Source organism: Oryza sativa, chromosome 4 (genome assembly GCF_034140825.1).
Source record: "Oryza sativa Japonica Group chromosome 4, ASM3414082v1".
NCBI classification, from domain to species: Eukaryota; Viridiplantae; Streptophyta; class Magnoliopsida; order Poales; family Poaceae; genus Oryza; species Oryza sativa.
In genome coordinates this window covers 7,787,616-7,859,704 of record NC_089038.1, presented here as the reverse complement: position 1 = coordinate 7,859,704, position 72,089 = coordinate 7,787,616, and the positions used below count along the sequence as shown (strand labels likewise).

The following is a 72,089-nucleotide window of genomic DNA, read 5'->3' as shown; positions in this document are numbered from 1 at the left end:
AATAATAGCAAGGCTGAGTACAACCACCGTACTCAACAAGCCACACCAACGATGCAGACGTGCAAGGGGAACACAAGGACGGTTTGTGGCTATTTGCATAAAGGCGGTTGTAAAATATTTTATTGAGCAAAACAGTACAATAGTTGAGTAATTAAAGTAACTTTAAATCTCCACTGATCAACGCTACACCACATTGAACAGGCCCAACCAACCCACCTGAACTACAGTGTATTGGGTCGATTTATTAAGATGGGACTAATCACGGTGAATCTGGTCGACCGCCCATAACCGCGGGCACGGCTATTCGAATAGTTTTACTCTGATCAGAGGTGTACAACTGTACCCACAAGACACAGCCCCACGACACGTTTCCGTGCGCCGACATGCCACCACGACATACCGGAAAGAGGCCGTGACAGGACCCTTCGCATAACCCCCTCTAACCAAGCACACCACACCTCAGGTTTCACCCCCACTCCTCGCAAGGCAGCGGGCAGTCCCCTCTCGTGCCTAGGTGAATCCGGAAGCCGCATAGGCCGTCGCAGGGCCCATCCAAACTCCATCACGCCCACCCTTGCCTGGATGTGTCGTCTAGAGGAAAGCTACACTACAAGCCCAGCCGTTGCCCACGCTGGCTTGTGGTAAGTACGATAAGTTCTTCCAGGGCATCCCGCGAACCGGTCCTTAATTGCCATGGGTGCGACTAGCAAAACCATGCACCCACAGCCCACCATTCAGTCGCATTTTAGTTGGATAATTATGACCATGAAGCATGGCCAGATGTCTTGAGCACACAGCTCATTCTGATACTAAAAAGGTCTAATACTGTAATTATCCCATCAACTGAGCTAGTGGTAATTAAGCATGGCTAAGCATATAGTTCTAGCTAGGTCACATAAGTAACATGAGCTAGTCGATTCATTACCCAAAGTTGACAAAGAACAGATATCAAGTAAACATGGCACAAGCGAGCAGATAGGTAATACCCTGACCCCATGTAATTAGCAAAATATGCATATTTATTTGCAAACAGTAAAACATTTGTAAATTGGGATCAACATGCTCAAGGGGAATGTGTGACTTGCCTTGCTTCTTCAAACAATCTTCCGAACTCTTTTCCTCGCGACCGCGGACTTCCGAAACGACGGATTCTACACGCTGGCACGCAAAACGAGGAAAAACTCTAATAAAAACCAAGGAAACAGTACATAAAAAGTAAACAAACATGTTGAGCTCAATTTTAGATGAATTTTGCAAGTTGAATGGCTCAATTCGGAGTTCGAATGAATTAGATATGAATTTTAGAGGTTTTGAGCCATTAAGAGAATTTCTAGAGTTATTAACGAATTTATTGCGTATTAAATGATTAATTTCTCAAAGGAAAAGGCATTTGCTGACGTCAGCAAGGGGAACCAGCGCCGACAGGCGGGCCCCGCACGTCAGCGGCACAAAGGGGCGGCGCACGGTGGACCAAGTCCACACGTGGCCTCGGGTGCGCGTCCACCAGGTGGACGGCCCAGATCGGCCAAGGCCGATCGGACGGCTGGGGACAGCCGGGCGGCGCGGCTGGGGCAAGGCACGGCACAAAGCCGGCCTAGCCAAACGACGGCGCGAGGCGGCGCGGCAAGGGGGAGGCGGCAACCGTCTGCCCGGCACCACCGGCAACGGCGCGGGCACGGAGCGCGGAGCGCGGCGGCAGCGACCCGGTCGGACGACCACCGGCGGCGGCAGCACGTCGCGAGGACACCCGGGAGGCGGCCGACGAAGGGGAGGAAAAGGGAGAGGAAGGGGAGTGCTCACCGAGATGCACGACGGCGAAGGGGCGGCCGACGGCAAGGAACGGTGGCGGCGGGGCTCCTCAGGAAGACGTCGCGACGGAGCTCTGGCGACGGGCGTCGCTCGGGATGGGGCGGACGGGCTCGGCCTCGATCGGCGACCGAGGAAGGAGGAGCTCCGGCGGATTTCCGGCGAAGAGGGGCGGCGGCCGAGGTCCTCCTCGTCCTAGCGGAGCTGAGGGAGGCAACGGCGCGGGTCGGCGTCGACCGAAGCGGCGGCGCGACGCGGCTGGAGTCGGCGGCAAGCGGCGGAGAGAGGTTACACGGTGGGGAGGTATTTCGGTGGTGGTTTGGGGGAAAAGGAGTGGAGGCCGGGGCGCGGCACGGCGAGGCGAAGCCGACGGCACACACGGCGCGGCGCGGTGGTGGCTGGGGCGGCGGGAAAAGGCGGCCGGTGAACTCCGGCGAGCGGCGGCTGCTCGGCTTGGCGAGGGGAGAGCGGGCGAGGGCGCCGGGAGCTCGGGAAAGTTGGGGAAATGGGAGAGGAGACCACGGGGATCGTTTTTATTGGCTCGGGGCGGTGGGATCATGGCCGCGGAGGGCGGAATCGACCGGCAACGGTCTTCGGAGTGGGCTCCGGCGACGTGGGCGAAGTGGGGTGGTTCGGCGCCGGTTTTGGAGGGGGAAAGTGGGGGAGGAGAGTGGAGGAGGTGGGGCGACGCGGTCCCGCGGTCAGGGCGAGCGCGCGGGTGGAGGAGGAGGCGGAATCGGCGGCGACGTGGGGAGGCCGTGGCGGCGGTTTCGGCTGAGGGAGCCGGAGGTTAGGGATGGCCCCGACAGGTGGGGCCCACCTGGCGGTGGCTCGGGGGGAAGGAGAGAGGAGGAGACGGTTGGGGGAGAAGATGACAGGTGGGGCCTCGGGTCCCACCTGTCGGAGAGAGAGGGAGGGAGAGGCCGGCTGGGGAGGCAAAGCAGACTTGAGGGAGAGAGAGAGCCGAGCGGGCCGAGGGAGAAGGCCGGCCCGAGAGGGAGAGAGGGGGGGGGAAATTGGGCCGAAAGGGGCCCAAAGAGAGGAGGGAGGATTTTATTTGTTTTCTTTTTATTTTAATTGGTTAAATGATCTTCGTGACTTTAAAACTATTTCTCGAGCTCCGAAAATTCACGGAAAATTCCGGAGAGTACATTAGGGCACAAAGAATATTACAAAATATTCCCGGCCAAAGATTTTTAAGGGAAAATTTTAATTCTCCCATTATTTTACTTGATTAAATTGCTTTAACTTTTATTTAATTTCCAGAAAATGCATTATTAAATGATTTTTAATCCCGAACGAAAATCGGGGCGTTACAAATCTACCCCCCTTACAGGAATCTCGTCCCGAGATTCTGGGATGGCTAGAAAGAGGGCTGGCACTGGCGGTCTGTCTTATCTGCTGACACATGCTGTCTCTTTGTCACGACCGGAAATAACCCAACGGGCATTCCTTACGTGCGTGCATTAATCCTTGTCCCAGGAGGCAAGGTACACCAAAAGTTGATACAAATCAGAGTTTAACAAGCGGAAGCGTAAATAGTTAACTTAATACATGGGCAGCGAAGGCCCAGCACACACAGAGACAAACGAGAAACAGCGGAAGACTAAGGCGACGACCACAGGCGCTTGACGGCAGGCACGAGCTAGACACCAAAGCCTTCATCTTCAAGGAGCTCCTCTTCTGGGCTTGGGAAAAATTGAGCAAGACTGAGTACAACCACCGTACTCAACAAGACACACCCACAAATGCAGAATAAATGCAAGGGAGTACGAGGGAATTATACCATAGAGGGGTTAGGGTTGCAGTAAACAGCATTTAAAGACATTTAGTTGCTCAAAGCTATTTTGTAAACCCGATCCTAGAACTATACAATGTTATTAATCAAGGCCGTGAACCCACACGAACCTGCCTTAACCCAAGGCCTACGATGATTCAGACCGAACCGGCAACCCGACCCTGGGTCCCAGCTCGTCCTAAGCCAACCCAGGCCAACCATTCCACATTTTAGTTGTTAAGCAGGTTTTAAGAATTAAAACACTAACTTGGGTACATTGCTCGGCTTGCCCATAACCGAGGGCTCGGCTATTCGAATAGATTATACTCTGATCAGAGGTGTACATCTTTACCCACAAGACACATCTTCCTCACGTGTAACCACGTGCCACATACCACCACGGTATACAGACGAAAGACGTGACATAGTTTCCAACCCATCCTAGCCATAGACAAGAGTACCGACCCAATCCCGCCTACGGCCGGAACCCCCGGGACAGGCAGGCAGGACTGAGCCCCTAGCAGCAGGACACCGGCCCTGTGCCATGACATCTCGACTACCGAACCGCAGCCCGTGTAGCCTTCATTTGCCCTGGAGAATGTCCATCGACCCCCGACTTCATCCATCTCCAATCCGTGTACTTTTATTTATGACTAGCCTGAGCCACAAACTAAGCCTTACCCACTAGACATGTGGAAGTACGGTAGTGCTTTGCAACAGAGGCCCGAAGACCGGTCCTTATATGGCCGAGGTGCTACTATCAAAACCATGCACCCCGAGCCCAGCCTAAAACCATTTTTGGGGATTTTGAATAGAGGGGGCGGGGTGAATCCAATTCCACAATACTCCAACAATTTCACAGTGTCCAGGTGATATGAGAATTTCCCAAGTCTAAAGTTATAAAACCACCTAATGTTACCTAATTAAATTGCGAAGCATCTACCTAAATTTAAACTAGGGATACCACGAGTAGAGTGTCCACTAGTTGAGGTTTTGTTTAAGCTAGGGTGAACAAGGTAATAATAATAACAATAACAATAATAATATGGTCATAACAAAGGTAAATAGGCATGGCTAAATAAAACAGTGATAACGCGGGAATTTAAATAAAGCGATAATGCAATAATTTAAATCAACATAATTTTATAAACTGGGATTCAATATGCTCAAAGATGATGTGACTTGCCTTGCTCGCTTTCCCAACCGACGGCTTCGACTTCCACGAAGAGCGGATCTTCCGAAGCTGCAGCGTCTACACGACCAACGGAAAAGAAAAAGGCTTTTACTCTAATAAACTCCACATAACAGCAGAAACAAAGCACAAAAATGGGTTCTTGACTTCTTAAGGAAAAATTAGAGACTTGAACGGTCCAATTCCGAGTTCAAATGGCCAAGATATGGCCATTTGAAGTTTATATGCTCTTTAAATAGATATTTGCGAATTTCTTCATTTAAATTTTAATTAAAAATCGAATTATTGCGTCAGCCGAGGGAGAGGGCGCGCGGACCGGGTCCACGGGAGTGGGGCCCACGCGTCAGCCTCTCGGTCCACGGTGGACCGGGAGCACGCGGCTGGCGGCGGCCGGCGCCGTGGGTCCCACGCGTCAGCCGCACCCGCGGGCGCGGGCGGCTGACGGCCGGGCCCCACCTGGCAGCCGCGGGGCGCGCCCGAAGGCGGCCTCGCCGGCACGGCCGACGGGAGGCGGCACGCCCGCGCCCCGATGGTCACCGCCGGCGACCACCGGCGCGGCGGAGCGGCACCCGAGAGAGAGGAGGGAAGGGGGAAGCGAACGGAGCGGTCCACGGCTCACCCCGGTCGACGGCGACGACGGGAACGGCGGCCGAAACGGAGGAAGGCGGCGGCGCGGTTCGGGACGACGAGGACGACGGTGCTCCGGCGGTCGACGGGCGAAACGGAGGCGCGGACGAGGTCGACGGGGACGCGGCGAAGCCGATGGAGGTGACGCCGAGACGGGAGGAAGTCCGGAGCGACGGCGGCGGCGAACCGGAGCTCGTCGGCGACGGCGGAGAGAGAGGAAGACGGCGCGAGCACGATTCCGACGGGGAGAGCGAGCGGCGAGCGGCGGAAACGGATGAGGAGAGCACGGGGGACGTTTAAATAGCGTCGGGAGAGAGGGAAAGCGGCCGGAGGAGATGGAAACCGGCGCGGAGATCTCGGCCGCCATTGATTGCGCCGGCGAACTTTGCGGGCATAAAATCGGACGAATCCGAGGGAGAGAGAGAGGGGAAAGAGGGGGAAACGGGAGAGGGAATCGCGGGGAATAATTCCCCCCTCATTATGGCGCGCGGGGACGGCGGGATGCGGCGGATTCGGCGGCGGCGCTAGGGCACGGCGAGCGGCGGGAGCGGCGGGAGGAAGGCGATGACAGGTGGGCCCCACCCGTCAGCGAGGGTGGCGGGCGGGCCCGCCTGTCAGCGGCGCGCGCGCGGGGGAGGCCGATGGGCCGCGGGGGAGAGGAGAAAGAGAGGGAGGGAGAGAACTGGGCCGAGCCGGCCCAAGAAAGGAAGGGGGGAAAGAAGACTTCTTTTAGGGTTTTTCTTTTTATAAACCTTTTTAACTTTGTTTATTTCTTCTCAATTATTATTTGTGCTCTGAAAATTCCACTAAAATTTATTTACGCATTTTAGGCTTTTAGGAAATATACAAAAATCCTCCAAGCCTTATTTGACTTTTTAATTTGCACATTTTAATTGTTGGAGGCTTTCACATGAATTTTAATTATTCTTTGCACAATTTTCGAGGATGAATTTTAGGGTCGTTTTGGGACGTGACACTCTTTCTGATTCAACTATCTGATTGCTTGATGGACCAAACCTGCATAACTGAACAGGTTAGATTTGACCTTTCTGTTACTTTGATCCAAACGACTGAACTGACTGGTATCATCGGATTAGATCCCTGGAGTTCTGGTACCCAACACGACCGATTAGCTGATCAAACCTATACGAGCGATCTGGCTGGATTCAACACTGTTGTCCCGTTGCTTCCCAAACCTGAATTGATTGGTTCTGCTTGAACTGACGCAGACTAGGACTGCAGATACTCATAAAACTTACTTATCCTGGGCTGAACTGTCAATACTAGCAATTTAATAACCTGACAATTCACCAAGCTGGTAGAAGAGGGTGAAACTTGCATCGACCATTTGTAACTCATTGATCCTACGTCCGCTTGAACGGGTCCTGACTCGAATGACACGTAATTCCAGGAAACCTGCTTGAACTGTCTTTCGTCTGAACTGCAACCGTCCCTGATGCTGCTTCTCAAAGCTGAGCTGTTGACCAGGCCTCACCAGTGTACCTCAGAATTCAATCAGATAACTTGTAATCGATGTAACTCTGCTGACACTTTGCAACTGACTTCTTCAAGTACTACCCGGATTGTTGCAGTGGGTTGAACCTTCAACTGAAACAGCGATGAGGTGAGCCAAAACTCATCTCCGAGACCTACCCCCCTTACAGGGAGTAGTCTTACTTTCGCCTGACTGGAAACAACTGGACTATTGTCCTTGGAAAATAACCAACACTTCTCGGACTTACAAAGACCCTCACTTTGAAAACTGAAACTTCACCGATTCATCAAAATAGAGCAATGACGACGCACTATCATCCCAACAAGATTTGGAACTTAACCCTCAGTTGCTGATAGGAAATTCCACATACATAAATTCTCATTTAGCTCCTGATCATACTAACTCTTGACTACTTCCCCAACCAGTTCTAACTGCTGGTACAACTGTCTTGGTTCTGACTTGATTTTTGTTGTCATATACCTAAACAGATTGCATAGTTGACCTTCCTTGAAACAAGCACTGATCACTTAACAGATCGAACTCAAGAGGTCCTTCCCATGGCATGACATTTCACTTCTTCGACCATCCTTTGCTGACTCTTCCTGGGTTGACGGACCATAGATCCTGCAACAGTTTTCCGGAAAATATTGCAATCTGAACAACTATCGGAAACTGGCTTTGATGCTGCCAAGAGTTTCTGCTCTTTGATCATAACAACTTCGCTTTCATATTTTTGGTGAAGATGATCCGTTAAAAGGGGATACTCTGCCATATACCCTACTTGACTACACATTTCTGGACTTGACTCTATATACTTCTGACCCATGTATGGAACAATTTCTTTTTTTTTTTTTCAACTTCTGAGAAACCTTGAAATGATTCCTGGAACTTATACTGGTTGCCTTGAACTAAGGAAACACATACTGAATTCATGCTCGCACCACTAGGGTGTAACTGTCGATTACAACCCCCTAACAGCTTCCAAGGTTAGAAAGTTCTCAAGATTCTTTATATGATGTCGTTTTTCAAATATTCCATTACTCTTTTCATTTGAGTACCACTGACACTGCCTTTAGAGAGATCTCATCATGTCGAGTGTTGAGGGTCTAATCATTTTCACTCCGTTGGTAAACCATTCCTCTATTGGCTCGCAAATCGGTTTTGGGAGCTCAACAAAATTGCGATGAGTCAGAAGAGAAACTCTTGGTTTCTTGTAGCACTGACAGATACACAGGTTAACTTGCTTTGGCATGCTCAAAATGGACCATATAAGTGGAGAGCAAAACTAATTGACTCATACTTTATTCAATATTCCCTTTTCATTAGATAACTGCCATAAACTTCTATGTACAAGATGAAATGCGACAAAGATAAACACTTGAAGGCTACTGCTGGGATGGAAAAGTAAAGGGCTTGACTAGAGCTGCAATTGCTTCCATTGTTCGAACCTGACTGACTCGTTCTTTAACTCCTACTAGCTGAAGCTTCACCGGGAACGTTGCCCTGCTTGCTAATCTTTGATGGTGGAGTGGCAACTGTCTTGACAGCTGTAACAGGTAGGATCTTCTTGCCCGTGGGGTTACCAAGCGGTGATTTGCCGATGGACCTCCGAATTGGAGCAATACGAGGTGCATTGCTAGAACTGACAATAGTCGAGCGACCTGGTGCTGGCGACACTTGCTGCGGGTGCTGACGAAGGAGCGTACCTCCCCTTTGTAACTGTAGCGAGCTGTTGTTCTCCTGGCATTGCTTACCCTGCTGGCGCTGGTGCTGTAGGCTTGAAACGATGGCCGGTGGAACAATGCGGCCTCTGACGGTGCCCTTGACGATAATCCGTTGAGGCGGAGGTTGCACATTCAGGTGTCGATTGGTGTCGTGGGCAGTGCTGGTAACTTGTGAATCACGATGAACTGCCTTTGCTGCTCTTGGAAGAGGACAATCACTGAAACAATGTCCTGGCTTACGACAATTGAGACAAAACCGACTTGCTTGGTCCTGAGGTGCAAGCTTCTGGTTATGCACATTGACAGCTGAAACTGGAACAAGTAGTGATTTATGAACATCCCTAGCGACGTTGCTTCTTCCATGGTTGGCTTCCACTCGGGCTGGAATTGGAGGAAGAGCAGAAGGATTGTGACTGATGTCGTCGACTGCCATTGGTTGACGAATGGGTTGCACGGTTGTCCCTTGTTCTTTCTTGGTCAAAGCTAGGACCGAGTTCCGCTGACAATCCTTAGGCACATGATCTGTTCCCTCACACAGGAAACATGTGACCTTCCTCAAAGGGCATTCATCTGAGTAATGGGTGTATTCACCACAGCGGCATGTGGGGAGGCATAAACTAGCAGTGTGTCCGACTATCCCACATCTAGTACATGCTTTGAACTCCAATCCTCTTTCCATGAAACTGTTAAGGGTCGCCTCATCCTCATCATCATCATCATCATCATCATCATCGTCGTCATCAGTAGAGAACCGTTCTCCTGATATATCATCTTCGGGTCTGGGCGGACCGTACTTTATGAGATGTCGGGTTAGCTGGCGTGCTCCACGGAAGGTATTTCTTCCTTTCTGACGCTTGGGTATCCTTGCTGCGTCTTCAGGAGTAAATTCTGAACTGGTGATGATCATGGTCCTACCATTATCCATCTTCCATTTTACTGTCCTGTTCGCTCCAGAGTTGGGCTGCAAAGTACCATCCTTCTGGTCGGTAGACTGACTTGGAGCTTGGTTACTTTCTGGGCACTGCTTCTTGTATTTTTCAGGTGACCTGGCGAACATCTTCCATGGACCGTTCCTTACATAATGACCTTGCTCACCACAGTCATAACAGGTAGCACTTATTTTCCTTTGGTCCGACGGTGAGTTGGCTGAAGTTATCTTCGGGGATCTGGACAGCACTTTGACAGGGGTCTTAGGTGCCGATATTGGGAACTCCTGACTCTGACTCTGATTCAGGTTCCGGGCTGGCACCTGGACTTGCATTTGTGGCTGGTGGACTTGACGCGGCTCCTGACATTGCCGTTGCATCTGCTGCATCAGATAGATCTGGTACCGATGTCGCATCTGCTGTAACAACTCTTCCACTGTCTGAGTCTGATTAGCCATGACTTGGGGTTGTGGCTGATCTTTGAGAGGTTGACGTGGGAAGCTTATAGAATTGAGCTGAGTTGATCCATGAAACTGACGGGATCCTGATCCGTTGAAATTGCCCCTCACACTGACCATCTGCTGCAGGCACGAGAGAGAGGGGGAGGGAATGAGAGGGATTACTAGAGATGAGGTACTAAACCACTTGCCTACTGATCTGTTGTGAGTAGACTTTTATTGTTCAAGTTGCTTAAGCAAACAACCTAGTATGGTCGCATCCCCACCAATGATGCAAACCATACCCCTACACACAAGCAAACAACACACGCCCTAGCAGCTAACGAAACTACTCTTCCAGGAAGGATTGGGTTTAGGTAAACTCCAGGAAAACTCTCCTTGACCTTCGCGGGATGACGACTCTGGGCGGACCTTCCCGCTCTTTGCTGCATGAAGCTTGATGCTTGACTTGACTTCCGAACAGACACAAAGCTGACGGTTTATCCTCCACGGTTTAACAACTATAAGAATTGGAGGGACAGGGAGGAGAATTTTGAAAAACTGTTTCGCAAAGAAAAGCCGAAGGGCGAGGGGAGACATTTTTCAAATAGGGTTTTCAGAAAGCTTGTCCTTAGGGTTTGACCGTTTGGCTCAACCTATAGTCGAGTTGGCTCTGATACCACTTTGTCACGTCCAGAAATTTAACCCAAATTTCCAGACTATTTTGCGTATTAAATCCCTGTCCAGGACCAGCCAGGGTACACAAAACGACAAGTAATATACAGTTCCCAACGTAAATAAAACGTAAATACTTACAGAAGAGGCACTTAGTCCTCACACCGAAAGAGAACGGCAGCAGCGGAAAAAGGCGATCCTAGCGGGGCTTTAGCTCCACTCCACAGGCAAAACTCAACTGGGGTCTGAGCCTTGGTCTTCTAACTTCGTCTTCAGCTCAGAAGCACTACACTTCTGAAAAGGGGGAATAATAGCAAGGCTGAGTACAACCACCGTACTCAACAAGCCACACCAACGATGCAGACGTGCAAGGGGAACACAAGGACGGTTTGTGGCTATTTGCATAAAGGCGGTTGTAAAACATTTTATTGAGCAAAACAGTAAAACAGTTGAGTAATTAAAGTAACTTTAAATCTCCACTGATCAACGCTACACCACATTGAACAGGCCCAACCAACCCACCTGAACTACAGTGTATTGGGTCGATTTATTAAGATGGGACTAATCACGGTGAATCTGGTCGACCGCCCATAACCGCGGGCACGGCTATTCGAATAGTTTTACTCTGATCAGAGGTGTACAACTGTACCCACAAGACACAGCCCCACGACACGTTTCCGTGCGCCGACATGCCACCACGACATACCGGAAAGAGGCCGTGACAGGACCCTTCGCATAACCCCCTCTAACCAAGCACACCACACCTCAGGTTTCACCCCCACTCCTCGCAAGGCAGCGGGCAGTCCCCTCTCGTGCCTAGGTGAATCCGGAAGCCGCATAGGCCGTCGCAGGGCCCATCCAAACTCCATCACGCCCACCCTTGCCTGGATGCGTCGGCTAGAGGAAAGCTATACTACAAACCCAGCCGTTGCCCACGCTGGCTTGTGGTAAGTACGATAAGTTCTTCCAGGGCATCCCGCGAACCGGTCCTTAATTGCCATGGGTGCGACTAGCAAAACCATGCACCCACAGCCCACCATTCAGTCGCATTTTAGTTGGATAATTATGACCATGAAGCATGGCCAGATGTCTTGAGCACACAGTTCATTCTGATACTAAAAAGGTCTAATACTGTAATTATCCCATCAACTGAGCTAGTGGTAATTAAGCATGGCTAAGCATATAGTTCTAGCTAGGTCACATAAGTAACATGAGCTAGTCGATTCATTACCCAAAGTTGACAAAGAACAGATATCAAGTAAACATGGCACAAGCGAGCAGATAGGTAATACCCTGACCCCATGTAATTAGCAAAATATGCATATTTATTTGCAAACAGTAAAACATTTGTAAATTGGGATCAACATGCTCAAGGGGAATGTGTGACTTGCCTTGCTTCTTCAAACAATCTTCCGAACTCTTTTCCTCGCGACCGCGGACTTCCGAAACGACGGATTCTACACGCTGGCACGCAAAACGAGGAAAAACTCTAATAAAAACCAAGGAAATAGTACATAAAAAGTAAACAAACATGTAGAGCTCAATTTTAGATGAATTTTGCAAGTTGAATGGCTCAATTCGGAGTTCGAATGAATTAGATATGAATTTTAGAGGTTTTGAGCCATTAAGAGAATTTCTAGAGTTATTAACGAATTTATTGCGTATTAAATGATTAATTTCTCAAAGGAAAAGGCATTTGCTGACGTCAGCAAGGGGAACCAGCGCCGACAGGCGGGCCCCGCACGTTAGCGGCACAAAGGGGCGGCGCACGGTGGACCAAGTCCACACGTGGCCTCGGGTGCGCGTCCACCACGTGGACGGCCCAGATCGGCCAAGGCCGATCGGACGGCTGGGGACAGCCGGGCGGCGCGGCTGGGGCAAGGCACGGCACAAAGCCGGCCTAGCCAAACGACGGCGCGCGGCGGCGCGGCAAGGGGTAGGCGGCAACCGTCTGCCCGGCACCACCAGCAACGGCGCGGGCACGGAGCGCGGAGCGCGGCGGCAGCGACCCGGTCGGACGACCACCGGCGGCGGCAGCACGTCGTGAGGACACCCGGGAGGCGGCCGACGAAGGGGAGGAAAAGGGAGAGGAAGTGGAGTGCTCACCGAGATGCACGACGGCGAAGGGGCGGCCGACGGCAAGGAACGGTGGCGGCGGGGCTCCTCAGGAAGACGTCGCGACGGAGCTCTGGCGACGGGCGTCGCTCGGGATGGGGCGGACGGGCTCGGCCTCGATCGGCGACCGAGGAAGGAGGAGCTCCGGCGGATTTCCGGCGAAGAGGGGCGGCGGCCGAGGTCCTCCTCGTCCTAGCGGAGCTGAGGGAGGCAACGGCGCGGGTCGGCGTCGACCGAAGCGGCGGCGCGACGCGGCTGGAGTCAGCGGCAAGCGGCGGAGAGAGGTTACACGGTGGGGAGGTATTTCGGTGGTGGTTTGGGGGAAAAGGAGTGGAGGCCGGGGCGCGGCACGGCGAGGCGAAGCCGACGGCACACACGGCGCGGCGCGGTGGTGGCTGGGGCGGCGGGAAAAGGCGGCCGGTGAACTCCGGCGAGCGGCGGCTGCTCGGCTTGGCGAGGGGAGAGCGGGCGAGGGCGCCGGGAGCTCGGGAAAGTTGGGGAAATGGGAGAGGAGACCACGGGGATCATTTTTATTGGCTCGGGGCGGTGGGATCATGGCCGCGGAGGGCGGAATCGACCGGCAACGGTCTTCGGAGTGGGCTCCGGCGACGTGGGCGAAGTGGGGTGGTTCGGCGCCGGTTTTGGAGGGGGAAAGTGGGGGAGGAGAGTGGAGGAGGTGGGGCGACGCGGTCCCGCGGTCAGGGCGAGCGCGCGGGTGGAGGAGGAGGCGGAATCGGCGGCGACGTGGGGAGGCCGTGGCGGCGGTTTCGGCTGAGGGAGCCGGAGGTTAGGGATGGCCCCGACAGGTGGGGCCCACCTGGCGGCGGCTCGGGGGGAAGGAGAGAGGAGGAGACGGTTGGGGGAGAAGATGACAGGTGGGGCCTCGGGTCCCACCTGTCGGAGAGAGAGGGAGGGAGAGGCCGGCTGGGGAAGCAAAGCAGACTTGAGGGAGAGAGAGAGCCGAGCGGGCCGAGGGAGAAGGCCGGCCCGAGAGGGAGAGAGGGGGGGGGGAAATTGGGCCGAAAGGGGCCCAAAGAGAGGAGGGAGGATTTTATTTGTTTTCTTTTTATTTTAATTGGTTAAATGATCTTCGTGACTTTAAAACTATTTCTCGAGCTCCGAAAATTCACGGAAAATTCCGGAGAGTACATTAGGGCACAAAGAATATTACAAAATATTCCCGGCCAAAGATTTTTAAGGGAAAATTTTAATTCTCCCATTATTTCACTTGATTAAATTGCTTTAACTTTTATTTAATTTCCAGAAAATGCATTATTAAATGATTTTTAATCCCGAACGAAAATCGGGGCGTTACAACGGGCGACGGCATTCCGGCGAAACAGAGGAGCAGCTGGAGGAGAGGACAACGCTGCGACGTCGATCGGCGTACCGGCGACGTACAGGAGCCGGCCGGAGGCGGGGAGGTACTGGACGCCGACGAGGAGGCCACTCCGGCGAGCTTCGGGCGAGGAGGAGGTGATGCCGGGGATGAGGGCAGCGTCACGGAGCCGAGAGAGGTGGTGGCGACGTCGGCCGGCGCATGGGAAACGCGACAATGGCGGCCGGAGGCGGAACAGTGGCGGCAACGCCACAGTTGCCGGCGGGGGCGCACCTCCAAGGGTCTCCGTGCAAAACGGAGGGCAGGCCGGGGGAGAGGAGGCTGCTGCGACGCCGGGGAAGGCGGCGGCACGGCCGGACGGCGCGTGGGTGAGGCGGTAGGGGCGGCTGGAGGGTGGCCGGCACCGAGGAAAGAGAAGGAGGAGGCGGGGAGAGGTGGTGTGGTCGCGGGGGAGCTCGGGAAGGGGCTAAAACGATAGAATGCAAAGAGGGGGTTCCATTTTATAGCGGAAGGGAATGAGCCGGCCACGGGAGGAGCGGGGAACGGCGGCAGAAAAGGCGCCCGGCGGCCATGGAAGGCAGCCATGAATGGCGCAGCCGTTCCGGTCAAAATAGTGCACGATTAAAGGGGAGATTAGGGGGAAAAGGGAGAGGAAGGAAAGGGGATTAATTCCCCCCAATTAATTTTGGAATCCAACGCTTGAATCGCGCGGATTCGAGAGAGCAAGAAACTAGGGTTCACGGGAGAGAGAGAAGAGCTGTGCGGGAGGAGGAAGAAGCGCCTGGCAGGCGGGTCCCACGCGGGGCGCGCGGTCAGTGCACGTGCGGCGCTCGTGCGCACGCGGCTACGACAGGAGGGCGCTGCGACTCGGGCAAGGGCGCGGCTTGGGCCGGGCGGCTGGGCCGAGGCAGGCCAGGAGGAAGGAGGAGGAGGGAGTGGGCTGCCCGGGAGGAAAGAGAGAAAAACAAAGGGAGGGGAGAGGGACTTGGACTGCGGGCCGAGGGGGAGAGAGGGAGACTTTGGGCCAGACTTGGCCCAAAGGAAAAGGAGGATTATTTTTAGGTTTTCTTTTTAATAAACTTTGATTATTGTTTTTGTTGCTTAATAATTATTTCCGGTGCTCTGAAAATTCAAGCAAAATTTGAGGGCTCCTTTTAGACCAAAGAGAATTTAACAAAAATTCTCCGGGCCACATTCGAATTTTTCTTGTACGTATTTTAGTGTTTGCCAATTTCTTTTCGAATTTTAATTAATTCTATTATTCCTTTTAGAGAATGATTTTTATTTTTGGGATGAATTTATCAGGACGTGACAAATCCACCCCCCTTACAGGAATCTCGTCCCCGAGATTCGAGGAGGCTAGCATGAAGATAGGTTGGGTGGTCTTCTCTTCTTGTCTGACTTCTTCCGCTCCATCTTCTATAACAAACTTGCCTAACAAAACTTCTCCACTCTGGACTGCTTGGCTCGATCTCCTGTTGCAAATGGAATCTTCTCTTCACCTGACTTTTCCCTGGTTGCACCTCTAGCTGACTTCGACTGGGATGTGGCACTTGAAGATGGGACTTCAGTTCCAGAACTTCGCATAGTTCATATCTTTGGCGTCAACCTCATACAAGTTACCCACTTCACGTTATGCGTCGAGATCAGCTCGTCATTACTAGGATACCATGCTTGTCATCATGAGAATACCATGCTTGTCATTTACTTCTAACTTGCCACCAACTGCCTCATATTAGCTTTCCTGCTCTCCGGGTGCTAGCTACTTCTGCTATTCGATGCGAGTGTCGATAACTTTGCCTTTGAATTATGTTTCTCAACCGAACCAACTTTTCCCACTTGACATGCTTTGACGTCTTCCCAAATGGCTTTACTGCTGTACTTCTTATTGTCTGATCGTTATCCTGCCAAATCTGAAGCTTCGTTGTTAGATGTGATTTTAATCTGACCTCTGTAGACTATCTTCGAACATATCACTTGGTTCTTTACATTCAGTTTACTTCCCACTATTATCTTCAGGTTGTCATTATTTAGCATTCACCGTATTCCTTTACACCTTTGACCTTGATGAGTTCCTTCCCATTGGATCATCTCCCAAGACATGGCATTGCCTGGTAACCGGTGCTTGCAGTTTTCACTCCGTGTAGCATCTGATACTGAGTTGAAGATTTCACTCCTTGCCTTCATAGAAACACTTTTACCTAGGTCATCTTGCTTACTCACGATTTTTTTTCTACCTCAATAACAAGGTGTCTGTTGCAGGGCGATTACTATCAGGGGTCTCCTTTGAGTGATGCAGAGCATGTTTCTGATTATCCTTTATCAATCACCTTTCGGCCTACATCTAACAGGTGGTACTCTTTAATGAGGTCCTTTGGTCTGCTGCCTTTCAATGAAACTTTGAAGTGTTTCGCCAAAAGCTGTACTGACTGTCTTTGCCTTTGATCCGAAAAAGACACATCTGAAACTCTTAGTCCAAACAAATGTCTCTTTGGTTAATCACTTGATTTTCTTTTCCATCCTCAGGTTGGTTATTAACTCGAGGTTAGAACATAGTTCCTCTGAAATGAGACCCTAGGTCTCCTTTGACAGTAAACAATTATACACATAATCCCATATCAGCATCTTCCAAAAGAGTCCTCATAGAACTTGTTTTTATTACACATGTCTCCCTTATTACACGAATACAAGGCCCTGCCTTAAACAAAAAGGGAAGGTGCTTAACATCGGTACATTGCATCCTCAACATGAATCTTCCATAAACATAACAAGCTCATTATTTATAATCATGAATATATTTATTTATTACATGATTGCTGCAAACTCCCGATTACAGTGATAAGTAGCGAACTGAAAATCACAAACATGGCTACTCATTCTGATTCTGGAGAGATATAGCTGGCATTGTTCTAGTGACTACATCATCCTTGATTGGTTCTGTGATGATGTGATAGGACTGCATATTGCTATCATTCATAGGAGAAGCTTCCTTCTGATTGCTGGTTGAAGCGGATAACGGTCTTCTGCTTGGTATCGCCCTCCTGAGGTTGATTGCCCTTCCCTCGGCCTGGAGTAGGTCGGGGAGAGACACAACTTCTTCCATCGATGACAACTCTTTGCTGAGGCTGTCGGTGCAGAGAATGGTTGGTGCTGAAGGTATTATTGCTATGATTTATTGCAGAGTCAGGTGCAGCAGGAGGAGCATCGGTGCTGTGGAGGATATCGTCGATGTTGTGGTTGGAGCTGACTAGCTGATGAGACAATCGTAGGGTTGTTCGTTGGATTTCTGTGGTCTTGGTCAACAACACAATGAGTTGGCAATCCTTGGGCACATGGTTTGTACCTTCGCATAGAAAACATGTGACCTTACGAGTGGAACACTCCCCTGGTGGATGGTCCTCTTCACAATGAGGGCAGAGTGTGAGACACATGCTAGCAACGTGTCCAATTTCTCCACAACGGGTGCATGCTTTTGATTCCATCTCTTCCTCGCCGAGATGTCAGGGAGACTCATCTTCATCATCCGAGGAGACTTGATCTGACCCTTCACTATCAGATACTCTGCCACCATGGCTTAGGAGGTGCTGGGTCAACTGTCGTGCACCTCGGAAGGTATTTCCTCTTTGACGTCTAGGAATAGTTATCCCTGCCGGAGGCCATTCGGTGCTGGTAATAGTCATCTTACATACTTCTTCTTCAGTTCGCATCGGTGCTTTTCTCTTCTGATTCTTACTCTTCTTGCCTTTGGCTTGCTTAGTACGTGACCCCACATGGTACGAAAGGCTAGGAGGAAAGCATTTCCCGGGATTCAATGGATTCTCTCCATTGGGCTCTCTACTTTGCACACTAGGCTGCAAGCTTGACTTGGTGCGAGGAGGCTGGTTTAGCGATGTCTGCCCTGCTAAACCAAAGGAAGGGGCTTCTTTGGCATATACCCATGGACAATTCAGGGCATAGTGTCCTTGTTCTCTACAATCGTGACAAAAGGGGACATCCTCTTCTGGCATTGGAAGCTCATTGACCTGGGTGGCAAATGCTCGATCAAACACATACTGATTTTGGTCTTGACTTCCAACCAATGGTAGCTGTGAACTAAGCAGCATGCTTGGAATGGACCAAGGGTGTGCCCTTGTTAACTCTCTTGAGGCCAATGGTGGATTGAGTTGAAAACTTGAGTTACTGGAGGCATACCCGCTGACATTCTTTCCTTTTTCTCTGTTAAACATCTGTGACAGGGATTGAGGTGAGAGAGGAAAACAAGCCAGGAAAGAATAGACCAGCACTAGAGACAGGACCTTAAAGGAACTAACTCTTCTTGTTGATGTGTTGTCTGTTTCACTTATTCTGCAAGTTGATTAAGCAAACAACCTAACATGGTTACATCACACCCCACTGATGCAAACCACGCGCTACACACACAAGCAAGGAAACACACGACTAACGACTCTACCCTAGAGGGTGGCTTGGGTTCTGCGACGGGTTCTCTAAGATCTTCACTGCTTCTTCACAGCTAGCTTCACTGCTTCCTCCACTTCGCTAGCGGATCCTGCAGTCTTCCGGAGCTTCGGCAGACAATTGACGACATCTTCTTCTCCGCAAAGCTGACCATCTAGTACTAGTTGAAATTTGAAGAAGGAAGAAAGAGTAAACATTTTGCAAATAGCACAGGGGAAAGGAGGAAAAAGGAACTTTCGCAAATAGTTTCATTTATAAAATATGTCCTTAGGTTTTATCCACTTGGCTTATCCTACAGTCGAGATGGCTCTGATACCAGCTTGTCGCGACCGAGAAAATTGCCTTTTCCCGAACGCTAGTGTATTAATCCCCGTCCCAGGAAAAGCCGGGGTACACCAAACAAACATGATACAAAAGGCACATCTTTATTATATCGATAATATTTACATTATTACAAAGGCACTTCAGGCCTGACAAACAAAAATAAACAGCAGCGGACTAGCGGGCCTACGGCTCCATCTTCACAGGCGCTCAACTGGGGTATAAGCCAGGACTCCACCTAAGACTTCTTCTCCAAAGCTTCTCTTACTGAAGGGGGGAAAGATTGAGCAAAAATGAGTACAACCACAGTACTCAGCAAGCCACACCGGAGATGCATAATTAATGCAAGGGAGTGCAAGGGGATAATAATATAGGGGTTAAGTTTTACAGTAAACAGCATTTAAAAGTCACTTAGTTGCCCAAAGCCATTTTATAAAGACGATCCTATTGCTACATAGTATTATTAATCAGGGCCGTGAACCCACACGAACCTGCCTTAACCCAAGGCCTACGATGATTCAGACCGAACTGGCAACCCGACCCTGGGTCCCAGCTCGTCCCAAGCCAACCCAGGCCAACCATTCCACATTTTAGTTATTAAGTAGGTTTTAAGAATTTAAAACACAAACTTGGGTACATTGCTAGGCTTGCCCATAACCGAGGGCGCGGCTATTCGAATAGGTTTTACTCTGATCAGAGGTGTACATCTTTACCCACAAGACACGTCTTCCTCACGTGCAACCACGTGCCACATACCACCACGGCATATGGACGGAAGACATGACATAGTTTCCAACCCATCCTAGCCATAGACAAGAGTACCGACCCAACCCACCTACGGCCGGAACCCCCGGACAGGCAGGCAGAATTGAGCCCCTAGCAGGAGGACACCAGCCCTGTGCCATGACATCTCGACTACCGGGCAGCAGCTCGTGTAGCCTTCATTTGTCCTAGAGATGTCCATCGACCCCCGACTTCGTCCATCTCCATCCGTGTACTTTTGTTTATAACCAGACTGAGCCACAAACTAAGCCTTACCCACTAGACATGTGGAAGTACGGTAGTGCTTTGCAACAGAGGCCCGAAGACCGGTCCTTATGTGGCCGAGGTGCTACTATCAAAACCATGCACCCCGAGCCCAGCCTAAAACCATTTTGAGGGTTTTGAATAGAGGGGGAGGTGTGCATCCAATTCCACAGTAATCCAACCATTCCATAGTGTTCAAGTGATATGAATATTCCCAAAGTCTAGAGTTATAAAACCACCTAATGTTGCCTAATTAATCAGCGAAGCATCTACCTAAATTCATACTAGTGGAACCATGAATAGAGTACCCACTAGTTGGGGTTTTGTTTGCCTAGGGTAAGCAAGGTGATAATAACAATTGCAATAATAAGGCTATAACAAGGATTAATAGGTAATGCTAAATAAAACAATGGTAACGCGGGAATTTAAATAAAGCAATAATGCATTAATTTAAATCAAAATAATTTTATAAACTGGGATTCAATATGCTCAAGGATGATGTGACTTGCCTTGCTCAGAGAGAACGGCCTTCCGAACCTTCGGCGTCGACCGCAAACCACGCTTCGGGAACCTCCGGAACGACAGAAGCTACGCGAAGCACACAAGCAAAGCTTCAAGCCTATAAAGAAGCAATAACAATACATAAAAAGGAAGCACACGGTTCTTTAGGTTATAACCAACATTAGGAGACTTGAACGGGTCGATTCAGAGTTCGTATGACCAAGATATGATCATCCGAAGTTTAATGCTGTTATATGGAGATTTGCGGATTATTATAATTAGGCTTTGCAACTATAAAACATGTGTAAGCGCTAGCCTGGAAAAGACAGGAAGGCTGCACTGTTGACATGCGGACCCCACATGTCAACCTAAGGGACCACGGTAGACCGAGTACACAGAGACGGTCCACGGGTCGACGGAAGCGGACCCCGTGTGTCAACCGAGGCGAGTGGCCGACAAACGGACTCCACTAGACACCACGCGGGCTGCACACGTGGAAACCACGCGGCTACCGAGCGGGCACACAAACACGGTCACCACACGCACCCACGAACGATTACCGACACCGGTACACGGGCACCGGGGTCGACAACCGCACAACGGGCACGGGCGACACCGAAAGGACGAGGACGGGGCAGCGAAAGGAGAGAGATCCTTACCACCACGCGACGAGGCGTGGGAACGACCACGACGAACGGGCGCGGCGGAGACGGACGGGCACAACGGAGACGAACGGCGAGGGGATGGCTTCGGTGGCGATCCTTGGACGAAGGCGAGACACGGCCGACACGAGACTTGACGACGCGGAGCCGAGGACGTAGACGATGACGGGGCTGCTGCACACTTGACGAAACGCGGGCGGCGAACGCGAACGGCTTGACGGAGGGACGAACGCCACGACGACCGGGAACGATGAGAGGACGACGACAACGATGACCGGGGCCGGCGAGGAGGCGACGAGGGACAGCCAGCAGCAGCTGCACGGAGACGAGGACGGCGCGGAACACGCCGCTGTGATGCCGACGACGGAGGTGGCGCCGCGAGACGACGAGCCGGCGAGGATGAACGGGCGGCCGAAGGGACATCAGCGACAATGAGGATGGAGAGGCCAGCACGGGCGACGGCGTTCCGGCGAAACAGAGGAGCAGCTGGAGGAGAGGACAACGCTGCAACGTCGATCGGCGTACCGGCGACGTACAGGAGCCGGCCGGAGGCGGGGAGGTACTGGATGCCGACGAGAAGGCCACTCCGGCGAGCTTCGGGCGGGGAGGAGGTGATGCCGGGGATGAGGGCAGCGTCGCGGAGACGAGGGAGGTGATGGCGACGTCGGCCGGCGCACGGGAAACGCGACAGTGGCGGCCGGAGGCGGAACAGTGGTGGCAACGCCACAGTTGCCGGCGGGGGCGCACCTCAAGGGGTCTCCGCGCGAAACGGAGGGCAGGCCGGGGGAGAGGAGGCTGCTGCGACGCCGGGGAAGGCGGCGGCACGGCCGGACGGCGCGTGGGTGAGGCGGTAGGGGCGGCTGGAGGGTGGCCGGCACCGAGGAAAGAGAAGGAGGAGGCGGGGAGAGGTGGTGTGGTCGCGGGGGAGCTCGGGAAGGGGCTAAAACGATAGAACGCAAAGAAGGGGTTCCATTTATAGCGGAAGGGAACGAGCCGGCGACGGGAGGAGCGGGGAATGGCGGCGGAAAAGGCGCCCGACGGCCATGGAAGGCAGCCATGAATGGCGCAGCCGCTCCGGTCAAAATAGTGCACGATTAAAGGGGAGATTAGGGGGAAAAGGGAGAGGAAGGAAAGGGGATTAATTCCCCCCAATTAATTTTGGAATCCAACGCTTGAATCGCGCGGATTCGAGAGAGCAAGAAACTAGGGTTCACGGGAGAGAGAGAGGAGCTGTGCGGGAGGAGGAAGAAGCGCCTGGCAGGCGGGTCCCACGCGGGGCGCGCGGTCAGCGCACGTGCGGCGCGTGTGCGCACGCGGCTAGGGCAGGAGGGCGCTGCGGCTCGGGCAAGGGCGTGGCTTGGGCCGGGCAGCTGGGCCGAGGCAGGCCGGGAGGAAGGAGGAGGAGGGAGTGGGCTGCCCGGGAGGAAAGAGAGAAAAACAAAGGGAGGGGAGAGGGACTTGGACTGCGGGCCGAGGGGGAGAGAGGGAGACTTTGGGCCAGACTTGGCCCAACGGAAAAGGAGGATTATTTTTAGGTTTTCTTTTTAATAAACTTTGATAATTGTTTTTGTTGCTTAATAATTATTTCCGGTGCTCTGAAAATTCAAGCAAAATTTGAGGGCTCCTTTTAGACCAAGGAGAATTTAACAAAAATTCTCTGGGCCACATTCGAATTTTTCTTGTACGTATTTTAGTGTTTGCCAATTTCTTTTCAAATTTTAATTAATTCTATTATTCCTTTTTAGAGAACGATTTTTATTTTTGGGATGAATTTATCAGGACGTGACACTAGGGCTCTACCGGTGACGAGAGACAAAAGCGAGGGTGGTGGCGGGTAGAGGAGACACCGGGGGTCCTTTTATAGAGGCTAGGGGGCGGCGGCGAAGGCCCACGGCGACCGGCGGCGGCGATGGAAAGGTTAGGGTTCGGAGAGAGAGACGAATCTGATTCGAGATCGAATCCACGGATTTCCAAACGATTTTAGCCGACGATTCCAAAAGAGAAAAGTTTGAGTGGATCTCGGGGATCATTTCCCCTCTATCAATTTGACCGGATCGGGAAAGGGATGAATGAATTTGGAAGGAGACGGCAGCGCGGCTCAGTTAGGGTTCGGGCGCGGCGGCGGCTGGAGGTAGACGAAGACTGACAAGTGGGCCCCACCTGTCAGTGAGCGGGACGCGCGCGCGGGCGGCGCTCGACTGCGGGCTGACCTGGGCCGGGGAGGAGAGAGAGAGAGAGGTTTGGGCCGACTTTCGGCCCAAAGCCAAAAGAAGACTTTTTAAAACTTTTCCAATTTAAATTATTCATGAAATGCAATTCCATTTATTAAAAATACTTCCTTGGCTCAAATAAATCCCAGAAAAATCTAGGAACTATAGAATCAAGCAAAGTATTTAATAAAATTTTATCTGGCCCAATTTTATATTGGAATTTATTATTTAAAATTAGATCTTCTCTTCTAGGCTTTTAAAATCAATTCTAATAATTCTAATTAAACAACAATTTATATATTTGGGATTTTTAGGGTGTGACAAACCTACCCCCCTTAAATAGAATCTCGTCCTCGAGATTCGGAAGAACTGGCGAACAGATGCGGATGAGCTGACTTTAATTCATCTTCTCGTTCCCAAGTAGATTCTTCTTCCGAGTGATTACTCCATTGAACCTTACAGAAACGGATAACTCAATTCCTGGTTCTTCTCTCATCTGTCTCCAAGATACGGATTGGTTTCTCAACATACGTCAGATCCTCTTGGACTTCTATCTGTTCAAGATTGGCCTCTTAAGTAGGTACCCATAAACACTTTTTCAACTGTGACACATGAAACACATTATGGACTCCTGCCAAAGATTGAGGTAACTCCAACTGATAAGCGACCTCTCCTCTTCTACTGACAATCTTATAAGGTCACACGAAACGCAGTGCCAATTTTCCTTTGGTATCAAAACGATGAACCCCTCGAAGAGGCGTGACACGAAGGTACACATGATCTCCTTCTTCAAAACTTAGATCTCTACGGCGATTGTCGGCATAACTCTTGTGACGAGACTGAGCCACACGTAATCTTTCTTGAATGATCTTTACCTTCTCTTCTGCTTCCCTCAGAATATCGGTCCCGAAAACCTGACGTTCTCCCGTTTGATCCCACAAAAGCGGAGTGCGGCCCTTCCGACCATACAGTGCTTCGTAAGGAGCCATTTGAAGACTAGCTTGATAACTGTTGTTGTACGAGAATTCCGCATAAGGCAAAATCTTATCCCAACTTCTATTGAAGTCTAAAGCACAAGCTCTCAACATGTCTTCCAAAATCTGATTTACCCTTTCAGTTTGTTCGTCTGTCTGCGGATGATAAGCGGTACTGAAGTTTAGCTTGGAACCCATCTCTTCCTGAAGCTTCTTCCAAAATTTTGAAGTAAACTGGCTACCTCGATCGGATACTATCTTCTTAGGCACACCGTGCAAACACACAATTCTTGCCATATACAATTCCGCCAAACGACTTCCGGAATAGGTGGTCCTCACCGGGATGAAATGAGCCACTTTGGTAAGTCTATCGACTATCACCCAAATAGAGTCATGGCCCGATGACGTTCTGGGTAGACCAGTAATGAAATCCATACCGATTTCCTCCCACTTCCATTCTGGTATCTTCAAAGGCTGCAACAAACCTACGGGTTTTTGATGTTCTGCCTTGACTCGCTGACAAACATCACATACTGCTACATATTCCGCTATCTCACGCTTTATACTTGCCCACCAAAATCTTTCCTTGAGATGCTGGTACATCTTAGTACTACCTGGGTGAATGGAGTATAAAGTATCATGAGCTTCCTTCAGAATTGCATCTTTCAAATCTTTGTTGTCTAGGACACAGATCCTCTCACCCAATCATACAGTTCCTTGCTCATCTTCCAAGAAACCGATAGCTTTTCCTCTTCTCATATTCTTCTTGATCTCATGAATATCAGGATCATTAATTTGGGCTTCTCTAACTTGTTCAATGAGAGTGGGCTTCGCTTCTAAGGCTGCAACGAACCCTCTACTGATAATTCCCAAATTTAATCTTTCAAATTCCTTGCATAACTCCAACGGCAACTGTCGTCCTTCCGTAGCATTACTATAGCCTTTCCTACTGAGAGCATCTGCTACAACATTAGCCTTTCCTGGGTGATAATGAATTCCCATATCATAATCCTTAATCAATTCCAACCATTTCCGTTGTCTCATGTTCAGATCCGGCTGGGTGAAGATATACTTCAAACTTTTGTGATCCGTATACACCTCCGTACGAGTACCAAAAAGATAGTGACACCAAATCTTCAACGCATGAACCACTGCGGCTAACTCAAGATCATGAGTAGGGTAACTAACGAGTTGCATAGGCAACCACCTTCCTATCTTGCATCAGAACACACCCTAACCCAAGCTTGGATGCATCGCAGTACACTTGGAAACCCTTCTTTGGATCAGGCAAAATCAAAATGGGTGCTGATATTAGGCGACTTTTCAACTCTTGAAAACTCTGCTCGCACTCTTCTGACCACTTGTACTTCATATCTTTCTGAAGCAGTCGTGTCAGGGGCTTGGCAATCTTGGAAAAATTCTCTATGAACCTCCAGTTATAACCTGCGAGACCCAGGAAACTGCGGATCTCTGAAACTGTCCTCGGATGTTTCCAGTTGGTTACGGATTCCACATTACTAGGATCAACGGCAACTCCTCCAGTTGAGATGACATGACCAAGGAACTTCACTTCAGACAACCAAAATTCACATTTGCTAAACTTGGCATACAACTGATGTTCTCGCAACTTCTCTAGTGCAGGACGAAGATGTTCTTCATGCTCTTCTATGGTTCAGGAGTAAATGAGAATGTCATCAATAAAGACAACCACGAACTTGTCTAGGTATTCCATAAACACCTTGTTCATCAAATTCATGAAGAAAGCGGGGGCATTGGTACGTCTAAAAGACATAACAGTACATTCAAACAATCCATACCTAGTGGTAAAAGCCGTCTTAGGTATATCCTCCTCTTTAATCCTCAACTGGTGATACCCTGATCGAAGGTCGATCTTGGAGAAAACGGTGGCACCTTTAAGCTGATCGAACAAATCATCAATTCTGGGCAGCGGGTACTTATTCTTGATAGTCACATCATTTAGTGCACGATAGTCCACACACATCCTCTAGGTATGATCTTTCTTTTCCACAAAAATTACTGGAGCTCCCCATGGAGACGAACTTGGTCTGATGCATCCTTTTTGAAGCAAATCATCTACTTGCCTCTTGACTTCTGCTAGTTCATTGGCTACCATTCTATAAGGTCTCTTATGGATCAGAGTTGTTCCTGGTATCAGATCTATTCTGAATTTTATATCCCTTTTAGGCGGCATACCAGGTAAATCATCAGGGAACACATCGGGGTACTCCCGTACTATGGGAATCTCTTCCAAAGTTATTTGGTTTAGACTCGACCTTAAAGGTTCAGAGGGCAATGCATGAACAGTTACAATTTGACCATCATTGCTGGTGAGAGTTACTTTTCTGTTGGCACAATCTATCACACCTTTATATTTGGCTAACCAGTCCATCCCTAGGATGACATCAAGATCTTTGGATTCTAACAGAATAAGGTTGGCCAGAAATGGTACTCCTTGAATCTCTATTCTGACAGAGGGGCTACGTTGTGATGAGAGTGCTTGGTTACTCGGAGTACTAATGTCGCGTCCCAAAACGACCCTAAAATACATCCTCGAAATTGTGCCGAGAATAATTAAAATTCATGTGAAAGCCTTCAACAATTAAAATGTGCAAATTTAAAAGTCAAATAAGGCTTGGAGGATTTTTGTATATTTCCTAAAAGTCTAAAATGCGTAAATAAATTTTAGTGGAATTTTCAGAGCACAAATAATAATTGAGAAGAAATAAACAAAGTTAAAAAGGTTTTATAAAAAGAAAAATCCCTAAAAGTCTTCTTTCCCCCCCTTCCCTTCTTGGGCCGGCTCGGCCCAACTCTCCCTCCCTCTCTCTCCTCTCCCCCGCGGCCCATCGGCTCCCTCCCCGCGCGCGCGCCGCTGACAGGCGGGCCCGCCCGCCACCCTCGCTGACGGGTGGGGCCCACCTGTCATCCCCTACCTCGCGCCGCGCCCGCCGCCCGCCCGTGCCCTAGCGCCGCCGCCGCCGCCGAATCCGCCGCATCCCGCCATCCCCGCGCGCATTAAAGTGGGGGGGAATTATTCCCCGCGATTCCCTCTCCCTTTCCCCCCATTTTTCCCTCTCTCTCTCCCTCGGATTCGTTTGGAATCTCTCCCGAAATCCTCGCCGGCGTCATCAATGGCGGCCGAGATTTCCGCGGCCGATTCCTTCCCCTCCGGCCGCCCTCTCTCCCTCCCGACGCTATATAATCGCTCCTCGTGCTTCGCTCCTCCGTTTCCGCCACTCGCCGCACACTCTCCCCGTCGGATTCGTGCCCGCGCCGTCTTCCTCTCTCTCCGCCGTCGCCGCCGAGCTCCGGTTCGTCGCCGTCGTCGCTCCGGACCTCCTCCCGACTCGGCGTCATCTCCTTCGGCTTCGCCGCGTCCCCGTCAACCTCGTCCACCCCTTCGTTTCGCCCGCCGACCGTCGGAGCGCCGCCGTCCTCGTCGATCCGAACCGCGCCGCCGCCTTCCTCCGCTCCGGTTGTCGTTTCCGCCGTCCTCGTCGTCCCGGGGTTAGCCGTGGACCGCCTCCTTCGCTTCCCCCTTCCCTCCCCTCTCTCGGCCGCCGCTCCGTCGCGCCGGAGGTCGCCGCCGGCGACCATCGGGGCGCGGGCGCGCCGCTTCCCGTCGGCCGTGCCGGCGAGGCCGCCTTCGGGCGCGCCCCGCGGCTGCCATGTGGGGCCCGGCCGTTAGCCGCCCGCGCCCGCGGGTGCGGCTGACGCGTGGGACCCACGGCGCCGGCCGGCTTCAGCCGCGTGCTCCCGGTCCACCGTGGACCGAGAGGCTGACGCGTGGGCCCCACTCCCGTGGACCCGGTCCGCGCGCCCTCTCTCCCGGCTGACGCAATAAATGAGTTTTTAATTAAAATTTAAATGAAGAAATTCGCAAATATCCATTTAAAGAGCATATAAACTTCAAATGGCCATATCTTGGCCATTTGAACTCGGAATTGGACCGTTCAAGTCTCTAATTTTTCCTTAAGAAGTCAAGAACCCATTTTTCTGCTTTGTTTCTGCTGTTATGTGGAGTTTATTAGAGTAAAAGCCTTTTCTTTTCCGTTGGTCGTGTAGACGCTGCAGCTTTGGAAGATCCGCTCTTCGTGGAAGTTGAAGCCGACGTTTGGGAAAGCGAGCAAGGCAAGTCACATCATCTTTGAACATATTGAATCCCAGTTTGTAAAATTATGTTGATTTAAATTATTGCATTATCGCTTTATTTAAATTCCCGCGTTATCACTGTTTATTTAGCCATGCCTATTTACCTTTGTTATGACCTTATTATTGTTATTGTTATTATTTCCTTGTTCACCCTAGATTAAACAAAACCCCTACTAGTGGACACTCTACTCATGGTATCACTAGTATGATTTTAGGTAGATGCTTCGCTGTTTAATTAGGTAACATTAGGCGGTTTTACAACTCTAGACTTTGGGATATTCATATCACCTGGACACACTGGAATTGTTGGATCATTGTGGAATTGGTTTCACACCTCCCCCTCTATTCAAAATCCCCAAAAATGGTTTTAGGCTGGGCTCGGGGTGCATGGTTTTGATGGTAGCACCTCGGCCATATAAGGACCGGTCTTTGGGCCTCTGTTGCAAAGCACTACCGTACTTCCACATGTCTAGTGGGTAAGGCTTAGTTTGTGGCTCAGTCTAGTCATAAACAAAAGTACACGGATTGGAGATGGATGAAGTCGGGGGTCGATGGACATTCTCCAGGGCAAATGAAGGCTACACGAGCTGCGGCCCGGTAGTCGAGATGTCATGGCACAGGGCCGGTGTCCTGCTGCTAGGGGCTCAGTCCTGCCTGCCTGTCCCGGGGGTTCCGGCCGTAGGCGGGATTGGGTCGGTACTCTTGTCTATGGCTAGGATGGGTTGGAAACTATGTCACGTCTTCCGTCTGTATACCGTGGTGGTATGTGGCACGTGGTTGCACGTGAGGAAGATGTGTCTTGTGGGTAAAGATGTACACCTCTGATCAGAGTAGAATCTATTCGAATAGCCACGCCCTCGGTTATGGGCAAGCCGAGCAATGTACCCAAGTTAGTGCTTTAATTCTTAAAACCTGCTTAACAACTAAAAGGTGGAATGGATGGCCTGGGTTGGCTTAGGACGAGCTGGGACCCAGGGTCGGGTTGCCAGTTCGGTCTGAATCATCGTAGGCCTTGGGTTAAGGCAGGTTCGTGTGGGTTCACGGCCTTGATTAATAATATTGTATAGTTTTAGAATCGTGCTTACAAAATGGCTTTGAGCAACTAAATGTCTTTAAATGCTGTTTACTGCAACCCTAACCCTTCATATTATAATTCCCTTGTACTCCCTTGCATTTATTCTGCACTTGTGGGTGTGTCTTGTTGAGTACGGTGGTTGTACTCAGTCTTGCTCAAATTTTTCCCAAGCCCAGAAGAGGAGCTCCTTGAAGATGAAGGCTTTGGTGTCTAGCTCGTGCCTGCCGTCAAGCGCCTGTGGTCGTCGCCCTAGTCTTCCGCTGTTTCTCGTTTGTCTTTGTGTGTGCTGGGCCTTCGCTGCCCATGTAATAAGTTAACTATTTACGCTTCCGCTTGTTAAACTCTGAATTGTATCAACTTTTGGTGTACCTTGCCTCCTGGGACAAGGATTAATGCACGCACGTCAGGAAAGCCCGTTGGGTTATTTCCGGTCGTGACAAGTTGGTATCAGAGCCACCCTTGACCCTAGGACGAGCCGTAGATCCCAAGCCTTAGCAATATTTTCAAAAATAAAAATCCTTTGTTATTTGTGAAAACTGTCTAGTCTCTCTCTGTCTTGCTGCTTCATTTATCGCCAAAATCTGACCTTTGAAAATGTTGCTTTTCTTTTTGTTTTTGTTTGTAGATGGCCGGCAGCGTCACCCGTCGTGGTTTGGACATGACTGGCTTCGTCTTGGAGTTGCGGGGCATGTGCGTGGCCCTAGGGTATCCACACGGAGTGGACTACTGTCACGTCCTGATAAATTCATCCCGAAATAAAAATCATTTTCTAAAAGGAATAATAGAATTAATTAAAATCCGAAAAGAAATTGGCAAACACTAAAATACGTACAAGAAAAATTCAAATGTGGCCCGGAGAATTTTTGTTAAATTCTCCTTGGTCTAAAAGGAGCCCTCAAATTTTAGTGGAATTTTCAGAGCACAAATAATAATTATTAAGAAGTAAACAAAGTTGAAAAGGTTTTATAAAAAGAAAAACTCTAAAAGAAGTCTTCTTTTCCCCCCTTCCCTTCTTGGGCCGGCTCGGCCCACTTCTCTCCCTCTCTCTCCTCTCCCCCGCGGCCCATCGGCCTCCCCCGCGCGTGCGCCGCTGACAGGCGGGCCCGCCCGCCGCCCTCGCTGACGGGTGGGGCCCACCTGTCATCGCCTTCCTCCCGCCGCTCCCGCCGCTCGCCCGTGCCCTAGCGCCGCCGCCGCCGCCGAATCCGCCGTATCCCGCCGTCCCCGCGCGCCATAATGAGGGGGGAATCATTCCCCGCGATTCCCTCTCCCGATTCCCCCGTTTTTCCCTCTCTCTCTCCCTCGGATTCGTCCGATTTACACCCGCGATCCTCGCCGGCGCAATCAATGGCGGCCGAGATCTCCGCGCCCGTTTCCTCCCTCTCCGGCCGCTATCTCCCCTCCCGGTGCTATATAATCGCTCCCCGTGCCTCTCTCCTCCGTTTCCGCCGTTCGCCGCTCGCTCTCACCGTCGGAATCGCGCTCGCGCCGTATTCCTCTCTCTCCGCCGTCGCCGACGAGCTCCGGTTCGCCGCCGCCGTCGCTCCGGACTTCCTCCCGTCTCGGCGTCGCCTCCTTTGGCTTCGCCGCGTCGTCGTCGACCCCGTCCGCTCCTCCGATTCGCTCGCCGACCGCCGGAGCACCGTCGCCCTCGCCGTCCCGAACCGCGCCGCCGCCTTCCTCCGCTTCGGCCGCCGTTCCCGTCGTCGCCGTCGACCCGGGGTGAGCCGAAGACCGCCCTTTCGCTTCCCTCTCCTCTCCGCTCTCTCGGGCGCCGCTCCGCCGCGCCGGTGGTCGCCGGCGGTGACCATCGGGGCGCGGTCGTGCCGCCTCCCGTCGGCCGTGCCGGCGAGGCCGCCTTCGGGCGCGCCCTCGCGGCTGCCAAGTGGGCCCGGCCGTCAGCCGCCCGCGCCCGCGGGTGCGGCTGACGCGTGGGACCCACGGCGCCGGCCGCCGCCAGCCGCGTGCTCCCGGTCCACCGTGGACCGAGGGGCTGACGCGTGGGCCCCACTCCCGTGGACCCGGTCCGCGCGCCCTCTCTCCCGGCTGACGCAATAAATTGGTTTTTAATTAAATTTTAAATGAAGAAATTCGCAAATATCCATTTAAAGAGCATATAAACTTCAAATGGCCATATCTTGGCCATTTGAACTCGGAATTGGACCGTTCAAGTCTCTAATTTTTCCTTAAGAAGTCAAGAACCCATTTTTGTGCTTTGTTTCTGCTGTTATGTGGAGTTTATTAGAGTAAAAGCCTTTTTCTTTTCCGTTGGTCGTGTAGACGCTGCAGCTTCGGAAGATCCGCTCTTCGTGGAAGTCGAAGCCGTCGGTTGGGAAAGCGAGCAAGGCTAGTCACATCATCCTTGAGCATATTGAATCCCCGTTTACAAAATTATCTTTAATTTAAATTAATGCATTATCGCTTTATTTAAATTCCCGCGTTATCACTGTTTTATTTAGCCATGCCTATTTACCTTTGTTATGACCATACTATTATTGTTATTGTTATTATTACCTTGTTCACCCTAGAATAAACAAAACCCCAACTAGTGGACACTCTATTTATGGTTCCACTAGTATGAATTTAGGTAGATGCTTCGCTGATTAAATTAGACAACATTAGGTGGTTTTATAACTTTAGACTTTGGGAGTTCTCATATCATTCGGACACTATGGAATTGTTGGTTGATGGTGGAATTGGACATACACCTCTCTTCCTCTTTCAAAACCCCTAAAACCTGTTTTCGGTGGGGTTTGGGTGCATGCCAGTTGTGGGAAGTAGCACCCCGGCCACTATAAGGATTAAGCTCGGGCCTCTGTTGCAAAGCACTACCGTACTTCCACATGTCTAGTGGGTAAGGCTTAGTTTGTGGCTCAGTCTGGTCATAAACAAAAGTACACGGATTGGAGATGGATGAAGCCGGGGGTCGATGGACATTCTCCAGGGCAAATGAAGGCTACACGAGCTGCGGCCCGGTAGTCGAGATGTCATGGCAGAGGGTTGGTGCCCTGCTGCTAGGGGGCTCAGTCCTGCCTGCCTGTCCCGGGTGTCCCGGCCGTAGGGGGATTGGGTCGGTACTCTTGTTTATGGCTAGGATGGGTTGGGAACTATGTCACGTCTTCCGTCCGTATACCGTGGTGGTATGTGGCACGTGGTTGCACGCGAGGAAGATGTGTCTTGTGGGTAAAGATGTACACCTCTGATCAGAGTATAATCTATTCGAATAGCCGCGCCCTCGGTTATGGGCAAGCCGAGCAATGTACCCAAGTCAGTGTTTTAATTCTTAAAATTTGCTCAACAACTAAAATGTGGAATGGTTGGCCTGGGTTGGCTTGGGACGAGCTGGGACCCAGGGTCGGGTTGCCAGTTCGGTCTGAATCATCGTAGGCCTTGGGTTAAGGCAGGTTCGTGAGGGTTCACGGCCTTGTTTAATAATACTGTGTAGCTCTAGGATCGTCTTTATAAAATAGCTTTGGGCAACTAAGTGACTTTTAAATGCTGTTTACTGCAAAACTTAACCCCTATATTATTATCCCCTTGTACTCCTTTGCATTAATTGTGCATCCCCGGTGTGGCTTGCTGAGTACTGTGGTTGTACTCATTCTTGCTCTATTTTTCTTCCCCCCTTCAGTAAGAGAAGCTTTGGAGAAGAAGTCTTAGGTGGAGTCCTGGCTTATACCCCAGTTGAGCGCCTGTGAAGATGGAGCCGTAGGCCCGCTAGTCCGCTGCTGTTTATTTTTGATTGTCAGGCCTTAAGCGCCTTTGTAATAATGTAAATATTATCGATATAATAAAGATGTGTCTTTTATATCATGTTTGTGTGGTGTAACCCGGCTTTTCCTGGGACGGGGATTAATACACTAGCATTCGGGAAAAGGCAATTTTCCCGGTCGCGACAAGCTGGTATCAGAGCCATCTCGACTGTAGGATAAGCCAAGTGGATAAAACCTAAGGACATATTTTATAAATAAAAATTATTTGCGAAAGTTCCTTTTTCTCCTTCCCCTAATGCTATTTGCAAAAGGTTTACTCCGTTCTTCCTTCTTCGGATTTTCAACTAGTACTAGATGATTAGTTTTGTGAAGAAGAAGGTGCCGTCAATTGTCTGTCGAAGCTCCAGAAGACTGTTGGATCCGTCAGCGCAGCAAAGGAAGCAGTGAAGCCAGATGTGAAGCAAGAGTGAAGATCTTGGAGAACCCGTCGCAGAACCTAAGCCGCCCTCTAGGGTAGAGTCGTTAGTTGTGTGTTTCCTTGCTTGTGTGTGTAGCGCGTGGTCTGCATCGGTGGGGTGTGATGTAACCATGCTAGGTTGTTTGCTTAATCAACTTGCAGAATAAGCCTAACATACATCATAACAGCAAAAGACTTAGATCTGTTAAGGTCCTATCCTTAGTTTCTAATCTGTCTCTCCCCTTTGTTTTCCCTCTCTCCCTCTCCAAACCTTTGCAACAGATGGCTGACAATGAGAAAGGCAATAAGGTCAGAAGTCAGGACATTGGTACCTCAAGCTCCCGAGTGAATGAAGCACCAGACACCAGTTGTGTGACACTGGTCCAACACCTGATTAACCAGAACCGATTGCTTATAGAGATACTACAGCAGCATTAGACGCCAATTCTGAACCTGAGTCATATACACCCTCAAGTGCAGTTGGAGGCAGTCCAAGCACTCACACCACAAGTCAGCATGCCGCCAGCATCCCGAAGGACCCATGGTGACGTGCCACATGTTGACCCAAAAGAAGCAAGTAACATTTGCTTTATGTGTGATGAGCAAGGGCACTATGCAAGGGAGCGTCCTCAGCAGAAAAGAAAAACACCAATGCGAACCGAAGATGAAGTTCGTAAGATGATCATTACCAGCACAGAATGGCCTCCACCAGGAATGACAAGACGTCAGAGAAGAAATACCTTCCGAGGTGCACCACAGTTGACAGAGCATCTTTTAGCTAATGGAGGTAGAGTGTCTGATAGTGAAGATTCAGATCAAGTCTCCTCAGATGATGAAGATGAAATGGAACGTAAGGCATGCTCTCGTTGTGGAGAAATCGGTCGCCAGCTCGTGTGCCACTATATGCGTTCATTGTGAGGAAGACCATCCACCCGACAGGTGTCCAACGAGCAGGATCACTTGTTTCTTTTGTGAAGGAACTGATCATATACCAAAAGATTGTCAATTCAGTTTTCTGCTGACGAAGCAGATGGCTAACCAACCCGCCAGTTCCAACGGAGAGAAGCATCAAGGCAACACCAATCCTCGCCAAGATTACAGTCTCAGCTTAAAACCAGTGCCAGGACAGAGGAATCAAAATGAGAAAAGAAAATGCCGAGTCCGGGAAGATATCTGTTGCTTCAATTGTCAAGGAATGGGTCATTTCGCCGACAAGTGCCCAAAACCGAGAAACACAGCTGCCAGCACGTCAGTCCACGCAACTCCCTGCAATCAGAAGCTTGCTCCTCAGCGAATTGTCATCCATGCATCCCGAAGCAGTCCTATAGCCCGCGTTGCAACAGCTCCAACTCCAGCGAGTGCATTACCACAAGGTGTCAATGCTCAATTTCAGCCCCAGCCATCAGTTGACAAGACAGAGGCCACTATCGGCACTGTACCTTTGGATGTTCCAGCACAGCAGCCAAGAAATCAAGTACAGGATGAAGAACCCAAGCGTAAGAAAGTTATTTACAACGGTAGTACCTGTTAAGGAAGCAGACGTGCCAATCGCCAAGTGGTCACTGGAGCAAATGCAGTACCTGTTAAGCCTAGCGCTAGTCAGAAGCAACCATAATACTCTTATATCAGTAATCATATACTTATGTTTTATAGTTGTTCCCCGTCAATCATGTAATAACAGAGAAACATGAGATTATGAAGGAGTTTGATAAGTTTATGAAGGATCCATGTTAAGATTGCAAGTGCGGTGAGTTGTGTACACTTTGTTGCTGATTAGGGAGACCCAGGGTCTCATTTCCGTAAGCTCATAATCTATTATGAATCAAATAACCTCGCGATTGATGGCGAAGAAAATCAAGTGATCAACCAAAGAGACATTTGTTTGGACTAAGAGTTTCAGATGTGTCTTCTTCGGATCAAAGGCATGCACCCGTTGTGGAGAAATTGGACACGTTGCTAGCATGTGTCTCACACTCTGCACTCACTATGAAGAAGACCATCCACCAGGGGAGTGTCCCACCTGCAAGGTCACATGTTTTCTGTGCGAAGGTACAAACCATGTGCCCAAGGATTGCCAACTCAGTGTGTTGTTGACCAAGACCGCAGAAATCCAACGAACAACCCTACGATTGTCTCGTCAGCTAGTCAGCTCCAACAACAACATCGATGATATCATCCACAGCACCAATGCTCCTCTTGCTCCACCTAACTCTGCAATAAATCATGGCAATAATACCTTCAGCACTAACCATTCTCTGCACCGACAGCCTCCGCAAAGGCTTGTCGTCGATGGAAGAAGTTGTGTCTCTCCCCGACCTACTCCAGGCCGAGCCAAGGGCAATCAACCTCCGGAGGGCGATACCAAGCAGAAGACCATCATCCGCTTCAAACAGCAACCAGAAGGAAGCTTCTCCTGTGAATGATAGCAATATGCAGTCCTATCACACCATCACAGAACCAATCAAGGATGATGCAGTCACCAGAACAATGCCAGCTATATCTCTCCAGAATCAAAATGAGCAGCCACGTTTGTGGTTTTCAGTTCGCTACCTATCATGGTGTAATCGAAAGTTTGCAGCAATCATGTAATACATAAATATATTCATGTCTATAAACAGTGAGCTTGCTATGCTTATGGATGATTCATGTTGAGGATACAATGTACCGATGTTAAGCACCGTCCCTTTTTGTTTAAGGCAGTGCCTCGTATTCATGTAATGAGGGAGAAATGTGTAATACAGACAAGTTCCATGAGGATTCTTTTGGAAGATGCGGATATGTGATTATGTGTATAATTGCTTACTGATAAAGGAAACCTAGGGTCTCATTTCAGAGGAACTATGTTCCAACCTCGAGTTAATAACCAACCTGTTGATGGAAAAGAAAACCAATTAAACTGTGTTGGGTTAAAAAGCCAATGAGACAGTAGTTGGGGATAGGAGTTTGGATACGCTTTTTACAGATCAAGATAAGGATTGTTGGATGAAACCCATAAGGGTACCCGCCATGCCTCTACATAGATAAGTTCGGATATACCTGCAAACAGTTAAGAAGATCCAGGAGACATCAATATTTGAGAACATAATAGTCGATGGTTGGTAATTAGTCTATCAGGTATCAGAAAAGGGTCAAAGGTGATATGGCAGAAGAACAATTTGGATGCTCCCCATCTCGAGGCAGCACTAAAGATGACCATCGGCAATTAAACCTTAGTGGCATAGATACAGATAGCAAGCAATGTATTTCCCTGAAGGTAGTCAGTGCAGCTTTTTGGCGAACCACATCAAGGTTTCACCGAAAGGCAGCGAGCCAAAGGACCTCATCGTCCCCAGAAGCGTCCGCAATCCACATTAGAGAATACCACCTGTTAGAGATAAGCCAAAAGATGATTGATAAAAGAGATTGGCAAAGATGTTCTCTAGCATGAAAGACGTAGGCCGAAAGGTGATTGATAAACAGAAACATGCTCTGCATCGCTCAAAGAAGACCCCTGATAGTAATTGCCCCCCCCCCCACAACAGTCACCTTGTCATTAAGTAAGCAGGATGACCTAGGTAAAAGTGTTTCTATGAAGGCAAGGAGTGAAATCTTCAACTCGGTATCAGATGCTACACGGAGTGAAAAGTGCAAGCCCCGGTTACCAGGCAACGCCATGTCTTGGGAGATGATCCCATGGGAAAGAACACATCAAGGCTGAAGGTGCACAGGAATACGTTGAATGCTAAATGATGACAACATGAAGAGAATAGCGGAAAGTAAACTGAACATAAAGAAAGTGAATCTGAGTTGCTTGTTCGTGGGAGCTATTCCCAGTTATGAACCAAGTGATATGTTCGAAGATAGTCTACAGAGGTCAGAGTAAAATCACATCTAACAACGAAGCTTCAAATTTGGCCGGATAACGATCAGACAATAAGAAGTCCAGCAGTAAAACTATTTGGGAAGACGTCAAAGTATGTCAAGTGGGATAAGTTGGTTCTCTTGGGAAGCATAATTCAAAGGCAAAGTTATCGACCCTGGCATCAAATAGCAGAAGTAGCTATTACCCGGAGACCGGGAAAGCTAATATGAGACAGTTGGTGGCAAGTTAGAAGTGAATGACAAGCATGATATTCTTATGATGACAAACCTGGTATCCTAGTAATGACAAGCTAGTGTTGACGCATGACATGAAGTGGTGACTTGTATGAGGTTGACTCCGAAGATATGAATCATGAGAAGTTCTGGAATGGAAGCATCATTAAACTACCGCAACCTAGTCTGAGTCAGCCAAAAGGTGCACCCTGGTTCAAGTCAGGTGAAGAGAAGATTCCATCCGCAACAGGAGGTCAAGCCAAGCAGTTCCGAGTGGTGAAGTTTTGCTGGAAGTTTGTCAAGACGCAACGGAAGAAGTCAGACAAGAAGAGAAGACCGCCCAACCTATCTTCTTGCTAGCCTCCTCGAATCTCGGGGACGAGATTCTTGTAAGGGGGGTGGATTTGTCACGTCCTGATAAATTCATCCCGAAATAAAAATCATTTTCTAAAAGGAATAATAGAATTAATTAAAATCCGAAAAGAAATTGGCAAACACTAAAATACGTACAAGAAAAATTCAAATGTGGCCCGGAGAATTTTTGTTAAATTCTCCTTGGTCTAAAAGGAGCCCTCAAATTTTAGTGGAATTTTCAGAGCACAAATAATAATTATTAAGAAGTAAACAAAGTTGAAAAGGTTTTATAAAAAGAAAAACTCTAAAAGAAGTCTTCTTTTCCCCCCTTCCCTTCTTGGGCCGGCTCGGCCCACTTCTCTCCCTCTCTCTCCTCTCCCCCGCGGCCCATCGGCCTCCCCCGCGCGCGCGCCGCTGACAGGCGGGCCCGCCCGCCGCCCTCCCTGACGGGTGGGGCCCACCTGTCATCGCCTTCCTCCCGCCGCTCCCGCCGCTCGCCTGTGCCCTAGCGCCGCCGCCGCCGCCGAATCCGCCGCATCCCGCCGTCCCCGCGCGCCATAATGAGGGGGGAATCATTCCCCGCGATTCCCTCTCCCGATTCCCCCGTTTTTCCCTCTCTCTCTCCCTCGGATTCGTCCGATTTACACCCGCGATCCTCGCCGACGCAATCAATGGCGGCCGAGATCTCCGCGCCCGTTTCCTCCCTCTCCGGCCGCTATCTCCCCCTCCCGGTGCTATATAATCGCTCCCCGTGCCTCTCTCCTCCGTTTCCGCCGTTCGCCGCTCGCTCTCACCGTCGGAATCGCGCTCGCGCCGTATTCCTCTCTCTCCGCCGTCGCCGACGAGCTCCGGTTCGCCGCCGCCGTCGCTCCGGACTTCCTCCCGTCTCGGCGTCGCCTCCTTCGGCTTCGCCGCGTCGTCGTCGACCCCGTCCGCTCCTCCGATTCGCTCGCCGACCGCCGGAGCACCGTCGCCCTCGCCGTCCCGAACCGCGCCGCCGCCTTCCTCCGCTTCGGCCGCCGTTCCCGTCGTCGCCGTCGACCCGGGGTGAGCCGAAGACCGCCCTTTCGCTTCCCTCTCCTCTCCGCTCTCTCGGGCGCCGCTCCGCCGCGCCGGTGGTCGCCGGCGGTGACCATCGGGGCGCGGTCGTGCCGCCTCCCGTCGGCCGTGCCGGCGAGGCCGCCTTCGGGCGCGCCCTCGCGGCTGCCAAGTGGGCCCGACCGTCAGCCGCCCGCGCCCGCGGGTGCGGCTGACGCGTGGGACCCACGGCGCCGGCCGCCGCCAGCCGCGTGCTCCCGGTCCACCGTGGACCGAGGGGCTGACGCGTGGGCCCCACTCCCGTGGACCCGGTCCGCGCGCCCTCTCTCCCGGCTGACGCAATAAATGGGTTTTTAATTAAATTTTAAATGAAGAAATTCGCAAATATCCATTTAAAGAGCATATAAACTTCAAATGGCCATATCTTGGCCATTTGAACTCAGAATTGGACCGTTCAAGTCTCTAATTTTTCCTTAAGAAGTCAAGAACCCATTTTTGTGCTTTGTTTCTGCTGTTATGTGGAGTTTATTAGAGTAAAAGCCTTTTTCTTTTCCGTTGGTCGTGTAGACGCCGCAGCTTCGGAAGATCCGCTCTTCGTGGAAGTCGAAGCCGTCGGTTGGGAAAGCGAGCAAGGCAAGTCACATCATCCTTGAGCATATTGAATCCCCGTTTACAAAATTATCTTTAATTTAAATTAATGCATTATCGCTTTATTTAAATTCCCGCGTTATCACTGTTTTATTTAGCCATGCCTATTTACCTTTGTTATGACCATACTATTATTGTTATTGTTATTATTACCTTGTTCACCCTAGAATAAACAAAACCCCAACTAGTGGACACTCTATTTATGGTTCCACTAGTATGAATTTAGGTAGATGCTTCGCTGATTAAATTAGACAACATTAGGTGGTTTTATAACTTTAGACTTTGGGAGTTCTCATATCATTCGGACACTATGGAATTGTTGGTTGATGGTGGAATTGGACATACACCTCTCTTCCTCTTTCAAAACCCCTAAAACCTGTTTTCGGTGGGGTTTGGGTGCATGCCAGTTGTGGGAAGTAGCACCCCGGCCACTATAAGGATTAAGCTCGGGCCTCTGTTGCAAAGCACTACCGTACTTCCACATGTCTAGTGGGTAAGGCTTAGTTTGTGGCTCAGTCTGGTCATAAACAAAAGTACACGGATTGGAAATGGATGAAGCCGGGGGTCGATGGACATTCTCCAGGGCAAATGAAGGCTACACGAGCTGCGGCCCGGTAGTCGAGATGTCATGGCAGAGGGTTGGTGCCCTGCTGCTAGGGGGCTCAGTCCTGCCTGCCTGTCCCGGGTGTCCCGGCCGTAGGGGGATTGGGTCGGTACTCTTGTTTATGGCTAGGATGGGTTGGGAACTATGTCACGTCTTCCGTCCGTATACCGTGGTGGTATGTGGCACGTGGTTGCACGCGAGGAAGATGTGTCTTGTGGGTAAAGATGTACACCTCTGATCAGAGTATAATCTATTCGAATAGCCGCGCCCTCGGTTATGGGCAAGCCGAGCAATGTACCCAAGTCAGTGTTTTAATTCTTAAAATTTGCTCAACAACTAAAATGTGGAATGGTTGGCCTGGGTTGGCTTGGGACGAGCTGGGACCCAGGGTCGGGTTGCCAGTTCGGTCTGAATCATCGTAGGCCTTGGGTTAAGGCAGGTTCGTGAGGGTTCACGGCCTTGTTTAATAATACTGTGTAGCTCTAGGATCGTCTTTATAAAATAGCTTTGGGCAACTAAGTGACTTTTAAATGCTGTTTACTGCAAAACTTAACCCCTATATTATTATCCCCTTGTACTCCTTTGCATTAATTGTGCATCCCCGGTGTGGCTTGCTGAGTACTGTGGTTGTACTCATTCTTGCTCTATTTTTCTTCCCCCCTTCAGTAAGAGAAGCTTTGGAGAAGAAGTCTTAGGTGGAGTCCTGGCTTATACCCCAGTTGAGCGCCTGTGAAGATGGAGCCGTAGGCCCGCTAGTCCGCTGCTGTTTATTTTTGATTGTCAGGCCTTAAGCGCCTTTGTAATAATGTAAATATTATCGATATAATAAAGATGTGTCTTTTATATCATGTTTGTGTGGTGTAACCCGGCTTTTCCTGGGACGGGGATTAATACACTAGCGTTCGGGAAAAGGCAATTTTCCCGGTCGCGACAACTACCAGGCCAGGCCGCTTCCGGAACAGGAGGGTGACGATGCGGAGCCCCGCGCTGGTTGGGAGGTCACTGCAGTGATCCTCGCTGGCTCTTCTGAGCGGACTTCGCTGACAGTCACCGCGGGTGGCGATTCCTTCCCCGCCGCTTGCCAGAGCGCCGCTCTCCTCGCCATCGGCACTCTCCACCAGCGCTACCCGGACGAGTTGCAGCACTCGCCCTACCGCTACCACCCTCGCCGCGGAGGAGCCCGCGACTACGCCACCTTCCGGGATGCTAGCTCGGAGGATGACGCTACCATCGTGCACCTGGCACACATGGTGGAGGCGTACGACGCGGCTCGTATCGACTTCCATCAGATGGTGCGCCGCGGGATGGTCGAGAACAACATGAAGATCCTGGAGCTGCGTCAGGAGAACCTGCAGCTCAAGAAGGACCTAGACGCGGTGGAGGCGCAGCTGCATCAGCTCAAGATCGCCCAGGGAGAGATCTGCCGCCCCAAGCGCCGCCGCGTCTGCCGCAGCCAGAAGATCACCGCCCGCAAGAGCACCTCCAGGCCCGAGCTTGTTCGTCAGTCCCTGGCGTGGACTTGCTTCGTCGAGACCCCTCGTGCCGAGCCCGCGCCCGTGGTTCCCCAGGAGGGGGAAGCCTCCTGCGTTGGTAGCACGGAGGATGCGCTGTTGCTCACCTTCCGCCCTGGCCCGTCGCAGCGGTAGACGAGCAGTTAGTAGGCTTGCGCGTGTGTTCCTTCTCGTTTGTCTTCTTGTTGGGTTGTGTGGGGCATGGTTTATGCCGGTGTGTGGCATAACTGTGTCGGAGCCTGTCTTATTTTATTTGCCTAAGCAACTTGAACCTTAATGAACCAATTTAATAGCAGTAATAAATTCAAGAATTATGGTAGTCGTGGGTGGTTAGCTTTAATTGTCAGCTCTCTCTGTTTGCTGGTTCTGTGTGGGGTTTTCAGATGGTGATGACCAGGAGAAATGCTGCTACCGGTGATGGCAACCAACCCGAAGGCAGCAACCACAACCACCAGGGCAACCCACCTCCACCTCCTCCTCCACCTCCACCACCACCACCAGACACCAACGCCATTCTCACCCAAATCCTCGCCCAGCAAGCCAACATGATGACTGCTTTCCTCCACCACCTCCAAAATCCGCCACAACTTAATGCCCCACTACCACCTCCCCAACACTCTAAACTCGCCGAGTTCCTCCGCATCCGTCCACCTACCTTCTCTAGCTCCAACAACCCCGTGGATGCGTTGGATTGGTTGCATGCCGTGGGGAAAAAGTTAGACACGGTGCAGTGCAGCGATGAGGAGAAAGTCATCTTCGCCGCCCACCAACTGCAGGGGCCCGCATCTCTATGGTGGGACCACTTCCAGGCTACGCAGCCAGAGGGGCAGCCTATTACTTGGGCCCGCTTCACCGCCGCTTTCCGGAGAACCCATGTGCCCGCCGGAGTCGTGGCCCTTAAGAAAAGGGAATTCCGAGAGTTGAAGCAAGGCAACCGCTCCGTGATGGAGTATTTGCATGAGTTCAACAATCTGGCCGGTTACGCCCCGGAGGATGTGCGGGAAGACGAGGAGAAGCAAGAGAAGTTCCTGGTAGGAATGGACCCAGAGCTGTCCGTCCGTCTAGTCTCTGGGGACTATCCGGATTTTCAACGACTGGTGGACAAGAGCATCCGCTTGGAAGCTAAGCACAAGGAGCTGGAGTCGCACAAGCGCCGCTTGGCGAATTTCCGCAATCAACAGGGTGCTAACCAAAGGGTCCGCTACACCAATCCCTATCCAGGGGGATCCTCCTCGCAGCAGCAGCAGCAGCAGCCTCGCTCCGCGCCTCGACCTCAATTCGTGGTGCGCGTCCCGCAGCCGCAGCAACAGCAGAGTCAACAAGGGACTCGTGCGCCCCGTCCTCCTACGCCAACTGTGCAGCCTGGTCAAGGCCGCAGGGACGCTCAAGGTCAGCAGCGTCTGTGCTTCAACTGCTTCGAGCCCGGGCACTTTGCGGATAAATGCCCGAAGCCAAGGCGTCAGCAAGGCCAAGCGCCTCCCCGCCCCAACAACGGTGGGAAGGATGTCATTCGGGGTCGTGTGAATCACGTGATGGCCGAGGACGTGCTGACAACTCCGGACATCATCGTTGGTACGTTCCTCGTTCATTCCATCCCTGCTACCATTTTGTTCGACTCTGGAGCTTCCCACTCGTTTATATCTGTGCCATTCGTGGGGAGAAATCAGTTGGGGGTAGAAAGGCTTAGAAACCCTCTGCTCATCACCACCCCTGGAGGGGTTATGACAGCAAAGTATTATAGCCCTGCCGTCCCTATAGAAATTCAGGGGATTCCTTTTCCCTCGGATCTGATTCTGCTAGACACCAAGAACTTGGATGTGATCCTTGGGATGAATTGGTTGGCTCAATTCCAAGGAGTAGTGGATTGCGCGAGACGCACGGTCACTCTGTACCGAGGGCCGGAACAACCGGTTGTTTTCTTTGCACCCCCAACCTCTGTCAGAAGTTCAGAACTGCATCAGATAGGACTGTCAGAAATCCCCATCGTCAGGGAGTTCGGAGACGTGTTTCCGGAAGAACTACCCGGTATGCCGCCCAAGCGAGAGATTGAGTTCCGGATAGATCTTGCTCCAGGAACCACTCCTCTGTACAAGCGACCCTACCGTATGGCAGCAAATGAACTGGCCGAAGTAAAGAAACAGTTGGAAGAGTTGAAAGAAAAGGAGTACATACGTCCGAGTACTTCCCCATGGGGTGCTCCTGTGATTTTTGTGGAGAAGAAAGACAAGACGAAGAGGATGTGCGTCGACTACAGAGCTCTCAATGAAGTCACCATCAAAAACAAGTACCCTCTTCCCCGGATCGATGATCTGTTCGATCAGCTTAAAGGTGCCACTGTATTCTCCAAGATTGATCTTCGTTCCGGATATCACCAATTACGTATTCGTGAAGAAGATATTCCGAAGACCGCATTCACCACGCGATACGGGCTGTATGAATTCGCGGTGATGTCATTCGGTCTAACCAATGCACCTGCCTTCTTCATGAACTTAATGAACAAAGTGTTCATGGAATACTTGGATAAGTTTGTTGTGGTTTTCATTGATGACATTCTAATATACTCACAATCAGAGGAAGACCATCAGCACCATCTCCGTCTGGTGTTGGGAAAGTTGCGGGAACATCAATTGTATGCCAAACTTAGCAAGTGTGAGTTCTGGTTGTCCGAAGTCAAATTCTTAGGGCACGTGATATCAGCTAAAGGAGTTGCTGTGGACCCCGAAACAGTGACCGCCGTCACCGATTGGAAGCAACCCAAGACAGTTACTCAAGTCCGCAGTTTCTTAGGTTTGGCAGGATACTACCGGAGATTCATCGAGAACTTCTCCAAAATCGCCCGACCCATGACACAGTTGTTGAAGAAAGAAGAGAAATTTGTGTGGAGCCCGCAATGCGAGAAGGCGTTTCAAACTCTCAAGGAAAAGCTGGTTTCCTCGCCGGTGTTAATCTTGCCGGATACTCGCAAGGACTTCATGGTGTATTGCGACGCTTCGCGCCAAGGATTGGGGTGCGTGCTCATGCAGGACGGTCATGTGGTAGCCTATGCCTCACGTCAGCTACGACCTCATGAAGGCAACTACCCTACCCATGATTTGGAGTTAGCCGCGGTGGTTCATGCTCTAAAAATCTGGCGGCACTATCTCATTGGGAATCGCTGTGAAATCTATACCGATCATAAGAGTTTGAAATACATCTTCACCCAATCGGATCTGAATCTTCGGCAAAGGAGATGGCTAGAACTCATCAAAGACTATGATGTGGGAATTCACTATCATCCTGGTAAGGCCAACGTGGTGGCCGACGCTCTAAGTCGAAAGAGCCATTGCAACACTCTTAACGTCCGCGGCATTCCACCCGAACTTAATAAACAGATGGAAGCTCTGAACCTAAGCATAGTTGGTCGTGGATTCTTGGCTGCGTTAGAAGCCAAGCCTACCTTGCTCGATCAAATCCGCGAGGCTCAGAAGAACGACCCGGACATGCATGGACTCCTCAAGAATATGAAACAGGGTAAAGCCGCTGGTTTCACAGAGGATGAACACGGAACCCTATGGAACGGAAAGCGGGTATGCGTTCTAGATAACAGAGAACTTAAACAGCTGATACTTCAGGAAGCTCACGAAAGCCCCTATTCCATTCACCCGGGCAGTACAAAGATGTACTTAGACTTGAAGGAGAAATACCGGTGGGTTAGCATGAAGCGGGAAATTGCAGAGTTTGTGGCCCTATGTGATGTGTGCCAGCGTGTCAAGGCAGAGCACCAACGACCGGCCGGACTTCTCCAACCTCTCCAAGTACCTGAATGGAAATGGGATGAAATTGGGATGGATTTCATCACCGGACTTCCAAAGACCCAAGGTGGATATGATTCCATATGGGTAGTGGTGGATCGATTAACCAAGGTAGCTCGATTCATTCCTGCGAAGACCACCTATGGAGGGAACAAACTAGCCGAGCTCTACTTCGCTAGGATCGTGAGTCTCCATGGCGTTCCCAAGAAAATCGTATCTGATAGGGGAAGCCAATTCACCTCTCACTTTTGGAAGAAGCTCCAAGAAGAGCTGGGTACCCGATTAAACTTCAGCACCGCATACCACCCGCAGACAGATGGGCAGACCGAGCGTCTAAATCAGATTCTAGAAGATATGCTTCGCGCATGTGTCCTAGATTTCGGGAAGACCTGGGATAAGAGTCTCCCCTATGCCGAGTTCTCCTACAACAACAGCTATCAAGCCAGCATACAAATGGCACCTTATGAAGCGTTGTATGGGCGCAAGTGCCGGACACCGCTCCTGTGGGATCAAGTTGGGGAAAGCCAAGTGTTCGGGACTGATATCCTGAGAGAAGCTGAAGCTAAAGTCAGAACCATTCGGGATAATCTAAAGGTGGCACAGTCCCGGCAGAAAAGTTATGCAGATAACCGTCGCCGTGACCTGGAATTCGCAGTGGATGATTTTGTATACCTTCGGGTCACGCCATTGCGAGGTGTACACAGGTTTCAGACAAAAGGGAAGCTCGCACCTCGGTATGTGGGTCCTTTCCGTATCATTGCTCGGCGCGGAGAAGTCGCTTACCAGTTGGAGCTGCCCGCCTCCTTGGGCAACGTGCATGATGTGTTTCATGTGTCGCAACTCAAGAAGTGTCTCCGAGTACCATCCGAGCAGGCCGACTCGGAGCAAATTGAAGTCCGCGAAGATTTGACCTACGTGGAGAGGCCAGTGAAAATCCTGGACACCATGGAGCGCAGGACCAGGAACCGGGTAATCCGTTTTTGCAAGGTCCAGTGGAGCAATCACGCCGAAGAAGAAGCTACCTGGGAGCGTGAAGACGAGCTGAAGGCAGCCCATCCCGATCTCTTCGCCAGTTCTTCCGAATCTCGGGGTCGAGATTCCGTTTAAGGGGGGTAGGTTTGTCGCGTCCCAAAACGACCCTAAAATACATCCTCGAAATTGTGCCGAGAATAATTAAAATTCATGTGAAAGCCTTCAACAATTAAAATGTGCAAATTTAAAAGTCAAATAAGGCTTGGAGGATTTTTGTATATTTCCTAAAAGCCTAAAATGCGTAAATAAATTTTAGTGGAATTTTCAGAGCACAAATAATAATTGAGAAGAAATAAACAAAGTTAAAAAGGTTTTATAAAAAGAAAAATCCCTAAAAGTCTTCTTTCCCCCCCTTCCCTTCTTGGGCCGGCTCGGCCCAACTCTCCCTCCCTCTCTCTCCTCTCCCCCGCGGCCCATCGGCTCCCTCCCCGCGCGCGCGCCGCTGACAGGCGGGCCCGCCCGCCACCCTCGCTGACGGGTGGGGCCCACCTGTCATCCCCTACCTCGCGCCGCGCCCGCCGCCCGCCCGTGCCCTAGCGCCGCCGCCGCCGCCGAATCCGCCGCATCCCGCCGTCCCCGCGCGCATTAAAGTGGGGGGGGAATTATTCCCCGCGATTCCCTCTCCCTTTCCCCCCATTTTTCCCTCTCTCTCTCCCTCGGATTCGTTTGGAATCTCTCCCGAAATCCTCGCCGGCGTCATCAATGGCGGCCGAGATTTCCGCGGCCGATTCCTTCCCCTCCGGCCGCCCTCTCTCCCTCCCGACGCTGTATAATCGCTCCTCGTGCTTCGCTCCTCCGTTTCCGCCACTCGCCGCACACTCTCCCCGTCGGATTCGTGCCCGCGCCGTCTTCCTCTCTCTCCGCCGTCGCCGCCGAGCTCCGGTTCGTCGCCGTCGTCGCTCCGGACCTCCTCCCGACTCGGCGTCATCTCCTTCGGCTTCGCCGCGTCCCCGTCAACCTCGTCCACCCCTTCGTTTCGCCCGCCGACCGTCGGAGCGCCGCCGTCCTTGTCGATCCGAACCGCGCCGCCGCCTTCCTCCACTCCGGTTGTCGTTTCCGCCGTCCTCGTCGTCCCGGGGTGAGCCGTGGACCGCCTCCTTCGCTTCCCCCTTCCCTCCCCTCTCTCGGCCGCCGCTCCGTCGCGCCGGAGGTCGCCGCCGGCGACCATCGGGGCGCGGGCGCGCCGCTTCCCGTCGGCCGTGCCGGCGAGGCCGCCTTCGGGCGCGCCCCGCGGCTGCCATGTGGGGCCCGGCCGTCAGCCGCCCGCGCCCGCGGGTGCGGCTGACGCGTGGGACCCACGGCGCCGGCCGGCGTCCGCCGCGTGCTCCCGGTCCACCGTGGACCGAGAGGCTGACGCGTGGGCCCCACTCCCGTGGACCCGGTCCGCGCGCCCTCTCTCCCGGCTGACGCAATAAATGAGTTTTTAATTAAAATTTAAATGAAGAAATTCGCAAATATCCATTTAAAGAGCATATAAACTTCAAATGGCCATATCTTGGCCATTTGAACTCGGAATTGGACCGTTCAAGTCTCTAATTTTTCCTTAAGAAGTCAAGAACCCATTTTTGTGCTTTGTTTCTGCTGTTATGTGGAGTTTATTAGAGTAAAAGCCTTTTCTTTTCCGTTGGTCGTGTAGACGCTGCAGCTTCGGAAGATCCGCTCTTCGTGGAAGTTGAAGCCGACGTTTGGGAAAGCGAGCAAGGCAAGTCACATCATCTTTGAACATATTGAATCCCAGTTTGTAAAATTATGTTGATTTAAATTATTGCATTATCGCTTTATTTAAATTCCCGCGTTATCACTGTTTTATTTAGCCATGCCTATTTACCTTTGTTATGACCTTATTATTGTTATTGTTATTATTTCCTTGTTCACCCTAGATTAAACAAAACCCCTACTAGTGGACACTCTACTCATGGTATCACTAGTATGATTTTAGGTAGATGCTTCGCTGTTTAATTAGGTAACATTAGGCGGTTTTACAACTCTAGACTTTGGGATATTCATATCACCTGGACACACTGGAATTGTTGGATCATTGTGGAATAGGTTTCACACCTCCCCCTCTATTCAAAATCCCCAAAAATGGTTTTAGGCTGGGCTCGGGGTGCATGGTTTTGATGGTAGCACCTCGGCCATATAAGGACCGGTCTTCGGGCCTCTGTTGCAAAGCACTACCGTACTTCCACATGTCTAGTGGGTAAGGCTTAGTTTGTGGCTCAGTCTAGTCATAAACAAAAGTACACGGATTGGAGATGGATGAAGTCGGGGGTCGATGGACATTCTCCAGGGCAAATGAAGGCTACACGAGCTGCGGCCCGGTAGTCGAGATGTCATGGCACAGGGCCGGTGTCCTGCTGCTAGGGGCTCAGTCCTGCCTGCCTGTCCCGGGGGTTCCGGCCGTAGGCGGGATTGGGTCGGTACTCTTGTCTATGGCTAGGATGGGTTGGAAACTATGTCACGTCTTCCGTCTGTATACCGTGGTGGTATGTGGCACGTGGTTGCACGTGAGGAAGATGTGTCTTGTGGGTAAAGATGTACACCTCTGATCAGAGTAGAATCTATTCGAATAGCCGCGCCCTCGGTTATGGGCAAGCCGAGCAATGTACCCAAGTTAGTGCTTTAATTCTTAAAACCTGCTTAACAACTAAAAGGTGGAATGGATGGCCTGGGTTGGCTTAGGACGAGCTGGGACCCAGGGTTGGGTTGCCAGTTCGGTCTGAATCATCGTAGGCCTTGGGTTAAGGCAGGTTCGTGTGGGTTCACGGCCTTGATTAATAATATTGTATAGTTTTAGAATCGTGCTTACAAAATGGCTTTGAGCAACTAAATGTCTTTAAATGCTGTTTACTGCAACCCTAACCCTTCATATTATAATTCCCTTGTACTCCCTTGCATTTATTCTGCACTTGTGGGTGTGTCTTGTTGAGTACGGTGGTTGTACTCAGTCTTGCTCAAATTTTTCCCAAGCCCAGAAGAGGAGCTCCTTGAAGATGAAGGCTTTGGTGTCTAGCTCGTGCCTGCCGTCAAGCGCCTGTGGTCGTCGCCCTAGTCTTCCGCTGTTTCTCGTTTGTCTTTGTGTGTGCTGGGCCTTCGCTGCCCATGTAATAAGTTAACTATTTACGCTTCCGCTTGTTAAACTCTGAATTGTATCAACTTTTGGTGTACCTTGCCTCCTGGGACAAGGATTAATGCACGCACGTCAGGAAAGCCCGTTGGGTTATTTCCGGTCGTGACAACTAACCATCAAAGGACGTCTAAGATCTTCTACTTCCATCCCATGGTTTCCAGCAAAACTCATAGATAGAAAGGAATGCGTAGCACCAGAATCGAAAAGCACTGTTGCAGGAACTGAGTTAACAGGGAACGTACCCAAAATCACATCTGGAGCACGTTGAGCTTCTGCAGCAGCAACATGGTTGACACGTGCCTTTGTCGCTGGTGCGGAGGAGTTGTTCTGGGCAGGGACAACCATCGTGCGGCGGGGCTTCGGACACTTATCAGCGTAATGTCTTGGGTCTCCACAGTTGAAGCACACCTCGGGCTTACTGCCTTGCTCCCTCTTGGCAGGCTGATGCTGTGTCGGAGCTGCAACAGAGCGCGGAGCTTGGTTGCGGTTGTTGTTGCCAGCACTGTTGTTGAAGAACTGACGTTGCGGACGAACAACCGACGAAGAACCTCCCTGTGACACTGACTGAGGTCCCATAGCAAGACGCGGCCTCTGACTATTCCCCTGCTGAGCCTTGAAGTGAGCAATTCGGCGTTTCTTCTGCTCCATGCGGTTGTACTTGTCCTCCTGGCGAATAGCCTTATCCACTAACTTCTGGAAATCATGATAATCCCCAGTCATGAGTGGGTAAGAAAGCTCATCATATAGCCCTTTAGGGCACCCACAATGGTTATCTATAGGCTCTCTACAAGAGATCCATGTCAGCATATTTTCCTATTTGGAAGATATTAAATGAAGAGAGAGAGCAAAGCTATCTACTAACTTAGAGATAGTCTATAGAGAAAACCGAGGCAATGCATGAGAGAGCTATAGATACTGTTGTAGACATACTATTGAGGTGGTTTACTATTAATCTAGTCTATTGCTGAGATGTACATGTTTTATAGAGAGCACCTTACTTTACCATTGCGGGTGCTCTAAGAACTTCTCTTGGCGCTCTTCATCAGTGCGCACATCTTCCAGAGCATAACGAGCCAGGCGATTAAATTCATGCAGATACTCGGTGACAGTGTGGGATCCCTGAGTGAGCGACCTGAACTCCTTCTTCTTGAGAGACACCACTCCCGATGGTATGTGCGTCTTCCGGAAAGCAGCGGTGAACTCAAGCCAAGAGATAGGTTCAGCAGTAGTTCTGTTGAGACGGAAGTGATCCCACCACTCAGAGGCAGGGCCATGCAGCTGGTGTGAAGCAAAAGAAACCTTCTCTTGATCTGTGCACTGAAGCAGGTCTAACTTCTTCTCTATGGCGTGCAGCCAATCACCAGCTTCAACAGGATTGGTGGTGCTAGAGAAAGTAGGCGGCCTCACGCGAAGAAATTCTGCCAGCTTATTTGGGGGAGGTGCATGGTTGTTTTCCTGGTTCTGCTGGTTCTGGAGTTGCTGCATCATCAAATTCATAAGCTGTGCCTGTTGAGCCAGGACTTGAGCAAGCGTGGGATTCTCTGCATTGTTGTTGTTGTTGTTGGGGTTGGGGCCATTCCCGTTGCTGCGAGTAAGCAACATCTGGCATAGATAGGAACACAAAAAGAGAAACGGGAAAAACTACTTAGGACAGGGAATTAATTTTTACTAACTTAACTTTTATTGATCTTAACTGAGTTTCATTATTACAAAACTGAAGACTCTCACACCACTAAACTCACCAACTTCCTAACACTCGGAAGCAAACAAAGGCATGCATTTACATCCCACCACTGATGTAAACCACATGCAAGACCCACACACACAACCAAACTTAAACAAGCAAACTAACACAACGATCTAAGATAACGACTTGACAAGGCATTCTAGGTTTTCCGGGCATCGGAGTTGATTGAAGGCTCGTTCGGTGCGTCTCCATCATCTTGAGTTGCTCCCCACTCGACCTTGGAATGGGTGCGCTTGGATTCTTCTTCATCATCATCACTTACGTTGACGACCGGAGGATCCGCTGGGGCTGGGATAGTTTCTTTTTCCACCACACGAACCTTTGGCGCCAACTGGTAGCGAGGAACGAATAGAGCTCTCTTCCTTGCGGTAAGATGAACCCTGGCCTTTTGCGGTGGTGCTTCTCCCTTCAACGCGGCTAGCTCCTTCTCTAAACGATCCACCTTGTCCTCCAGCTTGCAAATCTTGCCGCGATTCCGGTTTTCGCGATCCTGAGCTGCTATCACAATCTCACCGCGGGTCTCATCCATGGCCCACAGCATCTCAACCAAATGCCTTGTGGTAGCATCATTCTCAATCCCTGCAGGTTCAAGGTAGCTGCCACGGTCACTTCCTTGGGGTTGACGAGGATGGTAGCGATACTCGGTGTCGGCCAACCGATCATTGTAGCTTTCGCGGAGCTCCCCCATGGCGATCCTTGCCACCTCCTGACAAGCATGAATGTGAAACTAATCACGAAAGACATTGTTAGACGCGACCATAACCGCGGGCACGGCTATTCGAATAGTTTAAACTATGGCCAGAGGTGTAGCACTGTACCCACAAGACACAACCTCAACATCATGTCAACCATGCGTCGCGATACTTAACAAGTACCCGAATATAGATTGTGACAATACCCTCTATATAATACAATTCAAAGCAGTGCACTGTTCCTGGATCATAATCACCCCCTTATAAACAAGGTATGGACTACCCAGCGACCCCCGTGGGCTTATCTCTGCCACTTCACAGTCTGGTGCTCTACTATGAACCATACTATACAGAAAGTAAAGCCATTGCCTACGCTGGCTTGTGGTTGGCACGGTAAATGTTTCACAACCGAAAATCGTGAACCGGTCCTTAATTGTCATGAGCACAACCATCAAAACCATATGCTCACAACCCACCATTATCAGGTTTTAGTTGGCAAATTAATTAATTAACCAATCATGATTAACCATCATGAGCTATCATTAAGCCATCATTAAATAATAGTGAAGCATAAGTTATCCCAACTATGTGCTAATGTTTCTAAGCATGGCTAAGTAATTATATCTAATATCCAGCTGAACCCATATCTCATGAATTATTTTTGAAAAGGAAAAGGGGATTATTGCGTCAGCGGACTCGGCTCACGGTGGACCGGGTGCACGGCGGCGGTTCACAGAAACAAACGGCCGAGATCGATCTATCCAAAACGGACGGACAAGATCTAACGGTCTACGACCGGTCTACGGCGGACGGCGTCGATGACGTCAGCGGTGACGTCGTCACCGGCGACGGCTCGGACGGCGCATGCTCGCCGGCGAACGACGGCACGACGACGCGAACGGAGGACACCTACGGGTTGCGGGCGACACGGCGAACTCACCGGTGACCAAAGCAGCGGCGGTAGGTCAACGGATGGCGACGGCGTTGAGGAAGAAGCGGCGGTGACCTTCGGCTTGACAACGACGGCGGGGCTCCGGCGATCTACGGCGACGACGGAGGGGCGGACGAGGACGGCGACGAGATGACGATCACGACGACGGCCTTCCCGAACGACGACGACGACCGGAGCAACGGCGGCGCACGGCTGGACGAATGGCGGCGACGGCGGCGCTAGGCTACACGATGCTAGGGCTCTACCGGTGACGAGATACGAAAGTGAGGGTGGCGGTGGGTAGAGGAGACACCGGGGGTCCTTTTATAGAGGCTAGGGGGGCGGCGGCGAAGGCCCACGGCGACTGGCGGCGGCGATGGAAAGGTTAGGGTTCGGAGAGAGAGACGAATCTGATTCGAGATCGAATCCACGGATTTCCAAACGATTTTAGCCAACGATTCCAAAAGAGAAAAGGTAGAGTGGATCTCGGGGATCATTTCCCCTCTATCAATTTCAACGGATCGGGAAAAGGATGAACGAATTTGGAAGGAGACGGCGGCGCGGCTCAGTTAGGGTTCGGGCGCGGCGATGGCTGGAGGTAGACGAAGACTGACAGGTGGGCCCCACCTGTCAGTGAGCGGGACGCGCGCGCGCGGGCGGCGCTCGGCTGTGGGCCGACCTGGGCCGGGGAGGAGAGAGAGAGGTTTGGGCCGACTTTCGGCCCAAAGCCAAAAGAAGACTTTTTAAAACTTTTCCAATTTAAATTATTCATGAAATGCAATTCCATTTATTAAAAATACTTCCTTGGCTCAAATAAATCCCAGAAAAATCTAGGAACTATAGAATCAAGCAAAGTATTTAATAAAATTTTATCTGGCCCAATTTTATATTGGAATTTATTATTTAAAATTAGATCTTCTCCTCTAGGCTTTTAAAATCAATTCTAATAATTCCAATTAAACAACAATTTATATATTTGGGATTTTTAGGGTGTGACACCATCGTCCTCCGTCGCTCGCCATCGTCGCTTGTCGTCAGTGAGGCACCTCCTCCTCTTTCTCTCTCCCTATCTCCCGCGCCGTCTAGTCGTCGCGTCGCTGCCTAGCCGCTTAGCCACAGCCAGTGTCGCCGCGCCGTCGCACCGCCGCCGCTTGTCGTCGGACGCCGCCGTCTGCCGCGTCGCCGTCCCGCGGTAGCGCCGCCGTGCGCCATGGTCGCCGGGCCGGCTCGAGCCGCCCGTGCGCGCCGGCCGCGTGCTCCCCGCCGCCGTCCGATCTACCCTCGGGTAGATTGGGGCCGTCGGTTTGGCCACCCGCGTGGTTGCCGAATGTGCGCCGCGTCGGCGCCACGTGTGCACCACGTGGCGCGCCGCCCCTTCCCCGGTCCGTGGACTCGGTCCACCGTGAACCGCCCTCCCCGAGTCGTTGCCATGTGGGGCCCGCATGTCGGCGCCGCCCCTCTCTCTCCCGGGATTTATTTATTGCGCAATAATTCAATTAAGGATTTTTCTGTTTATAGTAAAAACACAGTGAATCTTCTAAAATTCATATCTAATTCATCCGAGCTCCATTTAAGCCTATTCAAGTCTCAGTAAATCAAGAAAAATGTGTAGAATCCATTAAAAATAGTTTTGTTCTCTGTTTCAGTAGTCTTATAGCCTGTTTGTATTGTTTGCTTTGTATGTCGCTTAGATTCCGGCTCTCCTGACGCTCCGTTGTACTTTGAAATAGTCACCGAGGTTCCTCCAGCAGCAGTGCAAGGCAAGTCATGCTTGTCACTTGAACATGTTGATCCTATATTGCAAATGCTCTTTTGTTTCCGTTCAAATACTGCATTGTTTTATAATATTACCATGGAATGTTTACCTACTGTTATAGCCATGCTATTTTGGTACGATGTTCCTTTCTTAGCTTGGGATATAACATGACTAGAGGTTGGACTAGGGATTGCTTAGCCTTGCTTAGTTCAACTAGCACACAATGGGGGACAACATTAATGCATAGATATCAGATTGTAGAAATGATGTTGGTTAATGCCCACCGCTCCGGTGTTGGTTAATTAAAATATATTAAATGGTGGGCTGTGGGTGCATGGTTTTGATGGTCGCGCCCATGGCAATTAAGGACCGGTTCGCGGGATGCCCTGGAAGAACTTATCGTACTTACCACAAGCTAGCGTGGGCAACGGCTGGGCTTGTAGTGTAGCTTTCCTCTAGCCGACGCATCCAGGCAAGGGTGGGCGTGATGGAGTTTGGATGGGCCCTGCGACGGCCTATGCGGCTTCCGGATTCACCTAGGCACGAGAGGGGACTGCCCACTGCCTTGCGAGGAGAGGGGGTGAAACCTGAGGTGTGGTGTGCTTGGTTAGAGGGGGTTATGCGAAGGGTCCTGTCACGGCCTCTTTCCGGTATGTCGTGGTGGCATGTCGGCGCACGGAAACGTGTCGTGGGGCTGTGTCTTGTGGGTACAGTTGTACACCTCTTATCAGAGTAAAACTATTCGAATAGCCGTGCCCACGGTTATGGGCGGTCAACCAGATTCACCGTGATTAGTCTCACCCTAGTGTAGTCTGATGGAACTGATTAGTTCAGGTGGATGGTTGGGCCTGTTGCAACGTGGTATAGCGTTGGATAGTGGATGATTAATATTGATTAATTATTACGACTGTTTTACTGCTTCCAACTTCGGTTTATAAATGCTCGCTTTATGCAAATGAACCATCATAGCTATCCCTTGATAATTCCCTGCATTATACCCCTATTCCGGTATGACTTGCTGAGTACAGTGGGTAGTACTCAGTCTTGCTCTATTTTCCCCAAACCCCCAGAGTTTGAGTATGCGTCAGATGGTGTCTTTTCCGAGGAGTAGGCTTCGTCCGTGCCGTCGAGGATGCCTGTGGAGTGGTGTTCCCGCTGCAGTCCAAGTCAAGGCTTAGCTCCAGTTATCTTTTAAGTTTTCTGCTGCATTTATGTAAGACTTTTATAATGTTTGTAAGACGTGGATCTGTATGTCAACTTTGTCGTTTGTGTACCCCGGCCGGTCCTGGACGGGGATTTTAATGCACATTCTGCTTGGAATTCTATTCAGGAATTTCTGGGCGTGACATTATGACAGAGGCTTCTCTATCATTGTGTTGGAAAGCATAGCGTAGGCCCTGAGATAGAGGTTTAAGCTCAAGCAGAGGTCGAGGTGGCGGTTCCATGATTGGTAGATCGAGAGTCTCACCGGGTTCCGCCTCTTCCTTGATGAAATCGGGGACTTCATCTTCCAGAAAGGCCTCGGGAGACTCGTGAGGGGAACTACCATAACCTCCTCCGCTGACTCAATTTCTGGGAGAGGGTCAGTCAAGGAGATCCTTGCCCGTGAGAATGGAACGGAGAATTCATTCCCTCCCAGTCTTATTTTGAGACTGTCTAATCGGGGTGTGTTAATGAGAAGTTGCTCAATGGGAAGCCCGATTAGGATCTCGAAATCTTGAATTTCAAAGACGTGGAAATCCAAGATCGCCTCCCTGTCTTCAAAGCAGACATGCACATCTTGCACAATCCCAAATCCTTCGATGATATTTCTGTTCGGATTTTCGAAAAATTTGTTCGTTAGGGTCACTGCCATATCGCTTAAATAAGCGAATGCAAAATACTCGCAGATGAGATTGGCCCCGATGGTTGGACTGTAGAGAATACTGTTGGTATTTCTTAACATCATTACTAGAAATATAATTCCCAGCAATGGCGCAGAAATACTCCTGGTATATTATGGTTACAGAGTTTATCCGCAAGTGCACGGATATACCATTGTAGCATTTCACCCGAGAGTATTCCAAGGGTATCGTATTTATTTTATCCCGTGGGAAGATCATGTAGAGAGAACTTGACTAATAATTTATATATTACTTGTGATAATCATATTCTAAGCAAGGGTTAAGATAATCCAAGGGTAGAGTGACACACAAGCATTAACTACTCATTCTCATAATATATCATCTAAGCTAAGTGGAAAGAAAAGAGAAAGAAAATCTATTCATATATTTCTGATATACATAGTATACATACATTCTAGTTAACTGATATACTAGCTAATACCCTCTATCTCGATGCCCTCCTGGTACTTCGAGAAGCCACCCCTGACTACCGAGTTCCTTACGACAGCCCGTTATGACCGTATAACCAGGGCAAAATACGGAAGAATACCCTCCCCAGGGAATCAACTTACGATTATATACCGGCACGGAGGAACACACGTACTGAGCTGTCACCATCAGCGGCCCACCTCTCATCCGCAATATATAACCCCAAATATCATATCCCGTAATCTAGACACCATGTCTAAACTACCAGATACTACTCTAATATCATCGTTATGGCATAGAGTAATTGCATAAGCAAACACTATACCCGCAGCAAAGCATCTCCCAGATAAGATAGCCGTATATTCAGTATAACATGAACATAATGTAAAGTAGGTACTCATATACTCGGAAAGTCTTTCAATACCATAAGGCCCTCTTTGTTTAGGCTTAGGCTTATTGGCCCAGACTTTTAAGTCAGCTTATTGGCTTATATGATTTATAAGCCAGTGGATTTAATGTCCTAAGTTTAGTGGTGGAGTCATACATCTATCTCATATAAGCCAAAAAAGCTTCTCCAACCTAGCTTTTGGCTTGATAGTGTTAGAGTGGCTTATAGCTTCAAAAAAGCCAAATGAAAAAGCTGCTTGTTTGTTTTCGCTTAGACTTTTTGACTTATAAGTTGGCTTATAAGTCTAAACAAAGAGGGCCTAAATGTATTTAGAAGAGTATTCAAGTAAAAGTACAAAGCTTACCAAAAGAGAAGAGAAAAGCTACTAGAGCCATACCCGAACACTTCCGAAGGCTTCCGGGCTTCTGATTTCTACTATATTCCTATTCCACCAGCTAGATACTACTAAACTAAACTTGAGAGAAATGAGAGAGCTATTGCTTGATGTGTGTGAGTGATGTGAGAAGAGGAGCTCCTTTTATAGGCAGGTAATGACGGTTGTGACGGTTGGAATGGTCGGTAATACCCTCCAATCGTCATTGGGGATCAAATCCAGCCGTCCATCCAAACCCTGCATCCATCGGCGCCACGGGAGGTTTGGCCGGCCAAACCATGAACTGGCCCAACCCAGCCCATCTTCGGCTGGCGGCCTCCTTTGTTGTCCTCCTCCCATCTGCATATCAAGTGTGTCCATTCTCCTAGTGATTTCACCCAAGTCCCAACGAGAGGAACTTGAGCGCCATTCACTTGAAGATGGAAGCACACCACTTGATCTGGAAGGTTGATTGTCCCCCCATTGGATGTCATGAGGCGCACGCCACCGGTCCTCACTGGCACTTGCCCAGGTTGAGAATCCAATACTGTGACGTGGAGCATGGGTCCATCCGGGTGCATCCCCAATTGGCTCCCAACCTGCCTCATACATCTGCACGGGTGTGAACTTTCTCGTTCATTTCTTGTCATGTTGTGCGTCTCCCTGTATGCTCCACCTGCGCGAGATTCTTCTATGGTCTACAGGGGAATGGTTAGTTCATGGCAGTTGTACAAATGATACCCCGCATTTGGCAACGGGATTTCATTTGTACAACTGGGGAAAAAGTAAATCAAAGATCCGTCTACTCCATTTTTCAGAATGTGCCCTTGCACTAGATAAGCCTCATCAATACACGGATGAGCGGCTGAGATAAAAGCAATTTGGTCGCTAACGACCCCTAGCCCTTTTGCTATCCGAGTAATCAGAGAAGTGCACTCAACAGGAACAGAGAACTTTATACTTTCTAACCATTGCCTTATCATACATTTCACAGGAGTAATTTGGATCTTTCTAACCATGGCAAACATGATAATCAATTCATCTGCCCTAATGGGCCTCAGATCACCTCTAGGAAACAAAGCCATATCAATCGATTTGTGCATGAGCCTAAGTGTAGGATTATGGATATCATTCGTTCTAGGTTTCTTGCAAATTGGAGCACCATAAATATCTTCCCAAAACCTAATTTTCTCGAACCCAGAAATTCCTTTCTGGAGATCGATTTTACAGGAATCGTGAAAATCAAGAAGTGTACTTAAGCCTTTCCATGTAAGTGTAAACTCTTCACGGAAATAACGAAAGGAAATTACATCTTCTATTTCTTTCAAAGTGCACAGAAATTGTAAAGTAAGCAGACGAGCACCAGGCTCATCTACCACAGCAAATCTCTGCCAACCAACAGCTTTCCAAATAGTACGAAATTCAGCATCCATACCTATGTTTTTTAGCAGCTCCGGTGAGTATTCTCGCGTGTGAGCATACTCCCGGTCATTCAGCATGTAGTAGTCTTGTCTCTCCCGATCACTGACAAGGTCGAGGTCGGTGTCGTTTAGGAGTCATCGCGGAGCTTCGGCGTCCTCCATCGAGACATCTGCTGATGAACAAGTACTAGACTCATCATGATGACTTGATGAAGAGCCGGACCCCTTGAACAGACGAGACAGTTGTCTTCTCATTCTGCACAATGGAGCAGGAACGGACTAACTCGGCAGAGGTTAGTAATGACAAGAATCTCACCCGCCAGTTAGTTTCACGAAAGCAACTTGTATATATGCAACTAGTGTTTGAATTTGAGGGAAACTATCAAAGCTTGAATGAACTTGAGAGCAAACTTTGGAGAGGGAATGAAAATGTGTTGAAATGGGGTGGAATTCCCTCTCTCGGCCGGTTGGCTTAAGTAGTGCACCCACACGGTCAAAACCGACCTGTGGGGCCCACTAGCCGTTGCCTCAAAGAAGGAGGCAGCCGACCGTTGGCCTCGCTGGTTCGGCCGAACCCACAGTGGGCCCAACCAACCCCACTTTCGGCCGTTGGGTTCCAACGGTCAGTGTGGTTGTGGCACAATAAATTTTCACTGAAAATTTTATTTTGGTTTGCTCTGAAAAGTTCATTTGAAGAATTTCCTAAAAATTCAAAAATCCTAAATGCAACTTTGAAATTCAAACATGTGATGATGCAAAAATTTAAATTGTTGAAAGTAAATATGCGGATACATACCAATCAACCTGTTGGCGAAGGTCGCGTCATTTAAAGTCCGACGTGCAAGACTATACCTCCATCCAGTTCAGTTTGCGGATTTTCTACCCGTCTCTGGAGGTGACGGAGCGGGCGTCTTTGGCTTCTCCCTCCACACCTTCTTTGGTTTTGGTGCGGACAGCGGCTTCTTTTGAGCCAACTGCTTCTAGCTTCCTGGCCGGTATGGGTGGTTCTACCGGCGTCTTCCAATAACGGTTCGTAGGCATTGTTGTTTTCTTTTCTAGGAAATTCTGAATGAATTTCACCAGGCTGTCTGTTTTAGGTGGCTCCACTTCGACCTCTTGAATATTCTATGGGTTCGGCCCGTACTTTATTCTAACCATGGAGCATTATTCCGTGCTCAGTTGAAACTCAAACTTCTCTTCCTTGCCGTTGATGTGGAAATGGATACTCCCCGTTCCCACGTCAATGTTGTCTCCTGCAGTGCTAAGAAACTGGCTCCCCGGGATGAAGAAATCTCGTATCTTGACTGGCACATCCTCCGCTATCCCTGCCAGGTAACGGACTGACGAATCAGCCAGTTGAAGGCGCATTGGTGTTGGTGCCAACACCGTGAAGTAGAGCTTGTCGAAGACGTCTTTTGGCATGACGCTGACACTGGCACCAAGGTCGCACAAGGCCTGGTCGAACTGTTGTGCCCCGATCGAGCAGGTGATCGTAGGACACCCCGGATCTTTCTTCTTCTCCGGGAGCTTATGGAGTATCACGTTGCTGCATTGTTCCGTCAGCTTGACCACCTCCGTTGTTGGGAGTGGTCTCTTGTTGTTGAGTATGTCCTTGAGATAACAGGCGTATGTTGGCACTTGCATAGTGTCCAACAACGGCACGTTGATGTGGATCTTCTAGATTACTTCAACAAAACGAGCGAATTGCTCGTCCACTGACGGTTTCCTACTCCGTTGAGGGAACGATAGCAACCGTGTGTCGCAGTACTCTTGCGGCACTGTCTTTTCTGGCGGAACTTCCTTGCCAGCCGAGTCATTAGATGGCACTTATTTTGATATCCCATTAGTTCCTACAGGGTTAGGATATGGCGGATCACGAGTGGACTTACCTCCCCTCGTCGTGATGGCCCTTATTTTCAATGGAGGAGTCAGGTTGCCCCGGGATCCTCCCAGTTTGATTTGCAGGGACTAAGGATGCCAACTGAGCTAGCTAGGTTTCTATCATTTTATTAAAGCGCAACTGATTTTGAAAAGCAGAAGCAAAGCCATCTAACTTGACATATGTTTTCTAGGACCTTGTCATTAGCCGCAAGCTTTTTGCTTAGCGCATAGGTGGTCTTAGCTTGCGCAAAAACGAGATCCTTCAAGGAGGACTGGTTATTACCGTTGTTGTTACCTCCTTGATAATATGGGCATGGTTTGTTCCACCCCTGACCTCCTTGTGGACGATACCTGTTGTTGTTGTTGCCCATGTACATCGCCTCCTCACGGCTTTCTGGGCAGTCATTCCCAAAATGACCCGTGTTGCCGCAGACCTCACATGTGGCGTGAGAGTCCAAGGCCTTGACGGTGCCTTGCGGCCGTTTCTCGTGGTCGTCCAATTGCTTCATGAGGAGGTCCAGTTTGGCAGCAAGTAACTCTGTCTCCTTGACGGTGTGCATGGCTTGCTAATGGGTCTGTAGTCGTTCCTCGCTCCAACCCATATTGGAGACCATCTTCTCTATTAGATCAATGGCTCCTTGAACCGTTTTAGAGAAGAACGCTCCTCCAGCTGCCGCGTCCATGTGATCACGGGACATCGGGGTGAGTCCATTATAAAAGTTCTGCGGGATCAGCCAGTCGTCCATCCCATGATGAGGACAGGCGGCTACGTACTCATGTAGTCGTTCCCATGCTTCCGGAATAGACTCATCCCTTGTCTGCTGGAAACTTGAAATCCTTCCACGAAGGGCTTTGGTTTTGCCCATCGGGAAGAATTTCGAGAGGAATGTCGTAGAGCATTTGTCCCAGGTATTGATAGCTACACGGTTGGCATAGAACCACTGCTTCGCTCTCCCGAGAAGGGAGAACGGAAACAGTCGCAGCCTGACGGCGTCGGGACTGACGCCCTTGATGGTGTACGTGCTACAGATCTCCAGGAACTGTTGCAGATGAGCATTGGCATCCTCATTAGGCTTGCCACAGAACGGGCTAGCTTGCGCCATCGTGATGAGGCTGGACTTCAAGTCGAAATCCACATCTCCTATGTTGACCTGCGGCCCAATGGCCACATTGTCAGTAGAGGGAGCAGCGAACTCGCAGAGAGTCTTGTTAGGCATAGTCTTGAAGGTCGGTGGCGCTGGTACGGCTGGTTTCTTTGTCCATCGAGTTTTCTACGAAGCAGCGACTCGCGGCCTGACGCTCTGGAAGAAAGCTTCTGGATTTTATTTGAAGTTTTTCGGCAAGTTGAAACCAGTCATGCACTACCCTGTTTTCACAACATAAGTGAAAACAACCAAGGTTAGCCTGCAAAGGAAAATGATTATACAGAGGCAAATATAAAATAATTCCCAGCAATAGCACAGAAATACTTCTGGTATATTATGGTTACAGAATTCATCCGCTAGCGCACGGGTATACCATTGTAGCATTTTACCCGAGAGTATTCCAAGGGTATTGTATTTGTTTTATCCCGTGGGAAGACCATGTACAGAGAACTTGACTAATAATTTATATATTACTTGTGATAATCATATTGTAAGCTGGGGTTAAGATAATCCATGGGTAGAGTGATACACAAGCATTAACTACTCATTCTCATAATATATCATTTAAGCTAAGTGGAAAGAAAAGAGAAAGAAAATCTATTCCAATACTTCTGATATACATAGTATACATACATTCTAGTTAACCGATATACTAGCTAATACCCTATATCCGATGCCCTCCTTGTACTTCGAGAAGCCACCCCTGACTGCCGAGTTCCTTACGACAGCCCGTCATGACCATACAACCAGGGCTAAATACGGAGGAATACCCTCCCCAGGGAATTAACTTAGGATTATGTACTGACACGGAGGAATACCCGTACTGAGCTGTCACCATCAGCGGCCCACCTCTCATCCGTAATATAGAACCCCAAATAATGATATCCCGTAATCTAGACACCACGTCTAAACTACTAGATACTACTCTAATATCATCGTCATGACATAGAGTAATTGCATAAGCAAACACTATACCAGCACCAAAGCATCTCCCAGATAAGCTAGCCGTATATTCAGTATAACATGAACATAATGTAAAGTAGGTACTCATATACTCGGAAAGTACTTCAATACCATAAATGTATTTAGATGAGTATTCTAGTAAAAGTACAAAGCTTACAAAAGAGAAGAGAAAAGTTACTAGAGCCATACCCGAACTCTTCTGAAGGCTTCCGGACTCCTGATTTCTACTCTATTCCTATTCCACCAGCTAAAACTAAACTTGAGAGAAATGAGATAGCTATTGCTCGAGGTGTGTGAGTGAAGTGAGAAGATGAGCTCCTTTTATAGGCAGGTAATGACGGTTGTGATGGTTGGAATGGTCGGTAATACCCTCCAACCGTCATTGGGGATCAAATCCAACCGTCCATCCAAACCGTGCATCCATCGGCGCCATGGGAGGTTCGGCCGAACCATGGGCTGGCCCAACCCAACCCATCTTCGACTGGCGGCCTCCTTTGTTGTCCTCCTTCATAGACTTGTGAATTTTGGCCCAATGTGTCGTGTTATTTCTGAGTTCTTGGCCCATTCATACATAAGTCTGGTTCTCGACACCGTCCAATTGATTTATCGTCCGAGTTGATGTCGATTCTCCTCCACTTTATTGTCATTCGCTGCAAAAGGTTAGTATACCTAATACTAGTGGAATATTATTATTGTAACAAATATATTGTCGGATCCCAAAACTAATGATTCGGAAACCGACATGTTTAACTGTATCAAGCCCTGGATCAGTAGATTGATACAGCTTCAACAATCTGGATTTTCATTGCGTACATTTGAACAAGGCTCCAAAGGAGATGTTATTACATAAATTAATAGGGGAATTTACAAGATTGTGGCTAACTATTACAGCAGAAGCTATAGAGTGTCTCAACTCTAATATTTTGCTATAGACTTAAACCATCTAACTAATCTAGATTTGTGAACTAGGTTGAAATAAGACTAACTTATATGATTGAACTCCTGGCTTTGGCAAGAACTTCAATTTAACTCTGGAAAAAGGAGGTTGAAGCAAGGGTGAGTACAACGTACTCAGCAAGCTATTATATTCAATAATGAATGTATAAAAAGGTAATATTTGAGTAGGATTACGATTACTTGCAGAAGGCAGAGAGTATAGAAATAGAAAGCCTGATGTTTTAAATGCAGCAGCATTTAGTAAAATCTTGAATTAGGTTTCTAACCAAAGTACCATATGAGTCCCGATACTCAATTCCGTGAGCACGGCTATTCGAATAGATTCAGGTTTACTTTACTGCAGTAAATGTACGCTTTACCCGCAATCCATGACATGCCAATATTCATTAGCTTAGTCATGGCAAAGCTTTTCGGTTACTAACATCAGTGGCACCTGTTCCATGAACTCTCATCCTCATGCGCTCTGAACGTAACGTTATCAGCAGTGAGAGGAGTTCTGGCGTTCCCGAGGTTTTTAGAGAGAGAACTGGTTGAGAGACCCCCGTCATCTCAACCAGGTTTTCACAATACACACACACTTGAGCTCAACAAATCATTTACCTGCGCCTCGGTAAATGTTATATTTGCCCTTCGCGGCATATGTTTGCCTCCTGCTCGAGGACTTAAATAAGAACCACTGTACAGAGGTACCACCTTTGCTAGACAACCTACTTTGCAAGGTCTGTCCCCATTCTAGAATTGCGGTCGTACTCGTTCGTTTGACATAAGTACTTGGTAATAACTATATCGACTGAGACAGTACTAGCCACCCGGAAATCAACCAATTCCTACGTACTGTCCCAATCTAAGTTCATTATATTTTTATGCAGACTAACTAGGCAGGGCTAAGCAAATCTAGCATATATCTGGTTTGCTATATGTTCAGGTTATGCATTCAAAATCATGAATGACTAATGCATAGAATAGAGATATAGAATATAGGGTAATTATGTTCAAGGGGAGGAATAATAACTTGCCTTGCTCCAACGCAAATAACTCTGAGATAGGCAACCTGATTATCTGATCCTCGAAACACCACAGGTTGCCTCCAAAATATAATAAACTCTACTGTCAGTACCTCTTTATCTTTTTCTTTTTCTTTTCTCCTTCTTCTTCCTCTCGTCTGCTTCTTCCTTCTCTTCTTCCCGTGAACAGCAGAGAGAGAGAGAGAGAGAGAAGGGGCGCCGGTGCTCCAGTGATGGAACGGTCTCGACGGCGGTGGCCAAGCGTGTTCCCGAGCGACGCGCACCCGGGGAAGGTGGTAGCTAGCCGAGGGAAAGAGGGAGATGGCCAGAACGGCGTGGACAAAACCTTGGTCCCGGCCGGTTTGTGTGGTGGTGGTGATGAGTTGTGGCGGTGGCTAAAGGAGAGGGGAAAGGGGAGAAATGGAATCACCTCGTCGAGGCGAAGCTCATGGCGCAAGGATTCGGCCGATGGGGCTCCAATGGAAGAGATCGACCGGGGACTTGGTATTAGCCGGCCATGGTGGAGAGAGAAAGAGGGGACCTCGAGCTCGGATGCGGAAGAGATGGGATGAGCTCGCCGGCTATTTATAGGCGACGAGGGGCGGTGGTTCATGGCGGTTTGCAGAGGAGGAGGGCGAGCAAATCACGGCGGCGGCGGCACAGAAACAGGAGCACGGCGTCGACTCTATCTGCTAATTGGCCATCGAAGGCGGTTCGGCTCGGCGGCTGATGTCAGCGGCGTGATGTGGCGGCTGACGTCGGCGGCAGTTGCTTAGCGGCGAAGGAAAAACGGCGGAGTTGGAGGGTAAGGCACGGTGACGGTGGCGGCGCGACTTGGCGGCGACGGCAAGGAAGCGGCGACGGCGTGTGCGTGTGCGCGTCTACAGAAGGAGGAAGGGCGGCTCGGCTGTGGTGGCTGGGCCGGCTTGGGCTGGAGGAGGGAAAGGGTGTCACGACCGGAAATAACCCAACGGGCGTTCCTTACGTGCGTGCATTAATCCTTGTCCCAGGAGGCAAGGTACACCAAAAGTTGATACAATTCAGAGTTTAACAAGCGGAAGCGTAAATAGTTAATTTATTACATGGGCAGCGAAGGCCCAGCACACACAGAGACAAACGAGAAACAGCGGAAGACTAGGGCGACGACCACAGGCACTTGACGGCAGGTACGAGCTAGACACCAAAGCCTTCATCCTCCAGGAACTCCTCTTCTGGGTTTGGGAAAAATTGAGCAAGACTGAGTACAACCACCGTACTCAACAAGACACACCCACAAGTGCAGAATAAATGCAAGGGAGTACAAAGGAGTTACACTATAAAGGGTTAAGGTTGCAGTAAACAGCATTTAAAGACATTTAGTTGCTCAAAGCCATTTTGTAAACGCGATTCTAAAACTAAACAATATTATTTATCAAGGCCGTGAACCCACACGAACCTGCCTTAACCCAAGGCCTACGATGATTCAGACCGAACTGGCAACCCGACCCTGGGTCCCAGCTCGTCCCAAGCCAACCCAGGCCAACCATTCCACATTTCAGTTGTTAAGCAGGTTTTACGAATTAAAACACTAACTTGGGTACATTGCTCGGCTTGCCCATAACCGAGGGCGCGGCTATTCGAATAGGTTTTACTCTACTAAACTCCATATAACAAGCAGAAACAAAGCACAAAAATGGGTTCTTGACTTCTTAAGGAAAAATTAGAGACTTGAACGGTCCAATTCCGAGTTCAAATGGCCAAGTTATGGCCATTTGAAGTTTATATGCTCTTTAAATGGATATTTACGAATTTCTTCATTTAAATTTTTAATTTAAAATCGGGTTTATTGCGTCAGCCGAGGGGAGGGACGCGTGGACCGGGTCCACGGGAGTGGGGCCCACGCGGCAGCCTCACGGTCCACGGTGGACCGGGTGCACGCGGCTTACGCCGGCCGGCGCCGTGGGTCCCACGCGTCAGCCGCACCCGAGGGCGCGGGCGGCTGACGGCCGGGCCCCACATGGCAGCCGCGGGGCGCGCCCGAAGGCGGCCTCGCCGGCACGGCCGACGGGGAGGCGGCGCGCCCGCACCCCGATGGTCGCCGGCGGCGGCCACCGGCGCGGCGGAGCGGCGCCCGAGAGAGCGGACGGAAGGGGGAAACGAAATGGGCGGTCCATGGCTCACCCCGGGTCGACGGCGACGACGGGAACGGCGACCGAAGCGGAGAGAGGCGGCGGCGCGGCTCGGGTCGACGAGGACGGCGGCGTTCCGGCGGTCGGCGGGCGAAACGGAGGAGTGGACGAGGTCGACGAGGACGCGGCGAAGCCGAAGGAGGCGACGCCGAAGCGGGAGGAGGTCCGAGGCGACGACGGCGGCGGACCGGAGCTCGGCGGCGATGGCGGAGAGAGGGAACGACGGCGCGAGCTCGATTCCGACGGGGAGAGAGAGCGGCGAGTGGCGGAAACGGTGGAGGGAGGCACGGGGAACGTTTAAATAGGGTTGGGAGTGAGAGAGGGCGGCCGGAGGGGAAGGAAACCGGTGCGGCGATCTCGGGCTCCATCAATGGCGCCGGCGAGGTTTGCGGGAGGGTTTCCAAACGAATCCGAGGGAGAGAGAGAGAGAAAAGTGGGCGGAAAGAGGGAGGGAATCACGGGGAGTGATTTCCCCCTCTTTATTGCGCGCGGGGACGGCGGGATGCGGCGGAATCCGCGGCGGCGGCGGCGCTAGGGCACGGGCGAGGCGGCGGGTGCGGCGTGAGGTAGGGGATGACGGGTGGGCCCCACCCGTCAGCGAGGGTGGCGGGCGGGCCCGCCCGTCAGCGGCGCGCGCGCGGGGAGGAGGCCGATGGGCCGCGGGGGAGAGGAGAGAGAGGGAGAGGGCTGGGCCGAGCCGGCCCAAGAGGGGAAGGGGGGGGGGAAAGGACTTTTAGGGTTTTTTTCTTTTTATAAAACCACTTTAACTTTGTTTATTTCTTCTTAATTATTATTTGTGCTCTGAAAATTCCACTAAAATTTATTTACGCATTTTAGGCTTTTAGGAAATATACAAAAATCCTCCAAGCCTTATTTGACTTTTAAATTTGCACATTTTAATTGTTGGAGGCTTTCACATGGATTTTAATTATTCTTTGCATAATTTCGAGGATGTATTTTAGAGTCGTTTTGGGACGTGACAAAGGGTTTCGGCCCAGTCTAGAAACAAAGAAAGTCTAATTTTCCTAGAGATTCAAATAATTGATTTAGAGGAATTTGGATGGCTAGATTTTAAAAAGGATTTGAATTCGGAGAGGGATTTTAAAATAAGGATGTTCTAATTTATTTGAGTGCAATCTTTTGAGAGATAGAATATAACGGAATTTATTTGATGCACTCGATTGAGAGGGAAGGGAAATAAATAGGATGTTAGCCTCAAATTATTTGGCAAGAATTTGGAGAAGTATTTGAGGCTAATGGGAAACTTGGATATTTGGCGATAAATAAGAATAGGTTTGAAATCAAAGGATGGGTCGACAATTAATTCCAATGAAATTGGAATTGCTTTGGTTTAGGTTTGGAAGAATTTCTTGGACCATAATTCTTAAAAATAGAAAGGGTTTTCAAACTAAATTTGAATAAAAGAAATTTTGGTCGAAAGAAGGTTTAAGATGCAAAATCAAATCAAAGAGAATACCTCGATCTAACAAGATCAATTTTTAGAATAAAAACCACGAAAGATTTTAAATACCAAAAAGGGATTTTATACATGTTAGTTTTAGGAGGTCCCTCTAATTATAATTTCTTAGGTTTAGGAAGTTATTAAGAACATAAGAATCGGCATGATGCATAATTAGAAAATAGCAAATTTTCAGTATGTTACATATATGCATTGCAAGCATCGCTAGTTCTGCTCTATTTTGGTAATATTGATGGTCGAGACTGATCGATAACGACCGTCAACAAATACCCGTACTGAGCTGTCACCATTAGTGGCCCACCTCTCATCCGCAGCATATAACCCCAAATAACGATATCCCATAATTAGACACCACGTCTAAACTACCAGATACTACTCTAATATTATCGTCATGACATAGAGTAATTGCATAAGCAAACATTATACCCCCACCAAAGCGTCTCCCAGATAAGCTAGTAGCATATTCAGTATAACATGAACATAATGTAAAGTAGGCATTCATATACTCGGAAAGTATTTCAATACCATAAATGTATAAAGAAGAGTATTCTAATAAAAGTACAAAGCTAACAAAAGAGGAAAGGAAAGCTACTAGAGCCATACCCAAACTCTTCCGAAGGCTTCCAGACTCCCGATTTCTACTCTATTCCTATTATTCCACTAGCTAGATAACACTAAACTAACTTGAGATAATATAAGAGAGCTCTTGATTGAGGTGTGTTTGTGAAGTGAAGTGAGGAACTCCTTTTATAGGCAGGTAATGATGGTTGTGACAGTTGGAATGGTCGGTAATACCCTCCAACCGTCATTGGGGATCAATCCCAACCGTCCAGAAGAAGCCCTGCAGCTAATGGCGGCGAGGGAGGTTCGGCCGAACCCCGAACCAGGGGCCGGGCCAACCAGCCCAAGTTTTGGCTGGTGGCCTCCTCCGTTGCTTCACTTCGTAGACTTGTGAATTTTGGCCCAATTCATCATGTCAATTCTGAGTTCTTGGCCCATTCATGCATAAGTCTGATTCTCGACATCGTCCGATTTATTTATCATCTGTGTTGATGTCGATTCTCCTCCACTTTATGGTTATTCTCTGCAAAAGGTTAGTATACCTAATACTAGTGGAATATTATTATTCTAACATGTATATTCATTGCAAGCATCACTAGTTCTCCTCTATTTTGGTAATATTGATGGTCGAAACTGATCGTTAATGACCATCAACAATACTCCATGCAAAAACTCGTGTCCCAACTGGCGTGCCATAAATGTGTTGACGCGGAAAACACACACTGGACTGAGAGATCTGCTTAGCTCCAGTGCAGGTCCAAAGGTTGATGAGATACGGGTGTGCCAGTCAGTTTGACCCTGCAACTCACAAGATATACAAACAGCAGATAAAACAGCTGATAGATTAATTTCAGTCGATGTCGATACGAGCCGATAGATAGGGTTTTGAGCTATCGGCTATAATTCTGATGTAGATTCTGATACTTGATGTAATTAACAACCGATAAAGCTAAATTGATGCAGCCTTGAACGACGCCGATGTAGACGAGACAATTGCCTGGGCCAGCGAAACATTGAACTTACCCCTTCGCCAGAGATCGAAAACCGATGCAGCCCCGCGTCGGGTGCCAAGTTCCACCTGATGGTAAATAAAGTAGAAAAGTAGAAAGGTGTGGCAATACGCCAAATTGTATTGATCGTGAGATATTTTACATGGACCCCGGGTGTACATGTTTATATCCATGGGGAGATACTAGTCCTTGTAGGACAAGAAAGAAACTTTCCTAAAAGATAAAAGGAAAACATAAAGTCCTTATATGACACTAAACACACTTTTCTAAAGATAAAAGGAAACTAACAAATACTGCCTAATTAATGGATAAACTGTCATGTCGCATCCTCCTTGAACTCGGTCACTCCTGCATAAGCTTCCTTTAACAGATTAATTTCCTCGACCGAATACAGCAGAAATCCGACTGTTGGCGACGTGATAATTCTCTTACGGGCTTACCAAATTTCACTGTTAACACAACTAGAGCCTGAATAACCAATGCCTGAACAACAGAGCTTGAAAGGGATGCAGAGGTCATACAAGAGCCTGTGGCGCCTAGCATGGTACAATCGGAACAAGTAATATCACAGGAAGAAGCTAAGGGTGACGGAGTGCCAGTAATGATAAGAGCACACAAGCACAATGAAGAAAGTGCGTCCAAGAAAGAGTTTATGATAAAGGCATTCCCACGAAGGATTAGTAATAACAGGGGAAAGCAATGACTGATTATGACAAAAAGAAAGCAAAAGGCCCAAAAATAAGCTTGAATAAAACTTTGAATTTTATGCCCACTGTTGATGTGCCTGAACAATTTGAGAATGGCAAAGCATTCCTCCCCACCTGGGAATTAGCAGAAGGACCTTGCCAATTAAAAAGGTGGCATGAATGGTACATAAAAGCAAGTATAATAAAAGGTCTTTCATCTGTGATAGTTGCCGTGTTGGTAGAGGTTTTCATGAGTGGGCCATGTCTGCTACAAGTTAGTTTTATGGATATGCATGCCCTCGACCATCGGCAGAGACCCGACACCAATTTGATCGCCATTTGGTGTCTATAAGTGCACAACTACTAGGTAATTTGATTATAGCACCTATAATTTTGGACGACATACAGCTACTTAATTTTTATAAATGCATGTGTATATCCATTTAATTAACTAATATACCTTATATTGATGTCGAAAGTGTCACAAGCAAGCGAAGGGGAGAATGAATCGGTGATACCTCAAGTTATTCCCGAACATTTGGTGCGCAACATACAACCGAACTTTCAGAATTATCAAGGGGGGAATTTGAATTACCAATATCAGCCTCCATCGCCTCATGTTCAGTATCAGCAAAGGGATCACCTCAGCCTCAGTTTGCTCCTCAGTTCAATAAATTCGAGCCTATACCACAACAAGCGCAAGGGGTACCTCAGCAGAGACCATGGGCTGATATGATTGCAGATGTGATGAT

At 49.7% G+C, this 72,089-nt stretch overlaps 1 non-coding gene across 1 annotated transcript; it reads left to right on the top strand.

Moving 5' to 3' along the window:
• The first annotated feature begins 62,107 nt into the window (after positions 1–62,107).
• On the top strand, positions 62,108–62,214 carry LOC112938856 (small nucleolar RNA R71). Its single transcript, XR_003242176.1, has one exon. It is a non-coding gene; the product is annotated as a small nucleolar RNA R71 (small nucleolar RNA).
• The last annotated feature ends 9,875 nt before the right edge of the window (positions 62,215–72,089 follow it).